The sequence below is a fragment of the Parus major genome, chromosome 4 (genome assembly GCF_001522545.3).
Source record: "Parus major isolate Abel chromosome 4, Parus_major1.1, whole genome shotgun sequence".
Classification (NCBI taxonomy): Eukaryota; Metazoa; Chordata; class Aves; order Passeriformes; family Paridae; genus Parus; species Parus major.
This window is the reverse complement of record NC_031771.1, coordinates 55,751,281-55,823,369: the sequence shown is the minus strand read 5'-3', so window position 1 is coordinate 55,823,369 and position 72,089 is coordinate 55,751,281. Positions and strand designations below refer to the sequence as shown.

At 38.7% G+C, this 72,089-nt stretch overlaps 2 protein-coding genes across 4 annotated transcripts; one reads left to right on the top strand and one right to left on the bottom strand.

Annotated features, from left to right (window-relative positions):
* The first annotated feature begins 20,204 nt into the window (after window positions 1-20,204).
* Window positions 20,205-33,213, top strand: ZNF518B (zinc finger protein 518B). 2 transcript variants are annotated; one of them, XM_015625309.3, is made up of 2 exons: window positions 20,205-20,372; window positions 27,762-33,213. In XM_015625309.3, exon 2 carries the CDS (start codon window positions 27,960-27,962, stop codon window positions 31,191-31,193), a length of 3,234 nt encoding a protein of 1,077 aa, XP_015480795.1. In that variant the 5' UTR covers window positions 20,205-20,372; window positions 27,762-27,959; the 3' UTR covers window positions 31,194-33,213. The 2 variants fall into 2 exon arrangements, with proteins under 2 accessions (XP_015480795.1, XP_015480794.1); XM_015625308.3 differs by lacking the exon at window positions 20,205-20,372 and adding an exon at window positions 20,547-20,748.
* Window positions 33,214-34,461: 1,248 nt separating this feature from the next.
* On the bottom strand, window positions 34,462-66,620 carry CLNK (cytokine dependent hematopoietic cell linker). Of its 2 annotated transcripts, XM_033513628.1 has the most exons (17): window positions 65,469-66,620; window positions 64,447-64,496; window positions 60,802-60,836; window positions 58,243-58,405; window positions 56,456-56,532; window positions 56,151-56,196; window positions 53,886-53,914; window positions 53,549-53,568; window positions 51,976-52,104; window positions 49,095-49,122; window positions 46,264-46,282; window positions 45,162-45,225; window positions 43,998-44,038; window positions 41,440-41,576; window positions 41,120-41,197; window positions 40,833-40,988; window positions 34,462-34,961 (listed from the first exon to the last, which is right to left on the bottom strand). In XM_033513628.1, the coding sequence occupies exons 2-17, from the start codon at window positions 64,469-64,471 to the stop codon at window positions 34,833-34,835; spliced, it is 1,176 nt and encodes a 391-aa protein (XP_033369519.1). In that variant the 5' UTR covers window positions 64,472-64,496; window positions 65,469-66,620; the 3' UTR covers window positions 34,462-34,832. The 2 variants fall into 2 exon arrangements, with proteins under 2 accessions (XP_033369519.1, XP_033369518.1); XM_033513627.1 differs by lacking the exons at window positions 64,447-64,496; window positions 65,469-66,620 and having other exon boundaries at window positions 60,802-60,991.
* Between the last annotated feature and the right edge of the window lie 5,469 nt (window positions 66,621-72,089).

Here is a 72,089-nt window from a genome sequence, read left to right as displayed (position 1 = left end):
AATCTCTGGGCAAAGGAACAATCTCACTTCAGTGTTACATCTGTGACCTCCAGAAATCAGCTGATCACTGCTACAGCTGCCACTTGAGTTGTGATGCTGAACTGGCACTTCTTGGTCACCTCCCCAAATACTGTGTTCTGTTTCTGCTTCGTTTGACATTACTTTTAGATTTGTTTTTCACTGTTTCAATCATCTGTAATTAACTGCAAATTTTGCCTCATGCTTGAGCCATGTTTGGTGGAGTTGGGGAGTAAACAAATGACTTGTTATACTGACTTCTCATTCCAGTTTCCTCTTTGAGGAAGTAACTGAAATCACTGTTTTACTTCCCACACCTCAATCAGTGACTTAAATTGAGGTAACTTTCCACGGCTGTGTCCTGACTGCAAATGTACATTAATTTGACATTTTCTCCTCATCAAGAAAGTTTTCAATATTCAATCTTTATTTAATAGCAATCCTAGATTCTTTTTCAAGGGCACTGAAGCTTCAGTTTAATTATTTGGACAGAACTATGGCTAAGGCTTGGTTTTATTCCAAACAAAATAGATTCCTCAGGCTCTGCTCTTGCACTGGTCTGGCGTGTTGAATGCAACTAGTTGTTATTTACAGCTGGCTGACAGCTGTAATGCATTTGTAGCCTACACTGTTGCAGTGTATCACTGGCAGGAAACTTTTAGCAAGGAGCATAGCTGGACCATAACAAAATGGTTCAGTGACTCTGTTAACACTCAGAGCACTGCATCTCACGCCATGAGTTTGTTCAGCCCTGCTGGACATGGGACTAGGGCTGGGCAGCATCACCAGAGCCACAGCACAGCAGGAAAACAGTCAGAGAACAAAAAGTATGGGTTCAGATTGCCACCATCCTACAAACAGCCCAGAGTGGAAACAGGACACAGGTAGAGGAGCAGGCACGGAGCATCCTCCTGGCCCACTACCACTGCACCATTTCTCCTGCGGTTTTTCCACAGGGTGTGAACTGGGACTCATCTGTATAAATGTATTTACACTATTCAAAATACAATGCAAAACCCAGGAGGATTTGACTGTGAATTGACTGGATATGACCCTCATCCTTTCAAATATTTTTCCTATGATTAGCATGCAGTTTATAATGTATTACTGTATTCTTTTCATGGATGACTGGAACTTTGGTTCTTTTTTTTTCTTCAATATAAAGCATATGAAGGATTTTGTCCTATTTAACTGTCTCTTTTCAATAAGTCTTTTCTCTCATCTGATGCAAAAAAGGTTTAACATGATGAAAACACCTGAACAGTAATGTTTCCTAGATTTTGTTTCTGTTTTGCGGTAGTACATTCAATGTTAAGAAATGTGAGACAACTGTAATTTCAATTTAACGGAACCTTTTCTCTTTTGTCCATTATATTTCTTTTGAGGCACATGCTCTGTTATTTTTCTTAGTTCATTTTGTAGTTCCAGCTAAAATAAGATGCAATGGGAAGTTTTATCTTGTTTTGTATTTTTGTACACTTATAGTCTAACTTGAGCTGTAAGAACTGTTCCTTAATTAAAACAGAGCAAGTTTTTTGCCTTCATTCCAGTTCCCTATTTTGCTTTTTGTTGCATTTTAACATTGTGAGCTTAGAGAGTAGCATAATTCCATTAGATGTCTGAATTCCATTTCCAATGCTGTTACTAAGTAGTTGTATTATTTAATGCTTATATGCAGTTCTTTTAAACAGGTGACAGGAAAAGTATTAAAATAATGACTGCCTACTGCAATTAACTCAGTAATGAGTGCAATAATGATACTGGATAGAAGGCATGAGAGGAATTCTTAATGTTTTCTAACAATTAATGAAAAAAGTGCTAAGCTGTATGAAGAAGTGACAACTGCTAGATATACCCTGGAGACTGCTGGGTGCCAGGCACAGTCCTCAGTGTTTTACATCCTTCTTGACTCATATGATTCTAGATCTCAAACTAACATAGGCAGCTTTTGTGGAAAAAAACATATTACCAGCTGAATATCCCAAAACAGCCTGCTGGGACAAAATGTCCTCATTGAAAATTTCAGTTTCCTACTTTTAAGGGCAGAAGTTGTGTAATATTATCCAAAGGCAAATATCCTGTTTCACTTGATTCAGGTTAAGATAACTGGTGTGGAAAGTATTTGTTTACAACTTCTCAAACAGCCAGGACAGCTACACAGTTACAAGCAGTCTTGTAAATGACATCAGTGAAAAGAAAGAAAACTATATTTTTATCTTTTCATACAAAAAATTAAAAAGCAACCAAACAACAACAAAAAAACCCCACACCAAAAAACATTAAGTCTGCCTACAATCAGACAATCTGTTGTAGGCTCTACGCTGGCCCACACAATCAGAAATGTCTCTCTTCATCCTTTTATGTTAAAGGTCACATTTATCACCAAAAAATCTCATTTATTGGTCCCTTTCTAGACATTCTCCATCTCTGATATCCTTGAAGATTGCTGTGACACTTCTCCCCTAAACTAAGGACTTTCTCACCCCTTTCTACAGAGCTCATTTTTTCAGGTATATCCTGCACTTTATTGCTCTATTGTGTTGGTTATTAATAAAAAAGTAAACATTCCCCAGCCTGTACCTGCTGAGCTATGAAGTTTGTGTATTTGATAGGCGTCCTTAATACCAACACACAACTGAGATTTACCCATGCAGTGCATCACTGGCACCTGGCTGAGAACAGTGTGGGAGGCACCTACTTTGGGGTGATATTTGCATTGTGATGACTGAACTCCAGATTCTATCTTTCAAAGGTGTGGCAATAACAATACAACTTCAAATGCAGCAAGTTCCAAGATGTACATCAGGCACTTTGCCTGATGAAGAAGGTAACTAGAGAAATTATGATGGCAGCTGCAAAGGAGGTTGTACACTGAATTTCTGTGACTTGAGCTACTAAAGCTCTTGAAGTTGTCATAGTTCAAAAAGTTAATATTTTGCTCTACTATCAGAATAGTCATACAGGAAGAAATACAGAGGAAATAAGATTTATTTTACTTCATCTGTAAGATTTTTCCTGAAACATATCAAGTCTTTTAGGGAGACAAACAAAATCCAGTCCCCTCAGCAATGTGTCCTATCTAGAGCACACTCCATCTATGAAGGGATAAAGAGAAAGTTCCACGAGTGAGCAGTCATTGCTAAGTAATGTCCATTAAATAGGCAGAATCCAATTATCTACTCTGGAAATAACTTTTTCTATGTTATTTTTTAAACATTATGGAAGAACTAGTGACATTCATTGAAACATTGGTTCTTTGTCTCTCATATAACAGGTATTTTCACAGTTTGTGTTGCCATCTCGTAATTTTAATTTCACTTCTAAACTGTTAAACATTTCCAGTGCATGCACATCATCACAACTCTTGCACCCCATTCCACACTGGTTTGATAATAAATTACTGTGGTAATAAATCACACTGTCCTGTGGGAAAGTAGAAGCAGAAAATAGAGAGATACAAACTGTTCTTCAATGTACTTATTTACTTAACCTGAGAATTTGATAAAGGAAAACTCTTTACATAAAACTGCTGGATCATGGGAGCAAAAGGAATGGCAAATCAGAAAGTGTTCCCTCATTACAAAAGGTGAGGGAGGTGGTAGCAGTCATGGAGCAGTGACATTACTCAGATATTATTCCTTTGTAACTAGAAGAGAGGCTGCTGGAGCAATTCCTGCTCTTCCTTTGTCCCCTAGTAGGGACTGTGTCTGTTATCTCCACTTCCCTGTTATCTTGTGTTTTCACTATGTACAGGATGGTTTACATAAATAAGATACATCTTTGCTCTCTTTGCAATTCCCTGCTCCCCAAACCAGCTCTTCCCAGCTCCCAAGGCTGCATTCCTGTAGTCATGAGTCATTGACCTTCTGTGGTTTGTGCTTCCACCCGAGCTGGAGCCTCCACTCTTGGCCTCCCTGGCACTCTTGGAGGCTCTGTGATGTTCCTGCAAAATCCAACAGGATTCTGGCATGCAGTGACAGATCTTCAAAGGGCAACAGTGTCCCAAAGCTCAGTATTAGCATAGCAAGCCCCAGTGCCTTAGCTCCCCACACAGTTAGTGAAGAGAGGTAAGCACTCCAGGGAGAAATTCAAAGTGGCAAAACTGGAATTTCACTCCTGAACCTCTTTCTGAAGAACCTCAGCTCTGAATGTTAATGCTAGAAGCCCAAGATGTTAAGTCTCTGTAGGTTATATCAGCCTTTGAATATACAGCCCACATCCATCACCCCCCACTACTGCCTTCACAGCCTTGCAAAGGAAGTATGAATGGGTAACTTAAATTTCCATATGCCAAACACCCCAAATGCCTTTGGATTTCTAAGTGGAAATCTTGTTATATCGCTTTTTAATATTCCTTCTGCTTGTATGGCAACAAATCCACCTTTGGGTAAGAAATGCCTATTGCTGCTTTTGATGGTAAAATCACTATCAATATATTTTTATTTAATTCTAGTTTACTGATCCCTAGCAACAGCTCTCTGATGCCCCTGTCCTTTTTGACAGGTGGAAGATAATTTGTGTTGTGCATCAACCTAATGCACAATACAAATTAAATTTGTTAAGACAGAAGCACAAAACTACAGTAGCCTAAGAATATAAAAATGACACATTAAGCCAATGGTCCTTCTAACCTACCAGTCTGCAGCAACCAACAGCAGATGTCTAATGCAGATACAAAACCCTGTGATCACTTAGTGGTATTTTCAGAGAGTGGTGGATATTTCTTCTTGCATTTGTCCAACCACTTATTGAATCCATATAAAAATCCATTTTGCATTGAACAACACTGTCTCTAGAGTTTTTATAGCTTATTTACGCATTGTGTGGAAGATCACCTCCTGTTGTTTGTTCTGCATCTGCTGCCTGCTTGCTTTATTTGAGAGCAATACTGCTGTCTCTTCAACTGTAAAACACAATTGTTCTCTGTTTATTCTCTGTGTTGCTAGTGGCTGCAGAGGCCTCCACAGTAATCCCTTCTCAGCAGTTTCTTTCTTGTGCTGGTACTTGCTCCTCACAGAGCTGGTCCAGACTTTGATCATCCCTGCCTTTCTCTGAATCCATTCTAGTCCCTGGGATAGAAGAGTCATAACACCCCAGAATACACAAGATACAGGAACATGGGGTTCCTATAGGAAAAAAAAAAAAAATGTTTCCTGTTGTGTCCTCTATTCCTTTCTTTGTAATTTCCAGCATTTGATTTGTTTTTCTGACCTGAGCACTTGACCACCTAGTTGACATTTTAATAAAATTCTCAATTCCAGTAGCAGTTAGAGAGGCTATTAGTTTATATATAAGATTTTCCTATGTGAATCATCTCTGCTTTAATACTTTTTTCACTCTTTGTTTTGTTCCCAATACTCATGGCCATTTTTCCAGATAATTCAGTGATGATTTTGAAAATATTGTTTTGGTTCAGATCATTTTCAGCTGCTGGCTGCTTTACATGCTGGAAGTACATATCCAATTATTTGATGTAAATCAAAGCTTCCAGGCTACTACTCAATTTAAATTCTCCTTCAAACGCATGTCTAATTTGAATAGAAAAGGTTAATATCCTCTCTTTTTATGCAGATACATATTTTAGTTCAACCAAGTTTTCGTCACACAAGACAGTACTAAGATTTCTACCTTAGACAATATGAAGTTCTTTTTTAAAAATAAAATGTCCTTATACTTTTTTCCCTCAAAGAGATTTCCATCAGTATTTTTTTTGTAAAGGCAGATCTATCATTTTTATTTGGTTTTGATTTTGCTTTCATCATTGAAAATGCTACTATCTACTTTTCCTTCAGTAGCATGTATATTCCATGTAGAATCTACGAACTATGAAAATTCCTTATTTTCTGGATTCTTGCTTTTTACGAAACTTATGTTGTCATCTGACAACCTGCACTTAGTCTTGCTGCAATATTTTTTAGATTCAGGAATCTGAGGCAATGCAGGGTTCACAGACCTGTATAACATGCTATATTGACACTAATTCTCCTGTCATTGTCTATCTTTTGCTTTAATGCCCTAAGTATATGGATGTGCAAAAGATTCTCCTGTCAGTGCCACAGAACTGGAAATTGCAACAAAGGCTTTTCCCCTTTTTGTCCTGTCTCCTTCCATGATGGACACCTTAGGGTCTAACCAAAAATTCACCATTAACTGCTTGGTGACAGTACTAAATATTCATTAAAGAAACCTCTCTGGGGAAAAGGCTATCAACAATTTTGAAGGCACACAACACATGCTATTTCAACAGGGAGAAGAAAAAGGCCGGGATTTCCTCTCCTGAGGTTATGGATAAGTCAACATCCTGAAACAATATTATACCTGATTCAGATTGTATGTGCAATTATATGCTAAAGAAGTAGCAAAAAGGCTTTTGAATTGATTTAATTTTTTATGACCATATATAATTTCTCTTCTTGCAGTATTCCAGTGGAGGTGCACAGCACTATCAAATGAGTATATTTTTCCATTTAAATGTTTTCAGGCTTTCAGGCCACTTAGAATTCTGATTCAGACAATCCCAAGAGAATTGATTTTGTTTTCTATTTGAGTTTGTTTTTCCATTTTGTGTTCTTGCATGTAGAAAAATATTGTAATGTTGTGGGCGTTCTGTAGAGGCTTATTCATCTGCTTCAGTGAGTCTGCTCATTTTGTATCCAAGCACTCAGTTGCTAAAATCAGCAGACCTTATCTTGTATATGTCTAGACCCTATCTGGTATAACAGCTGATATGAGAACAAATAAAAATTTAAACAGTTTGTATAGATTCTTAAGAAAATCATTAGAATAAATTATCATGAATTCTAAACACAGAAACACATTTGGTAACTGGCACTGACATGAATAATTTCTTTTTTTGTGCTGACAGATATGATATTTGCAATAGAAGAATTTGTGTGTGTGTGCTGCTAGGAGGGACCAGAGGCCTTGGGAACTTTTGGTCTTTTCCTCATGAAAGATAGTGTTAATTGAAGATTATGACTGGGATTATTACCAAACATACTTTCTACTTGCAAATGTTATGATAACATTCCTGGAGATGAGCATCAACTAGAACCACATGAGGCTTCTATACTGAGCCTTAGTACAGATATAAATTCCTCAGAGGAATTTACCATCCCAAGTTCTGGGTTACCTTCCTGGACTGACAGCTGATGTAAATGCTCACTGTCTTGGAGACAACAAAGCTGTGCCAGTTTCTCACCTAGTTTTACACAAACCTATGTAATAATCCAACTGACTATGCACTTTTAAGAAAGATGTGTTGCATGTTGGGCTAGTAAGAAAAAGTGGTTGAATCAACTGAAAGTTAGTCAATTGCTGCTGACCACAAACCTAGAAGGATGCCTGTGAAAGGAAAGAGCAACAAAAAGACTTTGGGCTGCTGGGCAGAGGGAAACAGCTGGAGTCAAGGATTTCCCTGGGTGGTCTGACAGGGCCACATAGTCTCACCCATGGGATAAAGCTCCCTTCAAGTTTACAGGTACCCACTACACTCTACTACGTTATGTACATTCATCCATTATGCCAACATCAAAGGTAATTGAAAACAAAGACAGGGAACATGAATAGCCTTATGTTTATTCTGAAATGTTCAGTTTGTAGCAGGTTGTATCAAGAGAAATTAAGATCAGAGAATTAAATGGCACTTGCACAGCAGGTTGTTTCAGGTCTGTCTCTTCAAAATCTGCCTTTTGCTAGTGTGCTCTTTCATCAGTGGCCTGTCCCCCACAGTGAGATTAAATGAGGCTTTTGACTTGCTTCATCACTTCTGTAAACATGGAGATTCAATGAGTTTCAGCTTGTTCATTGACGTCTGGGGTTTGACCAAAGCCTAGTGAAAATCAATGGAAAGACTTCCATCAGCTGTAGTGGATTTTGAATCCTGCCTTTGAAACTTGGAACTAAGATGACAGTGATAAAGGAATACACTTCTGAGCATAAAAAGAATGGATCATACATACATGTTTTGTTTTGGCCAGTTGATGACTGACTTTTAAATACAAAACTGAACACAGACCTCATGATGTTTCTAATTGTGTTATGAAGCGTCTAGATAAACATTTGTTACAAAAAATAGGAATACGAATGAAATAAATTTAATATTGGTAAAATTGCATTACAGTGGAAAAGTATAGCAATTTGCACTTCTTAATTTTTGTTCTGCAGAAATATAGTTAAAGGCACTAGCAATCCATGCAGCATTCTGTGTTATTATATAGGTCAGTGATGTGAGTTGGGCAAGGGCTTTAAAATTCTTTTGAAGAGGTAGATGGGGTCTTGGGGACATTCAGGTGTTTTTTTTTTTTAAGCAGGACTCTCAGAAACTCTCAATAACAACATGAAAACAGACTGTTAATTTGCCTCTAGAACAAAATGCCTGTTTAAAGCTAAAAGTCTAAACTCAAGATCTTATACAGAAAAAATAGTTCATTTTAACGATTTAATAAATTTAATAAAATTTAACTCCAGGCCATGTTTTAGTAATAATAATGCAAATTAAAATGCACTACAGTAAAGTAACAGCATAGGGAGTGTCTCCTGTGGAATTTTACTGTGCTGTTTCCTTTTATGTTGAATAGTTTCCGAGATGCTCTATTCTCTTGAAAAAAACAATCTGCAGTTCCTGGGAAATGTATTCTAGTCTTGGAATTCTAACTTGACTAAATTCCCTGTTGAAAACCTCATTATTTTATGAAATTATTTACTGCAACTAAAAATATCACTAAGGATGCCTGCTGAGACACAAAATTGACTTCAAAAACCAAATATGCTCATTAGGTGTATTCAAAGATTACCTGCATCCATTATCTGTTCAAAATAAATTAACTTTTTTTTTTTAAATAAACTTTTATTTAAAAGTTGCACTGTTGTTTTCTACAACAGTGCACATTTTTTCCAATGGTGATTACAAGACTGATCACATGTAAAAAAAATTAAAAATTCAGAATACATATATGTAAGTTTTTCCCCAGCATAAGCTGTCTGTATCTATTTCCTTCCAATGGAGCTTGTAAAAGCTGCAACAGAAACGAGGTGAATCAGTCCTCAAACAGAAGCCTCCAGGTGTCAAATATTCTGCCAGCACAGTTCTTCTCCCAACACAGTTCTTCTCCAGAGCTGTTCTCTGGACTGTCCAGACTGATGCCATCAAACTAGTCACAGGCTCCTAAATTGTGAAGCCTAAGAGACTTCCCCAATTCCTTGTGTAAGCTCCCACAGATCACCAGGTATCTCTGGCCTTTTGAAATTGTGTATAGAACTAAAGAGGTTTAAAGCTCCCAAGAGAAGATACTAACTTTAGGTGTGTGGGGTTGAAAGTGGTTATAGTAAAGAGACTTATTTTTTAGCCTCACCTCAAGTAATTTATTATCATCCTTCTCTTCTGGCTACATGTAAAATGAAAATATCTATATATGTAGTGTATTGGGAGCAAGTGTGACTATTTATTAGATCGTATTTAGCACAGATGATAATGCAAGGTTTATAGCGTTCAGTGTGTTTTACCTGATGCTTACAGAGTAGTTTTTCAGATATGTGAGCACTCAAGGTTTTTGAGGCTCTGTTTTGGAGCTTTTTGGTAATGTGATGCAATGTTCCCTCTCACTATGCTTATGACTATGCCAGAAGATAAGGAATTTGGTAATATTTCTTTTGTGATTGTACAAATATGAAACATTACCTCTTCGCTCCTTAATATTAGACTGGAGAGAGTGAGTGATTGATGTAAAAGAGCAATGAGACTCTCCAAATGGTAATGAAATGGTAGTCCACCACTGTGCTGGATTTGCATTAATTGATATTAATTAATTAATTTTGCATTAATTGACATTTGGTGAGAAGGGAAGAAGCCACACATGGAAATGATTTTTCTGGTAGGGTTTTCTGGTAGGGGTTAGGTCTGGCTGTGCCTAGCAAAAGCTAATAGCTGTCTGGCTCTGAGAATTGACAACCTTTTGAACCACTTAGAAGCTAGGTCTGCCTCTATGAGATTCACATTTTGAAGTTGGGCAAGGCCAGGAAATCTCTCTCTTGGCTTCTGCCTTTTGAAGAGGTAATTGTGTGCTGGTTGGACCAGCCCCATGTGGCCTGTGCCGAGATTTTCAGCCCCTGAGGGGTGGTGAGCGGGCCGAGCCCCTCACCGGGGAGCCCACCGGGCCCTGTCCTGGCAGGTGCCTGCGGCCTCTTCCCAGCGGGGCCAGGCCCCTTCCCAGCAGAGCCCTCTGGTCCTTTTTCCAGTGGTGCCGCCAGGCCACGCCGGCCAGGGGCTCTATCACACTGGGAACAGCCGTGTCGCCGGGACCAACGCCGGGAGTGGCCCTGCAGTCAGTGCTGGGGATGGCCCTGAGGCCAGGAGCGGCCTGGAGTGGCCGCTGCCACCTCGTACAGGGAACGGCCACATGGCCAGAACTGCGCGGCCGGAATCAGTGCAACACGGAAAGTGGCATGCAGCCCTTGCTGCCTTGCATGGCTCTCAATGAACTTTGTTTATCCGCTTTTAGCCAGCCATGCTGTGCAGAGAAGGAAAAAATGGCAGCAACAGCTTTTCTGGTTTCCAGTGCTCCGTGTGAAGAAAAGGCTGAGTGGAGCCAGCGGCCGGCATGGCTCGCATGGTGTCAGCAGAGACTGCACGAGAAGCAGTGAGAGGCACGGTGAGTGATCTTCCCGATGCACAGCCTGGGTGAGATCCACCTTTCAGTGCTCCAGAACTCTATAAAACTGTTTCAATTGATAAAGCTTGAGAACAAATGAACTTACAAACACCAATTCTCTCCCGAATCAGGAAAATGAGAGGGTGAAGACACGTAAGGAAAACAACATAGGACATACTTCTAGTAAAGAAGTAGTCAAATTCTAGTTACGACATGATTGAGGAGATGGCTTGGTCTTGGGCTGAAATTCTCTTTGTAAGGCTTTGGTGAAGATAGATTTTTGATATATTAGACTTTGTTTTTTCCCTGTAATTCATGAAGTGCATGGGGGGATGCAGCATCCACCCACAGTCCATGAGAAGAGGGCGTTCGTGCTGGAGAGTGCAGATGCTGAAAAGCTGTAATCCAATGAGTAGCTTGAACAGAGAGAGATGAGAAACTTTGCCCCAGGGATAGAAGAAGAAAAGCCGCTGTTCCCAGAGATAAGAGAACTTTTGGGTTTTTTATGCTAGAACAGCTCATTCTTAAAATACTACCCCATAAGTTGACATGGCCTATGAAAGCAGCTTTGGGAAAGCTGCAAGGCATGGGAGGAATTTTCCCACTGGGAACAGATTTTCCTTTCCTGGGCGGCTGATTTGCTGTGACACTGAAGCCACAGGAGAACTGTTTCTTGTGGAGAAGTCTCCATGGCATGGTGAGAGAAACTCCTCTCCCTACAAGAACTGATGAAAGACTATTGTAGAGGTGGTAACTGATAGAAAAATCCCAGGTTTTGTTGTCAGCAGGGAAAGAAAAGAAGTTGTGGAGAGGGGAGGAGAAGTGTTCTGAAGGTTTTATTCTGATTCTTATTATTCTTTTAGTTCTGTTACTACAGTTTTCTTTATACCTTTTAAGTTTTGAGCCTTCTTTGCTTTCCTCCTAATTCATATCTCACAGCAGGAAATGAATAAATAATTTTAGTAGATGCACTGGTGATTTCAGCCAATGCTAAACCCACTACAACCACAAAGAGAGTTCAATAGACACTTGTGACTCATTGAAGGGGTATGTAAAATACATTTCGTGCCAAAGCTGCCAGAGCAGAGGGAAACTTAAAAACCAGATGTCTTAAGTATGAAAAATTTGTGATTCTGCAGTGTTTTCTAAAATTCAGGTTATTTTATTTCAAATAATAAATTGGGAAATAACTTCTATAGTAACAGGCTTGCTGGAAGACTGCCCTAAAAACTTCACTGTTCTCTTAAATTGCAAGGACACAGCATTGGCACCCTTAACTATTAGATGTTAGAAACACTTTACAGCATCTACAGACTCAGGAAAAAATGTATGTAAGCCATTTTTTAGCCATCCTGTAAGCTATAAAAAAAATTTAATCTTCTCATCTCTTTCTAAGATGAATTAAAGAATATCAATTAAGAAATTAAAATATGCCCCTTAAATATGATTTTGATCCAAAATTAGGCAGTTTTGATACCACATCATGTCTCAGGATTGCACTGAAATCTCATATTTCATAAAGCACATCTCAGGACATGCATGGTGCTCTGTGCTGACAGCAGCTCCAGTGCTTTGTGTTGTTGAGCAGCCAAAAGAAAATGCTGTTCTCAGGCTTGACTGAAACACATATTTACTAATTCTAGAACCTTGATAATGATCATTTCCTTCTACTAATTCTTCACCTTTACTTCTTCAGGAATTAAAATCCATAGATACAAAAGCGATAATGATGTCTTGGATTTCTGAGTTATTGGAGAAAAACAAAACCAAAAATGGCCCCAAATCCTATTTTGCCTTCCCTCATTATTCTAAATAAAAAGGTACTCATTAAGCAGTCTGGATTTGCATCATTCCTGAATATTTTTTTTAATATGAAACTAAGATACTTTTAGAAAAAGTCACACAATTAAAGTCTTTTAAATAATGGAATGTCATTTAAAACCTCTATAGCTTTAACAGGGTTTAACTATGTATAGATTTAAGAGGGATAATCTTCTGCTTGTCTCTAATTTCCTCATAGATGGCAAAATGAAAAAAAATCACAGAATGGGTAGTTATCTTTGTTTATCAGTTTATTTATCTAGGAAAAAAAAACCCTCTTGTAATGGTTGCAACACCTAGAGTAATCTAATGCAATGAAATCTGAAATCTGAAAGGCCTAGAAAGAGTATTATGCCTTATTACTGGTATCTGGATAAGCACTATTTTTCTAAATTTTGTGTAAAATGCAAGACTCTATTTCAGATTTTTCTTGCTGTATTAGTTTACAGGACACATCTTTACTATGAATATATTTTACTGCCTGATGAAGAATGTTATTCTATCCCTAGGTTGTTTCAAATATTTTTTTAAGGAATAGATGTGAGACACAAAAATAAGTGATGAGAGAGAACTGTAGACTTGTAACTGGGTGCATTTTTAATCTAACTGATTGAATATTAATTTTTGCTTTTGCTCACTTCATCTTTCCTGCCCATTCTCTTTCTAGGCAGCTGTAAGATACCCTGGAATGCTCACCACATTCTTCCTGGGGGCTGCCACTGGAGATGTGCTGGCTGATGGCTGCAGTCCCCAGGCCCTTACCCTGGGGCTTTTCTTAGCCCAGCCTCCAGCAGGGAACATGGTGCCAGGAGGGCCTCTAGCTCATCTTTGGTCTCGTTCTTGCAGGTAATCATTGCTTGCTGCTCTTCAAAAAAGTGCCCAAATTAATGACTGCTCACAGCCAGTCTGTTGAAAAACCATTGCAGGAGTTCCAGGCTCCAGCAGTTCAGAACCTCATTCCAGTTTCTGCCCTGACCACATTCCCAGCTGGCTCTTCTCTTCACCTTGACTTTCATCTGCTGACTTGAGTTCCCAAAGAATCGAGACATATGTTATTGCACAGCCCACAACCTTCTTAATGCTTAATCTATTCCCAAATTAAACAATTTGATAAATGAGCTGAGGTCTACACGGGAGTGTTTCCTGTAAGACTATAAAACCAGGCTGCTTGCTGGAGGACCCGCTAACAGCAGCAGCAGCACGGCGCTGCGGCTAGCAGCCGTGCAGACGCGCTTTGCCCGGCGAGAGGCAGCAGAGGCGCTGCCACGTAGCTCAGGAACACGGGGGCGAGGCTTTGTCTGTGCCTGCGCTTTGGGGCGGAGAACAGACCCTGCCGCTGGGGTCGCCGACGAACGGGGACGTAGGTGGAAATACTAGAAATGCGGCGGCCAGAGATGACGGAAAAACGCGAGACACGTGTGCGTTCTCCTCCGCGGGGCTCCAAGCGAGATTCCCTGGAGGAAGGCGGGAGCGGCGGGCCCGCAGCGGAGCGGGTGCGGCGCGGGGCGGCGGCCGCTGGAGGGCAGCAGAGATCCGCGAGGCGGGTCCGCTGCACGGACGGACGTGGCGTGTAAATCCTCGTCCGCACCCTCCGCGATGGCCACAACGCCCTCCAGCCCGGAAAAGCGGCAGGAGGAAGAGATCTGCTCACCGGCAGCAAGCTGTATCTAAAGAAACCTCGAGAATACGTCATGTGTTATACGCACTTTGCTCAGCCACTTGAAGAGGGGACGTATCAAACAGCTTCGAGAACAGCCACAGAAACGCAAAGCAACAACTCGGCTGTTTGTCGAAGTCCTTCAAAGTCCAAGCCTGCAATATGTGGGGCTGGGAAACTCAGAACTGAAACTTCTGCTCTTGCTGTTTTAAATCCTTACTACTGTCATTGTATGCACGTTTTGGAAAACAGAGATTGTATTTCTCTTTTTAAAGTGCTCTGAATGCTTACAAAGTAGTATATTTTTACCCTAAAAGCCAAAGTGTTCCACCCAACATAGTTTAGCTGTACGAAGTCCATTCCCTGAGTTTACTAGACTGTACTGTTGCATTATTGCTGCCTATAGAGTGAAAAAAACCCCAGATCCACTTGGCTATAATTTTATCAGCATCCTGAAAGGAGACAGGAGAAGCTGTTATGTGAAGGTACTGCAATGGCTTGGAGAGAAATCTTGTTTGTCTCAAAAAAGTGCCCTTCTTCATTTTCAACTTGAGTTATCACTGCTGGTTTTCCAGTACATTATTTTTTTTTTTACTTTTATAGTAGGAGTGTTGGAAATTATACAACTTTCCTAGTAACTTTTCCAAGTAATTGTTTTAATTGATTTTTATAATTAATTGTTTTAATGAATCATAAGAAGTCTCATTTTCCACTCTGTCACATGCCACTGTAGCCAGCATATAGCAAGTGCTGGGAGGAAGGGGTTAAAACTGGAAGATTTGGTGAGGAGGGAATAGTTCTGCTAAGGATGTGAAAACTCCATTTATGATGCTTAGTGTTGTTTATCCTCTACCTGTTTTGAGGAAGCAGTGGTCCTGTGTAAGGATAACACACACACATATATGACCCTCCTGCTGGGAGAGGGAGAGATTATGGGACAAACTCACCTTGGGATAAACTGTGCATGTCTGAAGTCCTTTGATATACAGGGGCAGGCAGTGAACCCCTGCCCATCCTCATGGTCTGCTAGGCTGTCACCCTGAAAACTCAGCTTCTGATCTTGCTGACATAGTTTTCTAAAGACTTTCCCAGGACAGTAACTGTAAACATAGATATGTGTACATTCCTTCTGTTACACGTCTTGTGATGGGCATCTCTTATGGCCAGTGCAGTGGGAAAGTGTTATCCTGACCATCCAATTCCTGGCCGTGGTCAGAAACCTAAAAATCCTGGGAGGAAAAATAAACTCGGCTCTTTCTTTCACCACACCTCGACCTGTGTCTGTGTGATCTATTCATCTTCAGTGGTAACACTAGGCTGCACTGAGTCTGACAGAGCCTGTGTCCTCATGTGCCTCTATTTCCTAGGATGAACTAAGCCTGACAGAACCTGTGTCTCTGCCACCTGCTGTTGTCAGTGAGGTAATGAATGAAATAAATGCACTCTGCACTTCAACTGGGACTTGGTGGTCACCCTGGTTACCTCTATGCATTGATTCACACAACGGGCTTTGCCACAAGCTGCTCTAGTGGGAACACGGCTTGGGAAAATGACTGAAACTTTAACTTTCACTAAAACAACTGTAATCAACCTTGAGATGCTTCAGTGAACCAGACCTGAGTGAGAGATATATTGCTGAAACTGGGCACTAGGAATGCAGAATCAATGAACCACAAGGACATTTTGCAGAGCCCTGAGATAAAGATGAAACTAACAAAGACAATTCAGCAATTGTACTGAAACCCTCTCTACCTGGAAAAAAGGTAATAAAAAGACTGAAAATATGGGCTAATTAGCATGAGAAGAAACAAATCAATCAACAACCAATAGAGGATAGAATAATAATTAATGAATAGAATTATATAAATTATAGCAAATGAACATTAATTTCTTTGTTTGCTAAAATGTGCAAACAGTGAAAAGTTTTGAAAGTGGTTATGCATGTTCAGGGAAAGATGTGGCACGCAAGCAGTGCTGTACTAAAGTAATGCCTGCAATCTAGTACTAAAAATAGTGTTAGAGTCTGATTTTCAGTGACAGAAGGGCTTGTGAATTTTGTAACACACAAAGCATAACTGTTCAAAGAGAATCACCTAGAGCACCTGATTTGCCTTGTAGCTCATTTACTTGCCCTCGTTATTTTCTTTTTTTGTGAACCGTCTCTAAACACAGCTGTTTGACAGTTTTGTAGTTGAGCTTCAAAGCTGAAGGAGCTGGGCTTGTTCAGCCTCAAGAAGAGACAACTGATGAGACCTCACCAACATCTGTAAGTATCTGAAGGGAGGCTTCATGAAGAGGATGGAGCCAGGCTCTCCCCAGTGGTGCCATGCAACAGGACAAGAGGCAATAGAGATAAATTAATGCACAAGAAATTGCACCTGAATATTGAGGAATAACTTCTTTACTGTGCAGGTGACTGAGCACTGGAACAGATTTCACAGAGAGGTTGTGGAGTCTCCCTCATTGGAGATTTTCAAGAACCATCTGGACACAATCTTGTGCCATGTGCTCTGTGCTCAACCTGCTTGAGCACAGAGGTTGGACCAAATGGCCCACTGTGGTCCCTCCCAGTCACACCATTCTATGATTACATTATTCTGTCTACCTGTGGTTCTCACAGATCCACAAGCAACAATCAGCACTTCATGTCAGATAATTTTGTTAGAGGATGGAAAGGAATGCAGGATGGCAACAGGACAAGCAGTGGCCACTGAGAAGCCATGGTGAATTCCTGGTGACAGGACCAATTTCATGGACAGCAATACTGCAAAGGATGCAGGAAGTTGAAGAGGCTTCTTGTTTGCATGCTGATTCTGTTCGCCAATTAGCAGTGCTGCTACCAGCGTTTCCTACTTGGGTAACAAGCCTTGGCATTACCAGCTGCCGACCCTCCCTTTGGGAGCCGCAGCCGGAAGGCTCACGAATGCCTTACCAGCACTGTGGGGGGCTGAAGCACAGGACAAACTGAGAAGGAACGAAAGGCCAGGCAAGAGCTGGGAATTCAGAGGTCACCAAAGATGGCTTGCAAATGGCAAACCAAAGGGGACAGATAAGGTGGAAACTGCAGGGAATTACTCCCTGTTTGGTGTTCTAAGTCAGTTCAGGGCTGGAGCCTAAGTGAGAAAGAGGCGCTACGATCTGATCAGATCGGGTCCGACTGGAGTCTGCAAAGAAGAGAGAGCGTTCATGTGACACGAAGGGAAATGGAGTCGCTTTGAATGCCAAGTTGGAAAATGAAGGGGACGGACTGAATTTATGTAGCGGCAAAACACTGAGGAAGATGCAGATTGTCTCTCAAGCATTCCATAACAAAAGCTTTTTTTGGATGACATTGTTTCATTTGGCCTTATTTAAATACTGAATAATCTATTTGCATTTGTTAGAAGAAATTGCTATTCTAACCTCAGAGCTGGCTAGCTACAAATATCTAAGATAGAGAGACAAAGTGCTTAATCAGTGCTGAGTATCAGATAACTGATTCCATTTTACTGCTATGAAAGTATATGTGGACTTTCTCAGATACAGATAGCTAAGGTGAGAAAACCTGTTGGGTAGCAAACTATTTCTTGGATTATTGTGTAAAATATTATATAATCTTGTATTTTAGGAATGTTCCTAATTTTTCTGGTTTTGAAAAAAACCCCCGATCTGCTAAGTGTAGTTCACTTTTATGAAAATTTCCTCTTTTGGTGCTGACCAAGAGAGGACAGGAAACAAAGTATACAATTACAAGAGTAAATATTTATTCATGTGCATGAGGTATCCCAGCCAAACTGGGTCACCCTGAATGTGGTTTTACACAGGGTTCTTTTACCCTTCAACCACTCCAGTACAACATGATTTGGCTAATAACTAAAACCCACACTACTGTTTTCTAATCACTGTAAAAATATGCCAACTGTATTTCTGCAGTATTCTTGCTGCTTTTCTATTGATTCAGATTACCCTGGGGTCAGTTTTGCCAGATAACACTGGAAGAGTTTCAATGACATATTAGAGGGACTAGAATTCTGGCTTTATCTGGGCTGTCCATGGCTGTCCTTTATCTTTCATGGACAGTTCTATGCTTCCAAGAAGCAAAGTCCTTATTTTCAGGGCTGGACTGTCCTTTAGTTTGTTTTACTTGGGTATGAACAAACTCAGTCTCTAGTAAAATTCCACAATATCGTTCCATTTCACTGTATTATGTGAACTAATACATAGTAACAAAGTGAATACATGTTAATGTGTCAAAGACTTACTGATTTAACAGTTAGGGAAGTAAACTACATGACCACCTTTGCAAAATAGCTGACACCAGCCATTAATTAGTAAATTGTCCCTGGTGGCTTTCATGGTATCCACACACACAACTTCCAACTGTAACTGCTCACAATTACAATGATCACTCATGATTTTTAGCCCTTTAGATCAGTAATCTTTTTTTTTTCCTTTTCAGATATAAACTTCCTTAACTGTTCCTTTCATGAACGTTGAGAGCAAAGTACCTTTGATCATCCTTTTCACCTTTCACTGAACCTTTTCCACTACTATTCTGTCTCTTCCGAGCTGAGGGAACTTAGAAACTCAAAGAGCTTTTAAAGTGTGTAAAATCATGAATTTACACAGCAACATTAAACTGCTTTGTTCTCTGTTCTCTTTTGAATTTCAGCATAAGGCTTATTTTTATCAACTCGATTAAGCACTGAAGTGAGATTTTCACAGAAACTTTTTCTAAGGCCAAGATTTTGCTTCTGTACAGTACTAGTCAGCTTAGAGTTGATGGTTTTTAATTTGAAGTCAGGATGTTTTTCGTCACTGTGCAGCACCTTTTTCTATCCAAAATCTAATCTGCTCTTTTACTGTCATATTCAGTATATATTAATATAATGTTCTTCCACAGACAGATCTTTAGTGGGTTTTTGTCCTCAGGTCCCTCAATAGCTTGGTATGGTTGGAAGGTTGTCACCTGAGTGCCCAGCTCCCTTTTCAAGTCACTTGTATGTTGAGCAGGTCCAAGAAGAGTTTGATAGAGCAGTGCACACGTCATCTCTATGCAACAAGGACCACACACTCACTCCACCTTTAACCAGCTATTCATGCCAAGATATTTGGTCCAACACCATTACAGTTTAGTTTCTTTGACAGTCTTTGTCAAAAGCCTTTTAGAAATCCCATCAAGCTCCAGCAGCCAGAAAACTTTCTTCACAAGTTTAAAGGTATTCAGTAAACTACAGTGTTCTGAACTGCCATTGAGAGTGCCTTCTTACACTGCTAATCAAAAGATGTAACAGACTCTTGAAGGCAAGATCTCGTTTTGGAACTAAAAAAATTATCATTGACAGGGATCTTTCCCCCCAGACTTCCCGGTGTAAAGTTTTCTCTTTTCTTTTTTTTGTGACCTGAAGAGCCTATCCCAAAATCCAAGATCCTTGAGGATGTATGTCCATGCCTAGACAAGATCAAGCACTGTCAAATCATTCCAGTAGAGAACAGATCAAAAAATGTGTCACAGCGACACAGAGTTCAGCTTTGAAGACATGTACGAAAACGCTTAATTTCAAAGACCTCATCTGGCAAGACTTCGGGCCCTGTGTTAGATATGGTTTGCTTTTGAAGTGCAGTGATGTGATATTGCAGTAACAAGTGACGAGGGTACTTTGTAGGGCAATATGCAGTCAGTCAGTTAAGTCCTCTTTTTCCCCCTTCAAATTTTGCTGAGAACACTTTATTTCAAAAGACATCTGGATTTCACAGGAAGGATATGAACATACACAACTGCGTCATTGTAGTGCTTTACTGAGCGATGCCCGTGAAACGCGTGCCCATCACACCATTCCCCAGTAGAACACAACGGCTTGGGAAGGGAAGTGGAGAGGTTATTGGGAGCCGCAGCGCATCCTTTGGCCTGCAGTGGCAGCGCGGAGGCCCGGCCAGCGGGCAGCAGCGGGCGGCGCGGCGCGGCCCGCGGGCAGGTGCGCCGCTCGGTAGAGCTCTACGCGCGGCGGGCGGGGCGCGCTGAGGTCAGTTCCGCCGCCAAGCGGGCGGGGGCCGGGCCGGGCCGGCGGCGGGGGGCTCGCTCGCCCTCCCTGCCGGGGTGAGCGCCGCAGGGCGGGGCGGCAGCGGCCGCGCAGGACGCGGGGCGGCGCTGCGTTCCTCCTGTGTCCGGAGACAACGGGAGCGGCCGGCGGGGTCAGCGCCGAGGGAAGGAGCTCTTCCTTCGTCCCGCTCGTCGCGCCCCGAGCCAGGTAAGGCCCCGGGCCCGCGGCTCCCGCCGCCCTCCCTGTCTGCCCGCGCGGGGCCGCGGGGCGGGGGCGGTGCTGCCCCCTGCGGGCCGGCGGCGGCACTGCGCGGCGGGCGGAGGTTGCGCGGCCCGCGCAGCGCCTGCCCCGGCGCGCATCGCCCGCGGCTCCGCGCCCCGGCACCGCGCTCGGGCGGCGGGCGGCCCGGGGAGGCCTCCCTTCCGCGGCACCCGTGCGTGCGTGGGCTGCATGCCCGAGGAAAGGAGGCTTTTGGTGCTTGCTGTCTCGTGGACGCCATCAGGCCGCTTTGGACTCGTCTGGACTGAAGCTGTCGTCAAGGTTTGTCGTCTTGGTCATCCTCCTGAAGAAAAGGAGCTCTCGGGTTAGTAAATGTATTCACGAGCAAAATAGAACATCCTGTGTTTTGTGTGCTGACGAGGTTCTTTTGAGTATTTTGGCATAAGATTGGCTTAATTGAATCCCATATTCAATTTTGTTGCAAGATAATCTATCATTGAAAAGTGTTACATTGGACACTTAAAGTAATTTCGACGTCTAAACCGATTTTCTTCTAAATAAATAATCCAGTGTTATCGTAGATATAGTCAAAATGTCCTGCAATGTACATTTAATTTAAAAAGTCTGTTTTATGTTTAAGAGGACTAATGGTGTTTTACAGGATTTTTCTAGCAGTCTGTTGTGCATTGTTACTGCAGTAGGTGGTTACAGTCAAGGCTGTTTTCTTGTACATACATACAGTATGTGGCTAATTTCAGCAGGAATGAAATCTGTGGAAATCAATTAACATCTACATGAATGCTTTGAGATCTGGGCATGAAGGGAATATGTGCTTTTAATGGCACTCTTTCCCCCTCTTCTCCCATTTTCTTCAGTGCCATACTTCCTTGCTGTATTTCCTACAGGCCTTAGAACTCAAGAGTAGGGTAGTGCTTTATACTAGTCAGTATGCTCTGGATATACATAAACACTTGAAAATTGTTGTGAATTGTGGGAAATGATGAATGAGCAGCATAGATTTAAAGAAATTGATCAAACATGTAATGATAAACAACTCTACAAACGTTTCTGAGCACTCTCTAGAATCCTGCTTTTGATTCGGTAGTTATTTGTGTAGCTTATTGCAGGAAGACCACCAAGCAGTTGAATGATACGACAGAAATGTGTATTTTTCAGATAGAAATAAAGCCAGGCCTTGTTCCTTGAGCTGCAGGGAAGCAGACCTCCATTTCAGTAGAATGCTGCATGGTACATACATGTACCTGTATCCATACAATGGCAAAAAATGTTAGTAGATTGGGCAGTTTCTCACAAATGCATTCAAGAAATAGTGATTTCCTTTCAATTGGTGTTTTGCATGACTTTATGAGTAAAAAAGCATTTTAAATGTAATTGATTTTTTCTGTAGAGTGAAAGAACTGTATTTTTTTAAATAAAAATGAGCTCTGAAACCTTGGTGCATGGTCCTTGCTCTTCTTAATTGTCTGCATTGTCATTCCTCATTCGTTTTGCTTTGAAAAACCTCATGTGAATTTCAGCTAAAAACCAAGAACTGTTATGACTGTAAGATTAGCTGTTGTGAGAAAAAATGGCTTTTTAAGAAGAAATACTTGAAGACAAAATTTCTTTGCTGTATTTGAATTGTTTGTTTTTAATACAAAATTAATTATTTTAATTAATACAATATGTAATACTTGAGTGAAGCACTTTGGCTCTCTCCTGGTCATTAGGTCTAAAATAAATGACTGGTAATTGGCAGCCATGTAGTTGGGTCAGTAGGACAGTTAACTCTGCTTAACAGAGATAGTCGATGTTAAATATATGTCTATATATATATCTATATATAAAATTGTGAAATACAGGCAAGGTAATTTTAAGCATGCACAGAGATCTAAGTTTTTCACAGTGGCTCAGATTTTATACTCTACATCCTCCTGATGCGTTGATGCAGTGTCTTCCAATTCTGTTTAAACTTCTTTTTCTTAGAGATGACTTATATGAGCTATTCAATACCAAAGCACACCTCGATTATTGGCTGCAGTCTGTGATCTTTGTGTGTGAGAGGTGTGTGCTTTGCTGAAGTAGGGGCTCATTTATTTCATCACATAGGCTAAATGCATCCTGCTCACCACACCTTTTTCATTGATAGTAGCATGCAGTTTGAACTAAAGGAAAATAAAGACTAGGAATATACATATTCTTCTTTGAAATTATGAACAAATTTTCACTGTATTTGAAGTAAATAGAAATTTCCAGTTTGACAGTGGCCACATCAGTGGTTTGTTACTTATTGCAGTGCAAAAACCCTTGTACTGGTTGAATTTGGCATAGTCAGGCTGCAAAGGATGTTTTGTCTTACTTTCCTCTGTTTTAGTGGATCTTTGTTTTTTAACCTTTGTGTACATGGGATATCCACACTTCGGAATACTTTTTAATTCCTGTGGATCGGTTAGTCTCTTGTATTTTAAGCAAAAAAGTACAAGACATGAAGTGTTGTGTGAAAGGCAGAAATGTTTGTTTTGTTGAATGTCTGACCTTATAATGTCACTGAATTGCAGGTGTTTGGTAGGATTGAATGGGAAAATTTGGTTTATCTTTCTTGTGATGTCTTTCTTCCATGTACTCTTTTTTTTTTTTCCAAACTAGCTTCTTTAATTTTTTTAAATGTTTCCTGATTTGGGTACTTTGTTGCATTTCTGAATATTTTTATTTTTTTTTCTGAATTCATTCCTGTGAAGACAATCACTGGAATTGATTTTGACAGTCATAATGTCTCTTATTTAATTTTTCATTCATCCCATTTCTGTATTTGCCATTGAGACTCTTTGTAGACTTCGAGGTCTTCCTTTAATGATATCTTTGGGTTGGTTTGTGTGCACTGCATATGATTATAAATCAGCTATCTATCTTTTAATTAAATCTTTTGAAGCGTGTTTCTGCCAACCCCTGAAATACTAAAACAAATCTTTAGGGGAATTCCTCCCCCTCCCCACCTCCCCCAGTGGTATGGAGTGAATGTCTGTAATGTTCATCCCCCTGTGTACATTGATGATCTTGGCTTTCTGAAGTAACCAGAAAAAAATAATAATAATAATAAAAAAAATAATAATAAATAAATAAATAAATATATATATATATATATATATATATATATATATAATACATTACATGACATTACAATATAATTTGGGGCTTGTTTTATCCAAAATAAGTATAAATTGGAGCTGTTTGTATCACAACCTTTGTTATTAACTAGTCAGTGTTCAGGGTACATGGTAAAAAACTAGCTAGGAAGACATCAGAGATGATACTTCAACATCAACTGGTTATTCATTTCTTTTTTTACCTTTTACTGGGATGGAGTTAAATTTCTTGAAAGCAGCCTCTACAGTGCCATGTTTGGCATCTGTGGCTAAAACAGTCTTGATAACACACCAGTGTTTTGGTTGTTGCTGAACAATATTTGCACAATACCAAGGTTTCCTCCCCCCCTGCCTCTCTCTAATGAGTAGGAATGGGGTGGGCAAGAGACCCCCCCCAGAGCTGGGGCAGCTGCCCAGCATTGGTCTGGGGGATAGTCCCCATCATACAATGTTATGTTCAGCCATGAAAACTGGAAGTAGAGGAAGAAGGGCAGAGGGGAGTTCCCTTCCAGGGTGCCTGCTGCTCAGAGACTGGCTGGGCATTGGTTTGCTTGTGGAAGGCGGTGAATGATTTCCCTTTTGTCACCTCCCTGCTTTTTAACTTCTGCCTTTGTCCTGACCCATAAACTTTCCTGTGCTTCTTCTCTACTTCACTCTTCTTGCTACTGAGGGAGGGGAGGGTGGGAAAGCAGCAAGCAGCTCTGTGGCTGCTTGGCTGCTGCCTGGAATCAGCCTTGGCACATACGGAACGCAGGCACATACCAACGCTTGAAACATGCATTCTGGCAATGTGGTATTTGTCACAGGTCTGCATAAAAGCGTGGTTTTGGGCCTAAACCATGACAGACTTTCCTACATACAGCTGTTTAAATTAGGAAAATTTGGAAGGATTACTAGCCTGTTCTTTGAATTACCTCTGTTAAGTTTTTCTGGCAAAGTCTTGGATTGAGAAGCCCAGAACTGTTAAATTGAAGTGTTCTGAAAATGTTGGACTGTGTTTCTTGTACTCTCTTACCCTTTAAATGTTGTCAATTCTTTTTTATGTTCTCCCATAAAGTGAAATCCACAGAGTTTAAAAAACAAGAAAATTCTCTGGGTTTATACTTTTTTTTTGTGGTCAAGGATGTTGATGGCATAAATGCTTTATACTTAGCTTTCAGTTAGTTCACATGGAGGTCAGTTTCAGTATTAATGGATAGATGTTAACAGCAGAAAAAGGCAAATACTGATATAGCTTCCCCTTTTCCTTTCAAATGCCATATACTTCTTAAAGCTGTAGAGAAATGCATAAAGCATCTTTGGTCTGGATCTTGAGCTTATCAAGATCTCTTATCATCTTTCTCCTGAAACAAAACAGTGGATGTCGTGAACACAGGCCTACCACCACACTTGTGTGTCAACAGGTTAATCTTAAGTCTAGAAAGTGGTAGTAGCCAGGGAAGGATATTCCATCTGAACTGTTGCAAATGTTTTGCTTTTCTTTCCTCATTAGAATCGGGGTAATAGAGCATATGTCATCCATGTTAGAATTGCTTGAAGAAAATTCTCCAGGTTGTGATACAGCAGTCATGTATACTTCCTTCCTTCCTGCAAGGCTGCTATTGATTTGTGTTTCACATTGTGTGTATTTTTACTGCTGTCTGCATTGCAATGAAATGAGATTACTACAGCTCTAGAACTACCCACTAAGGAGTTTTAGTGTACACCCATCCATCTCCTTAAGAGTGCAAAGCTTGTTCTGTTGTCCCTAACCATTTTTTGAACCTACTTTTAGTGTTGTTTGTGGTTACATCAGAATACTTTGAAGAGCCCCATCTTTAGAGCATCATTGATATAGTAGTTATGGATATTGATGGAGTACAAGGAAGATCATGGAATCACTGAGCAGTTGGTGTTGGAAGAGACCTAGTTCAGTCTCCTGCCATGAGAAAGAATGCTTTCCACTAGACCAGATTGCTCAGGGCTCCATCCAACCTAGTCTAGAACACTGGCACAGATGGGGCACCTGCAGCTTCTCTGTGCAGCCTGTGCCAGTGCCTCACCACCCTCACAGTAATGAATTTCTTCCTAATATCTACTTTATCTACCTTTCTTCAGCTTGAAGCCATTCCCTCTTGTCCTATCACTGCATCCCCTTGTGAAAAGTCCCTCTCCAGACTTCTTGAAAGCCCCCTTTCATTACTGGAAGGTGCTGTAAGGTCAGTGTGAAGCCACCTCTTCAGGCTGAACAAACCCAACTCTCTCAGCCTGTCCTCATAGGAGAAGTGCTTCAGCCCTGTTCTCAGCTTCAAATGGGTCCAGAGGAGAGCCGTGACATCTTCCTTGTGTTGGGGGCCCCAAAGCTGGATGCAGCAGCAGTCCAGGTGGGGTCTCATGAGAACAGTGTAGAGTGGGAGAATTGCCTCCCTTGACCTGCTGGCTACGATGCTTCTGATGCAGTGCAGGGTATGGTTGCTTTCTGCAGGAAAATCTTCTTGGATCAGATCTTGGATCAGTTTAGTTCTGTCAAGCCATTGGGGAGATCACAGAATTATTTAGGCTGGAAAAGACCTACAAGATCATCAAGTCCAATCTGTAACCCAGCCCTGCCAAGCCAACCACTAAACCATATCCTTTAGTGCCCAGCGTACATGTCTTTAATACCACCAGGACTGGTAACTCCACCACTTCCGTAGGTAGCCTGTTCCAATTCTTGACAACCCTTTCAATGTAAAATTTTTCTTAATATTCAATCTAAATGCACTCTGATGCAACTTGAGGCAATTTTGTCTTTTCCTGTCACTTGTTACCTCGGGGAAGTGGCTGACACCCACCTGGCTGTAGCCTCCTTTCAGGTAGTCACAGCTCCTCTGAGCCTCCTTTTCTCCAGGCTCGTCACCCCCAGCTACGTCAGCCACTCCTTGTAAGATTTACTCTCTAGACCTTTCACCAGCTCTTCTCTGGATTTTCTTGGGCACCTCAGTGTCTTTTCAATACCATAGTTTAATTTCTTGATTAGCATATAATTATTGTGATGGGAAGTTGCTTAAATGATCTCAGCACCTTGCCTTTGGAGTCCAGATCAGGTCCTGATCTCTGTTAGGTAGACTTGGTGAGGATCTGGACTTCAGAAGCAGAAGCCTTTTGTAGCGTGTATTGAAAACCAGAAATAACCTCATGCAATTGAGTATGTGATTGCTAATGTGTGCAACAGTATGTCTACAACTAATGATGTTAAAATAAGAAAGGTGTTGATTGGACTTCATGTATGTCTCAAAAGCCTAATTTGATTGTTTATTTTCCAAATAATGGTGATCTCATAGTCTTGCCAAAAGCTTAATGGCTGAGATCTTCTTCCTGTTAAATATAGTTGAGAGACAGAGTGCTGGAACCTGTGGGCCAAATACATTGCATGTGTTAATTTGGTGTTTTACAGTGATATTGCTGATCTCCCTCTGCCTTATGTTGCATTGTTTATTTTGCTTGATTGATGTTCTGTTTCATTAGGATGATGTGAATTATTTATATGCTTGTCCACATATATAGAAGTGATTACACTTATATTATTAGAAGAGAAAGTAATTAATTTTGCAGCCACAGATTGTTTTAACTTCATTACTTTGAGAACATGTGAAGCATAAATCACATCTTGTTATGTATTAGTGCTCAAGACTGTTTATATCTGAAACACTGGCACTGATTAGAAAAGAACTTCCTTCTGTATGTCAGGAATTTTCTGTGCTAACTTAAAATAATTTTATTTTAAAAAACCCTTATAGTTCTGTGTTTCTAGTAACCATTGTATCCACACTCTGTTTCCCTGCTATTCACATATGAATAGCACTTGCAGTGTTTCATGAGAACTTGTCCTGAGTTGTGGGCTTTATATTAACTGAAATCATATTCTGCTGCTCAGTTCTGTTACCAAGTGTCTTGTTCAGCTTATAAATATGTTCCTTAAGTGTAAAATTTTTCGTGACATGGGAGAAGTACCATGAACTCTTCAGGTTTCGATGCATAGCAGGTAATTCACGAATTTGGGAACATTTTGCAAATGTTAAAGGATTATTTGATTTGGTATGTTTTAGAGTTATTGGTTGTATGTGCAGAATACATTGATATACAATGGTATATTAACAGTGGACTTGAACTCTGTAATTCAGCTGTAGTTCACTAATAGTTCATTTATTAGTTCATTGTATTTCAGTGATCATTGAATCTTAATTGACTTAATCTTCTGCTTTTTATTCTTTAGTGCTGCAAGCTGACTAAGAACATGGAATATAATATGGATGCAGTTGCTTGAACATCATTTCTTCCAAAGCATATATTCTGCAGATGGATGGCTTGAATGATTGACTGATAAGCAACATACACAAGACAAATACCAAGAAAACTTTCTGTCTGTTGCTGCTGTGTTTAATGAAAGTGGTGCAGAGTTGCTTCTTCTGAAATGCAGTTGAAAAAAATGAGGGAAATTTTACCAAAATTGTACCCTGGCCAAATTAATGATAAAAGTAATTCTTTAACTACATCCCCAAAGCAATCCAATGATAAAACAAATCTGTCAAAAGGGGTGGATGACCAAAACTGCTGTTACCAAGGAACTGAGGCTGAGAACAGTAAGTTGTCACTGATAAGCTGTATAAAATGCAGAAATGTTCAGAAAATTTCAGTGCAAGATATAGAAAAGCATAAGAAGCTTGACTGGACTGATGACAAAGATTTCATCTGCAAGAAGTGCAGTAATATTAAACCACCAGCTTTCGGTTTTGTTCCTGAGGGTGCTAATGCTGCAGACTATGGAAAACTTCAAAGAAAAACCCCAAATAAAACCCAGAGAACATTTAAAGTAAAAAATTTTCTGCCAGGTAGATACTACTGTGATAAATGCAGATTTTCAACAAGGGATCCTTTACAGTATAAAAAGCACGTAGGGCAACATGAAGAAATTAAGTTTATTTGTTCCTACTGTGGTTATGTATCCTACACCAAAGGAGAATTCCAGAAACATTTGGTGAAACATACTGGAACCTTTCCGTATCAGTGTAAGTACTGTGAATATGGTGCTGTTAGACAGGATTATATAGTAAAACATACGAAAAGAGTACATGAAACACCCAGAAAACGACTGTCTAATACTCTTGTGAACCACCAGCAAATGAAGCAGAGTCAAATCACTTTATGTAAAACAGAGATATACAATATAATTCCTTTCCAAAATGAAATTTCAAATTTGTCTTCAAATATGGTTTATGAGATTCCGAGTAAAGCAACTCAAACAGTCTGTTCATTTCAAAATGTAGAATGTAGCATAAACACATCATCAGTCCAGGATAAGACTATATTGGAGCCATCTGAAGTGAGTGTATGTGAGAATCAAAGTGTGGAGGTTGAGGTTTATTCTCCAAAAACAGAGCCTTTACAACCTGGAATGCCTTTAACAGTAATTGCACCATCTGAACTTGTAGTTCCTTCCAACTGTTTAGCTCAAATAGTAGAGCTTAAAATAGTGAATGGAGCACAACAGCTGGTTCTTAAACTAATTCCTATAAAAGAAGCAACTTACAAACCTGTGAACTGTGCTGAAGAGGAACTTGAGAATCAAGGTATAGAACAATCTGCAGAAGTAAAAAAAACATCTGTGTGTCAAAATGAGTTACTGACTATGGAAGTGAATGTAAACAGATTATCCAGTGTTAGTAACCAGCCTAATTTGGATAGTACTCATGATAAGAATTCTGAATGTTTTTGTTCTTCTGATTCTCAATTCTCAGACTGTAGCTCTGTATCTGTGCAGAGGGAAGATACATCAAAATTATCCTTTCAGTTGGTGAAAGGTATTGATGTCCATTCAGGTGTTACAGAGCTTTGTTCTCCATCTCTGGTGATGAACAGTACTGAAAAAAAAAGTGATCTTAAATCCTCAAGGGGAAAAGTAGATGGAAAAAATAGTTTGCATCGTGATCTGTATTGTTATGAAGAAGGTGAAGATACATACCATCCACAATATGCTCCCATTTCTGAAGGTAAAAGTTCTGAGAATGTTTCAGTAGAAGCTGCTCAGGAGAGCAAAAATTTTTCTGCTGTCTGTAAAGAAAAGGATACATTGTCTGTGAAGAGGGTTGGCAAAGAACAGAGGAGTCTACCAGTCAGCTCTACCGAAGCACATTTAGCTGGAAAGGGTTTTGATAAAAAATCTATTACATCTTCTGAAGGAGGAAAAAACTTCCATGTTACTAAAACTCCACCTTTTGAGGATATAACTTCTGGCTTGAGCAAAGTAAAGAGACCTGAAACCGTAAGTCAAAAGAGTAGTCATCTGCTGGAATCACTAGAACTACAGAAGATGGAAAATAAAGGCAGTCCTTTTGAAGGACCTGTTATTTCATCTGTATTTTCTCTTAGCTCTGGGGCTGAAAATGTACCAGAGGATGTCAGATGGGATTACACAGCACGCAGGAAGAAATCAGCAACATTGCTGTGTAGAAAGATTGCTCAGCTCATGTCTGCTGCTGAACCTAACGTGAAATCCGTGCCCTTGAGATGTCAGGCTTCTAGTAAAAAGTTGCTTTTGCCTCAAGAAAGTTCAGCAAGTTGTGAGGGAGCTGTTTGTGCCACTGAAGTGGAACAACCTATGACTTTGTCTGAAGTGCATGGTGGAAGAAGTGTGATTAGTAGTGAAGAACGCAGTGAAGATCAGCTCTTGAAGTTTGCAAGAACTTCTAAAAACAGGGTAACAAAAAATTCCCATGTTGCTACCCCAGTGTTTATCCCCAAAGGGACAATGCTGAGAGTGCTGAATGCTACTAGCAGTCAAAGCTCATATGGAATAGAAAACAGGAGTGAAGCATCAGCTCCTGTGCATCGCAATGAAATGTTTCTGCCTCGCCCGGTCCCCATCAGTGTTTCTGAGACACCTAGCAGTAGTTTCCCATGTTTGCCTAATCGGAGAGAACCAAGTGCCGAGTCCCAAACTATATCACTCAGGCAAAGACCAAAACGAGAGGCAAGTGCTAAAAATAACAGCAACCAAACTGGTGTACCATTTCAAAAAAGCAGTGATGTAAACAAGCAAAGCAAGCACTATTCAAGAAGTCAGCTAGGTCCCAAAAATAAGGCAAAACAAGCAAGCTTCAGAGAGCTTCCTAAGAGGAAAACAAGAGCTCAGTCAGAAACCACTTCAGGTTCTGATATGTCATATCTGTTGACAGCAAGACGTCTTCGACTTGTTCCTCTGAAAACAAATCAGTTGATAAAATGCCCTCGTCGTAATCAGCCAGTTGTGGTACTAAACCATCCTGATGTCGATTCACCAGAGATAATTAATGTCATGAAGACTATCAACAAGTATAAAGGTCAAGTCCTGAAAGTAGTTCTGTCAGAAAGGACAAGTAGTTGTCTTGGTGTCAAGCGTTACCGAAAGCGTCTTACTCTTCAGAATGCTGAGACAGGAAACCAAACAAAAAAGCAGAGTATGCTAAAAATGAAGCTAAAAAAGACGCACAAAAACAATTACCAAGTGGTGGAAACTTCACCAGCTGAAGCACTTCAATGTCTGTTTAAGTGTTGGTTTTGTGGAAGAGTCTATATGGACCAAGAAGAATGGATAAGTCACGGACAGAGGCACTTAATAGAGGCAACCAAGGGTTGGGATGTTCTTTCTCTTCAAGCAAGAAAATATTAAGTGAGAGCCTAGGGGAGGTTTCCCCTCTTGCTTTTAATGAGTGACACTAACTTGCTTGGAATGGAGGATGGAAATAACTGCTTTATTTTGTCAAAAGTCCTCTACTGTTAGCAAAGTGAAGAAGAGAGTAGAGGTATAGAGAGGTAGAGAAGCTGATAGTGAGGATTACGCACTACTTTGCACTCTTGTGTTTGAAATTTGTATTGGAGGTCAGCTTCATGTGTTCCATAGGAGAAATTTGAAGAAGATTTGCTATGCAAACATCTTTCTAGTTACCTTAGGATACTGTGCTGTATGTGGTTTGTGCTAGGTATGTATGGATTAAAATCTTAGATGATGAGATCTTTGTAAATTTAACAGGATTTAATTGGCTTTATTACAGCATGGCATTTCAGAGATTGAGCACATCTGTATGGAAATGCACCTTTAGTCCTCTGTGGACAGCAAGTGTATGTTATAGGTTTTAGTGGCAAATTAAGCACTACACATAAAAAGTAAAATTAAATACAAGTGCTCTGTTTCAGTGAAATAAAAACAGTTCTGCTGACTTCAGAGGAGGTACAAGGGTGTAAATGAAAAATCTGTGGAATCAGTTACTCCTGCTATGTCAAATAGCACTAATAAAATTAATTTTGTTTAGTACTGAGTCTTTACCTAGACTGTATTGTGTAGATGCGAGGGAGCAGAACACTGTCAGGATTCTGTACCATCAAGCCAGAGATACCATCAGGCTTGGGCTGATAGTGAAAAGCGCTTCTCTATATGGCCTCAAGGCTGTTGTGAAGTAATATTAGCCAAACATAAACCCTCTACCACCTTGTGTGTGATAGAAGCATTTACAGACTCGGTATTTGGTTAGAACTCTAGTTGGTGAGCTTATTTACTGGGGAAGTTGTTGAAGACTTTTCAAAATGAAAAGCCACGTTGCACAACTTTTACATTGACAGTGTTGAAACAGATTTTCAGTGCAATCTTTCATGATGCTTAAGAATTTTGGTGTTGTTACAATTTATTTTTTGTAGGTCTCAAATTCATACAAGCATGTGCCTCATTACAGGTTATGTCTGATGCATAAGGACTTCAGTGCAGTGTAAACATTGCTCAGTTGCTTAAATACTTCTCTAAATCAGGGCCAAATTACAGTTTTTTAGTAAAAAAGAGGGATGGATGACACTGAAGTTACTGTTTCTGTATGTGAGTTGTGGATGTTTCTCTTGTCATTTTTAAATCATTTTATAGTCATGCAGAATGAAGTATATTGAAGCACATACAATTAAAATAATGTGTTACAGTTTTAGAAATATGAAAATCAATGCTGACTCTAATGCTGGATGTGTGTTCTATGTTTGAACTGGGACTTCTCTGGTAAACTGGTAGTCCCTAACTCTTTCCACTGATGGTGCATTTTTGTAAACAGTTTAACTGGGAATATTTTTTTATATACTCCAGCAGATTATACATTGTTTTGATAAAATATTTATCATATCTACATTGGATTGTAAATATTTTAAAACTACATCTGACTGAGGTTTATTTTCAAAACCACTTATTGCTTTCCCATAATTTTGCAATACAGTGTTAAAATCCTTCAGGTAGCTGGTGCTTTAAGTCAGATCTTTTTCATCATGTACACATGGAAAGTTTTTGTATCATTTGTATCAGACTTACCTATTCCGCAGAACGAACTTTGTTTTTCCTGTTTTGTCAATAATAAGGAAATGACAGTTCTCATTTTGTATTCAAATGGAATTATATTTTTTTAGATGGGTACACAAGAGGGTTTTTTTTCCATTTCATATACTTTGATGCCAAACCTAACAGTGGTATTAGGATTTTCAATGGTGAAAGTAGTTTCCGTCTTAAAATTATAGTGTATCATACACAATAAATACTGAAATGTTTAACATGAGAAACCCCCATGGTTAGCATTCCTCCTTTGTGTTAATTCCTTCAGTCCAGGTTACTGATTGAATTAATTTTGTTTCTGTAGAAGCTACCAAATAAATAGTTTTGAAATGGCTTTGTAAGTGTTGTCTCTGGCAAAATCAGGACATGGCTCATGAAAGCTGTGCTGGGGGGATGGGGGAAGTGTTACCGCTCAGCTTTGTAAACTTTGGGTGGTTTAAGTATACTAGTAATGCTTTGTCTTCTGTAAGCAACTTTACTATTTGCTTTAGTAAACAGCTGCAAAGCTCTGTATGTCACTGCCATAATCTGTTATCTAAATTGTTAAGCCTTGGGTTTTTTATGATTTTTAATTTAGTTTTTTTGTTGTTTCTGTTTTATTTTTTTGTTTGAACATGAAAATCTTTTGTAAGTTAAATTGTGTTGTGCTTAAGAAATTCTTAAAGTAGATTATGTCATGCTTTTTTTTATGAACTCTGCTAAACTATTTTAGCAGCTTCTGTTTTGTTACTTTTATTAGCTGAAATTATGTCAGAATAATTTCCTTCAAGTTTAACAGTCTCATCAATTTGAAAGAAATAATTTACAGTGGATGTTTTCTTCCCTTTTGATACAGCATTGGGAAATAAAAAGGTTGCAAGAAAACAATAATCAACTGCTAAATTTTTTTAGAGCTAGTTTGTGCCACTACATAGTACGTCATAAATCGGGTTGGAATGTTGTGGTTTTGGGCTTGAGTGGTTTTGTTCTTCTCGTTCCTATTCTATAAGGATAAAGTAACTGAGGTTCCTTTTTGGTATATCACAATAGCCTAGTCAAATTTCTGAGTATGGTTAGGAGGATTATCAATGCTCTGCAGAAAAATCCCTTCATATACATATGGAATTATAGTTTGCCTTCATATACATACAGTAGTTAGATAAGCTTCCAAAACTCAAATTGTATGAATAAACATTTCTGTATTTTTTTTTCTGGAAAAATAATCACATTCTCATGTTCTTGCTCATACACACTGGAGCATGTTTTCTTGCTGATTTTTAAGTACATCTGCTTTTCCTGCTCATGAGCTTTACATTTGCACGTGGTATGAATTCAAAGTGAATGTTTGCATAATGGTCCTACTGTATAAGTGTTTGAAAGCTCAGGTTTGGAATACGAGTATCTGCTGCTTGAGCTAAAGAATAAGAATTTACATAAGTACAGCTAGCTTTAAAGTCTCCAGTGCCTATAAGCATCATATGACACTAACTTCAGTGGCAGCTGAGCACAGCTTGTTGTTGAGCAAACATATGCACACCACATGAAATTGTTAGACAGTGAGAACTCTGACACACTGTTTCATGTGTATTTTTAAAAGCAAGAATATTTATTTAATGACTGTGGTATATTTTATTAGGTTTTGCTACTCAGCGAAGTTTCAGTGACATTTAGGTAAGCAAGGACAAGTTTCATTTTCATCTTAAGTTAGAGGGTAGAGTGCAAGATAAGCAAATTGGTCAGTTGTCAATGTATCAGAAGTTGGTCTCAACACCTTCCTGTCATTTAATATGTTGACATGTTCTTGTATCCTCAAAGTGAAAATGCAACAATCAAAAGATGGAGTAGATCTGTGGAACGCCTCATTATATTATGTGTAGCTCTGTGCTCAAAAGGCAAATCTGATTCTTGAGACATCTAAATAAGTGTTCTATTTATATCTGTACAGATGAATCAGTGACAATAAGGCAGAAGACGTCAGCGTGACTTGAATGGATGTTTGAGGTAGCATTGTTCTCTGTGGTTTCCTGACTGATCCTTTCCGTCAATGAGTGTTATGGGAACGGATTTGTAGAAGTCTATGATCTCTTCCACGGAATTAAATTTCTGGGGGAAAAAAGATAGTAATCAGTGACTGAAAAATGAAATTGCTAGATGATTTAATCTATAATATTAAAAGACTTGCAAATGACAGTATTGAAAATAGGTAACATTTTTCATGGAATTATGGTTAGATGAAAGCAGTTCTAAAAGGAAAAGCACCATATTTTGGTCCTCGTATTTCTTTTTTATGTCTCTGTCATGTGCAGGGCAAATCAGCTAGCTCCTTAGGGCAAAAAGGGAGCATGTCTAAGCCCTGGTAATGCAGTAACACCTATAAGAGGTTGTGATGCCAGATGTGATGCCAGATCTTGAGATGATGAAGCAACCATAAATTGTTGCTAGCTTTTTTTCTGCCACAAGTTAGACTTAATCAGCAGTATGTGATATTTTACTCTGCAAGTTTCAGTGTACCTTATTAAAAATACACTTTGTTTTCCCATTCAGTTCATTGAGACAGTTGCTATAGAATCTCTTTGAAGTATGGAACAAGAAGCATCTTTTTCTCTCATGCCCAAAAAATGACATTCTCCAAACAACTCCTAAACTGATAAAGGTATGGTTCAAGGTTGCTGACCTGATTAAACAGCAACAGAAAGCTACCCAAGATGTTTATTCTCATCTGCCCTAGTGGAAGAATCCCATTCCAATTATTAGTAGTCCTTCAGTTTAAATATTTCTCTTCCCTGTGTGTACCTTCTAAGCTCTTATCACACCACAAAGCTCTCATCATATCAGTGTTTTCCTCTTGAGCTAGTCTTTGTACTCACTGGTATTAAACCACCAAAACTGCACACCGTAATGAAAGCTTACTTTGACATTAATACTTATCACCTATTTATATAACATTTACTGTAAGCATGGCTCTTCATTTTACACCTGGTAGTGTCTCAAGGCAGTGTCTCTCACCCCCACCTGATTCACACCTAGTTTGTAACAACAGAATCTGATTAACGATATGATTTGGTGAAACTGTTCCTGTATTAAGATGAAAGTTATTTGATCTCAAAGCCCATATGGTAATTTTCTAAACTTTTGATAATTTTTACTCATATGCATTTGTTTTACTTTGTTGTTTTGTCTTATGTTCAAAGTCACTCTTGCTACTGAAAACTGAGCCAAAACTGGTCTGTATTTCATGCCTTATGAAAGTAATCTTTACTTTTTTATTTAAATTAACTCTTCCAGTACCAATTCTTTTCCTGTTGGTTGGGAGGTCAAAAGGTGTACTATAATTGTTCATCTGCTTTGGAAGTTTAATTAGGCTTCACTAGGTTAACGCCATGTTCTTCCTTTTTTATGTAGCTCTTTGGTAATGGGTGAAAAATGTCTCAGAATTTTATGTCCTTGGCTCTTTTAATGGATCTCCATATTTTGTAAAGAGGTATAAAGACACCTAAAGACGTAAAGATGAAGAAAATTCAGTATTTGACTTGTTTCCCTTCACTGTGTGAAGATACTCAGCCCATCTTTGCTGTTGTAGGAATTTCCTATCTGCAGGTCTCCAGACTGTTCAGGGGAGATGGGAATAGGGTCTCAAGGGTTGCTCATGAAAGGTGTAGTTCTGAATTGTGTTGGGAAGCTGGTATAACTCTAGGCTGTGTTGCATATCCTGAATGAGCCCATTCATCCCTGAGCTGTCATTTAGGCTGTGGACAAGATACTTGTCTTGTAAACATCTCTCAGTTGAAGGTACTGGCTGTTTGTTGTGCCTCTTTTCCTGGCAGTAATACCCCTGTCAGTGGGAGGCATTGAGGCATTGTGGAAGTGCTCCCGAACCTGCTTGGACTGGCCAGGCCAGTTTGGTGGCTGCTAAAGGTAGGTGGAGCTGATCTTTTTGGATCACATGGAAGTGAATCGAGTGAAATGGTGTTACTGCTATGACTGATAGTTTGAAGATGAAAAGTAGCTGCAAATGCACTGGTGAGGATGGATTATCTGTGGCTGGAAGAGGGAGATCCAGAGATACACATCAGGCTTTGCTCAAAACTTCTTTGTAAAGCAGGTACCAAGCTGAAGAGGAGCCTACTTCTGCTTTTCATTTTTACACATTTTTCACTGCATTGGGAGTTGAGACTGATGCTACAGATGTGCTAAAACCATGTATTTTGCATGTGGCAGATCTAGTTTTGAGAAAGAGATAATAATACATAAATTTCATATCATGATCAGCTTTAAATATGGGCAAGGTTTGTATTTAATAATTTTCAAAAGAGTTATGAAAAAAGCCAGTGTTACAGGGATCTCTGGATCTTTAACAGTGAAATTGTCAAGTAGAGGAAGGCAACAGCCAAGTAAAAGGTGCTCAGAGTACCAGTCTTGAAAGTAGATAGCTAAATTCTATGTATGCGTCATTTGAGGATCTGATCTTTATAGCTTTATGTAATTTTGCCTTTAGAAAGGTCAGTTTGGTATATCAAGTATGTATGTAGGTGTGAACATCTGTGGCTAAATAGCTAGCAAAAGATGTACCTCCACTAAGAGAGTAAGTGATCTTATTTTTTACCTTTCTTTTTATTATATTAGAGTTTGATACTAATTTAGCTGCGTGGAACTTCAGTTACTTTTACCATAAAAATCTGATCATCATCCTCTTTTTTCCCCCGCTTATGACCTTATAGGGCTACATGGGAACTAATGATAAAAGCACTCATGAGAGTTAAATGGCATTTTAAAAAATAACTTAATTTAAAACATTATTTGATGATACAGTATGTTAACAACTTGTAGGCTGTATAGTAAAAATCAAAGGTTGCAATAAGATAGGAAAAACTTTGAATAATTATGTGTAAGGAAAAATGTGTTTTTAATGGATGAAAATAGACTAATTCAAAAGTGAAAACACACTGCAGAAAATCTGTTTAGACCAAACCTCTGAATAAAATCACTGTCTGGGGAAAAATGTAATAGGTCTGCACGTATTCCTTGGTGTTTAGGTTTCTTTCTGTTTGGCTGGTGAAGAGGGAATATTCAGCTAATGTAGATAGAGCAGCTAGGTGTGGCTGCACTGCAAGATGTGGTGAAACAAAGGGTATCCCTACAGAGGGACAAAGCAGAGTGCTCTGGAAGGCTTTTTAATGGGTACTAAAAAATTAAAGGAAGCAATTTGCTAATATTTCACAGCCTTACAAAGTATTTTCACTTTCTTTCAAAAAAAACCCCTTAGATGAGCTGCAAAAATTGAGGTGACAGTTTTCAAGAAAGAGCCTTTTTGGGGAACCTTTTGAGACTACCTGAGCTCTTCTGAGCAATGTTGATGCCACTGATTGTTCATTACTGCATATGTTCTTTGTGCCCAGTTCTATTTTCATGTCTGCTGCTGAGAGTAATGCATAGGAGTGGAAGATTGCCATGATTGTGATTCCCTGGCACGACACTTAATTGACCAGCAAAGAAATTCTGGTTTTTTTTCTGTTGTGCTTGATTTGGAAGATTTGAGTTAAAGAGAAGGAATTCTCAAAGAAGAAGGCATAAGGTTGGCAGTCATGATTACAGATTTGGCCTGGTAGAGCCAAGTCTTGGATTCACTCTGTGTTGTTAACTAGATGCTTGGAATCCTTATTTTGGAGTTGTACTTTGCAATTTGACTTGTCAGTCCAGACCCACTGTTTAAGATATGTACTGTCTGTGCAGAAGTTGGAACAAACAACAAAGTCATATATTTTGGTATTTCCTGAGATGGGAGGGATTGTGTTCTTCCTTTCAGTTCAGTGAAAATTGTTCATGTACTGTTCAAGTGATTTTCCAGTTACCTTAGTTGTTAAAGCTGTTAATGTAATGAAAATTTAGTTCTATGTCTTTATTTTCTTGTGAGAATACACACATACTCCATTATGCTGTAGCATGTCTTATTTCTCTCATTGTTTCTGTTCTGAGCTTGTTTGTATTAGAGCCATTACAGGAAGACTAAACAATGTCAGAACTATGGAAAACTAAACTTGCTTTCTCCTAAGTCATACTAAAATTCCAGGAAATCATCTGGGAGTTGCAGTACAGAAATGCAGCCAGTGCTTTACAGAAAACTGATGGTCACTACAGCAGCACCAATACCTGCAGTATAGTTCTTGGTGTGTGCAACCATTTAGCTTCCAAACTGTTTCATTCTGCTTGCATAATGAAGGATTTTTTTCCCCCCCACCCTTTGTGTGAGAAAAACCAATGTCCTTGAAGAACAACTTGCCAGTAAGCCTTGTTCCTCTTGTGAAAGCTCATGAATCCTATTCCATGTTTTCTAATAAAAATTCTAATATAAATTTTGGACCCATCAAATGCCATAAATCAACTTGCATCATTTTGATTTCAGGCTTTTTAAAGTCTGTCTATACAAAAGGTAAGTTCTGCAAAGAATTGAAGTACATAAAAAGGATATAATTGAAGATTCTGCTACAGAATTGTAATATATGTTGGTATAAATCGTGTTTTATTGTACACATAAAATCAAGTATAAAAACATGTTTTATGTAAAAAAACACAAGCAGCTTGAGATTGCAAAAGCAGCTGCTGGAAAACCAGGAATTTGTGAGAGGATGACCCAGCAATTAAGGTAACACTGAGAAGAGGTGGGTCCACCCAAGCAAGATAAGCACTCTGAGACCCAGTGATTAATGCCTGATACTGACCTGATCTGATTCTCCAAAACCATGCACCTCAATGTGGGTTTCCAGAAAAATTACTCAGACTCCCTCTCCTGAGAAAAACTCACCACGATTGTACATCTCAAAGCCTGCTTCCTGAAAAAACCCGCTCAAACTCCATGTCCTTCTCAGAAAACTCATCAGCAGTAACTGCATAGCCTCAAGCTGAGAAAACTCTATAAAACTCAGCTCTCCTAAAGACAGTTTGTGAACTTGGGAGACTCAGTGCAACAGAGGCTGATTCAGAGTTCACCCAGCGTTGTTCCTGGGCTTGACACTGACAATGATTGTGGTTGTTTCCATAACTCAATTTTGAAAATTTTTCAATAAAATTCTTATTGATAAATTTGGCTGCATTTCATTTATAACAGAATCTTTGCAGCTTCTCCTAAGTTGGATTTTTGTCAGTGATTTGCATAGCTAATAACCCATAGGAGTTTGTTGCTTTGCATTTTTGCTCTGCAACTGAGCATTCTTTATGTTGTGTTTTTATTTTTTAATTCTTTTTTGTTTAGTTTTGTTTTTAGTTTTTCTTAGTTTTGTTTTGAAAGTATCACATTTTTATAGAGTTGACTTTCAGTTTTAATGTTTTATTTTTTCTTGTGTGAAAGACTTGCAGATACAGCGTTTATTATTTAACCGTATATGTAGAATAAGAATTAGACTCTTATCATGACTATAATTGAATGTAATTATATAAAGAATCATTGCTTGTCTAAAGGGATTTTCTAATTGAAATTTACCATATCTGAGAAACTGATTGCTGGGTACCCACATGATTTAATTGCTTCTGAATATCCATGACAAATGTCCTATTGCTTCAAAGCACCAGGTCCTGCTGTCAGATATGTGGAGCTGTATATATTTGAAAATTCCTGCTTAAACTATCACAAGTTTAAAAATATGCTAAGATAATATTTATACCAGAAAAAGTAGAACTTCTCTTTCCTTTTTACTTTGGAGGTGCTACTTAGAGTAGATAGAAGTATTGTAAGTACTTAGGAAATTTTTGCATTGATTTAAATCTGAATTTGGGCATGGTATGCAAAATTTGGTCTTAAGTTATTATGTTGAAGCTGCTTGAAACTTGAGACATACTTAAAATTAGGGTATTGTGAAAGAAACTTTAATAAAACAACAAGTTTGTTATGTGGCAGAGTTTGTAGCCAGTATTTAGTATTAAGAACCCGTGAAGTCCAACATAAAAGCTACAGGCTGTAAGAGCAGATGGGGTTTTACTTACACACTCTCCTCTGAGCCCTGTTCCCAATGCGTACTGTTGGCTTTCTTCCAGAAAACGTACTTTAATGTTGTATACTCTTCTTCCATAATAAACAACCAAAACGTACGGTTCAGCCTTTGATTTCTTTGAACAATCTCTAACCAAGAATGTCTCATCCTGTTGATACAGATTTAAATTATGGGTTGTATGGTTAGTTCACAACAAAACTTGTAAGCCATTGTGGACAGCTTACAGAAATTTTCCCCCCAGGAGTTCATATCCCAGGTTTTGAGATAAATGGTACTTACAATGTTTTTCTGTAACAGTATCTTCTCTGCTTTGTGGCGATCATATTCTCCAACATACCATTCACATTTGTTTAAATCCTTAATTTTAAGATAACATAATCAGTGTGTAAAAATTAACAACAACTGGCAGAAGCAAAACCAGATTGTATCTAATCTGCCTTAAAAGCACATTCAGCATAGCATATAGTGGTAATGCATGTATATTGAGAAGTCCGGTTAGGAAGTGTTAATCAAATCAAACATTTAAATTCTTATCCATGGTTTCAAGAGCTCATATTGGAATAAAGCTTGTCTTTTTATGTAGCAAAGTTGGTCTTTACCTTTTCAGTGGGTTGGGTAAGAGATTGCATTTCCTGTTTTATGAGCAGATGTTTTGGTTTATTTTTGCATGCTGCATACGATGTAGGAGGTAGTGGCTTCCTCACTTTCAAACTTTCCTCTACACTTAATGTGGAACCTGTAAAAGTAAATTCAGAAGGAAAAGAGTTGCATTCTTAAAAGTTCTAATTTAATTTTACACTATATTTTACTTAGTAATTTTGAGAATAGTACTTTTAGAGCATTGTGATATTAACCTTTAAAATTCAGAGCTTCCAATTACAAGCGGTCTTGTGCTAATGCAGCATCAGTGATTTCAGATGAATGCCCCCAGAGATTTACCACATTAGTTTCCTGATGCTTTTTAATTGACTTCAATCTGACAGGCTGTTGTGCACATAGCAAAATAATAAACTGTTAATAAAACAGCAAATGCTAAATAAAATACTAAATATGGAACAAGGATAATGGTTCATTCTCTTCTACTTTCACCTTTTGAGTCCCTTTTATTTGTGTTGGATCCCAGTTGCTGTTATGTTGGATCCCATTAAAGCTCCTCATTATTCCATTGCCAACTAGCAGTGTTTCTACCAAGCTTTTGAAACCTCAGATGATTCAGAAGTTCTTCCATGCTGGAGAATTTCAGTCTGCTCTGTGACTTGTTTCAGTTAACAGACTCAGGAGCAAGGGGTGAGGCTGCTCTTGCATTAAGGAGGAGGTGTTGGTCTTTGGCTGTGTGTGCCTGCTCCATACAGTGCTGCTGGCAGGGGCCTGGAATAGCTGAAATCCTTCTCCCAAAGTAAATGTGATTCTGTCATTATTCTCCCTGCTGGCTGGGGTTTAGGGCTGCCCTTTACCAGCTAGACCCAGCTCTGCAGGTCTCTGTGGAGCTAAGGGAGTGCAGGGCTTGGGTCAGGAACACAAGAAGTCATGTAATATGGGAGGCTTGGGCTGACTGAGGATGCAGCAGAAACAGCCTGAGAAGAGCAAGGGCTTCCTTTTCAGTGTAAAGATCAAATGTAATTTTCAGATATATGACATGGGGAAAAATTGTTAATTGAAGATAAAAACCACCATATCCTGCTGTGTAACAGAAAACAGTTTTGTGTGTTTCATGCAATGCTCGTGGGAGAAATGATCCAGTGTCCATTTTAAAAGTAAATGAGAAAAATGTGGTTATCAATGGCTTCCATCTTTTCCTTCAGGTTATTGTCACCAGAGACAGTGCTGTTTGTAAGGGTGGTATTTTTATTGCTTTATCTGTTCCTGCTTTGTCAGTTTATTATTTTTATGCCGGTATGTAGCATATTAAATTTTACTAGGAAGACTCTTTTACAGAGGGGCAGCGGTTTTCATTGTTCCATTCATATATGTACCATGTTCTGATTTATAACTGCATTACTTTTGTTTTTAAAACAAGATCCACTGATAGCAGTAGACAAAGAGCCATGATCTTCAGCAGGCAGTCAGTCTATTCAGTAATGAAATCACTGTTCAAAGGGCTGGCACCAGACATCAACCTTTTGTTTCTGCAATCACTTTAACTTGTCAAAATGTGTAATTTTTTTCCCGTTCGGCTTATTGGATCATGATTTTAGCATTTTTGTTCACAATGCATTTTTAGTGGCTATCCCCAGAGTTATTTTTTTTTAAAGAGACCTCACTGCTAGTACCATAGTTGCTTAATGATCTGTGCTGTGTATGTTTTGCAGATTTTTTCTTCCTGGTGTGTCTTTAAGGTGTGGGACAAGAAAGGTAAAATTCTCTTGCAGTGCTTATGTACCAAGTCTGGCTGAGGTGGAGCTAACAACAGCATGTCAAGAAATTAGATTTAATAAAATGAAATTTGTTCTTAAAGTATTTTTAAGCCAAATACAGACTTTAAAGGCAATTAAAGGGTAGCAGGAGGAAGGCTCAATATTTATTCTCTCCCTTGCTTCAGGAGGGCAAGGAATTGACAGAAGAAAAAGGATTCTCTGCTCTCCCAGAGAGAGAGCCTGAAGGAGCAGAACCCCTGGTAGGGATGATAAGAAAAGTCTGAAGTGGTAGCAGCAAACAGAGACCTAGATGAGCTTTATGGATTATGTAAAGAAGGATTTTTAGTAGGAATCCAGAGGGAGAATGTGTGGAATTGCACCCAGCACAAGAAGGAAGTGGCTCACTGGAGGGAACCCACCAAAATCTGAGAGCTGGGGCCTGTGAAGCAAAGCTGGGGGAGGTGGGCTTGGTTAGTCTGGCAGTGACCAAAGTTAATTTGAATCCTACTTGATCTGAACAAAACATGCAGTCCATATGTTGTTCCTGGTGGTATTTGTGTTTGCCATAAGTTCGTGTTGCACACTCATGGGTTCTTGGCACAGCTTAGGGGTTTGTTTCCTTGATAAAAAGGGCATTTGCAGAGGCAGTGACAGCAGAGTAAAAGTGTGCTATGTAGTCAAGGACAGTAGGAAGTGCATTGAAAATCCTCAGTGCAGACATACAAGCATAGCAACCTGAATCTCTCTCTTACTCATATTTTTCCATGTTTAGTTTGGCTTTCAGAGCAATCTCTGGTTCTTACCTGATTTGCAGATGTTTTTAGAGCTCCGTGTACATTGAGGGCTAGGAAAAAGCAATGAATAAAAGTAATGTCAGAAAAATATTTCTTCTGGTGGCAGTGTAAGAGTCAAATTAGAGAGAAATGCATAGCTGTTCTTCCCCAGAATACCCCTTCCTCTTACTGATGGCAGCTTTGGGCCAGGCTTTGGAGGGTATTTTTGTATTTAGCATCTTTTGACAGATTTCCCTTTTTTTCATGAGCCACTTTTTAAAGTTGCACAGAGTTTTGGTTTTTTTACCCTCCATAAGAGTTGCACGTTTTAACTGCATGTGCAGTGAAGCACAGTTTGCTTTTGTTCACTGCTGATTTCAGCTGATGTTCCCAGTGCCTCCATAGGAAGACCCAGGGAGCAGTTCTTCCTTGCCTGTTCTGATTTTCTAGACTGCTCCTGAGTGGCCAGTTATTATTTTGTTTTTTTATACTGGGAGGAATATTGACCAAATAACTTCACATAACAGAAGCATAAGAAGAAACAGAATACTAGGGGTCACTTATATGGTCATATTCACTCCATACAATAATTTTATCCCAGAGAAATGCCATTGTTAGAAACAGTGCTACATGAGAGATTCTGTATTTGTCTAGGAAAGATGTTAAATTATTCATATACTTACTGTGCTGTCTCCTATACTTTTGGGGTTTTGTTGCATGTTTCAGGAGAAAAGATATTACAGACATTTAGAAAGGAAAGATTTGTATAGGTTAGAAAAACAAAGTAGGTCTAACTACAGAAGATTTCTATGGAAGAATGATCAGCCTTTGGAAAGCCAGGTGTATTTCCTTTGTAAATAAAAATAGAAAATGAGGGGGGGAGGAAATGCTGGAGCTGGAGATAGCAGAGCTTCTTCATGCAATATATTTAACACCCTATCACAGAAATAGCAGCAGAAATGTAATACAGCAGCATGCTATTAAGGATAAAAATTGGCTGTGCAATTACAATAGCTTGAAAGCAATTCCCAAAGATGGTTCTTGTCATACATCAGGGAAAAACATAATATATCACTGCATGGCATCAGAAAGTGGTATCATCTTGCTGTTATTGCATAGTGAGGTATAATTTTTTAGGGCAGAATGTTTAGTCCTTGAAGCATCCAGTACAAACTCATGGAATTTTTTTCCTACCTGGCTTCAGGAGGACGCTGTTGTGCTTGAAAAGATACTTCAGGTTTCTTCCCCAAACTTGTAACTATTAGTAAAAAGGATAAGAACTTAATATTTCTTCTTTTGTGTAACTGACAGCATCAAGGAACTACTGTGAAATAAATTAAGTAAATTCATACACGAGGGTGAAGCAATTCAATAGAAAACCTTAAAGGGCTGTAATCAGTCTGGCTTGAATGAGTCAGCTAATGGTTTCAGTGGGAAACATTTGGGCTAGTACTGAATGTTACATGGGGGACATTACAGGGTTTGCTGATGCCAAATATGGCTTAACATAATAGTAAATCATGTGGAATGTTGAAGTAGAAGTATGTGGAGAGTTCATAAATCCTTTTTATAGGACAGGATAGGCATTGATTTTATTAATGCAGTCAATTCTATTTCTTGCTGAAAATCAGGAAATGGTGCCTTAATCCACAAAAGGAAACGCCAGAGGAAATTATGAACTTATTAACACAAAGTGTAAACAGCATGAAAGCCATGTACCCTGTATCTATCTTCAAAGCATTTTGGAGTAATGTTGTTTGTCATGGACCTTTGTGCATGTGGACACAGTGAGTGGTTTAAGCCATTTTTTCAAAGCTGTATGTACATCTAAAGAACTGACATGTTTTTAAAACTTTGGAGGTTTCAATTTTTTTTTTTAATTTTTTTTTAGCTTTAAAAGCCTAAAGATTTTCAAAAACATTATTTCAAAATTCTCACCGTCAAATAATGGTAGAACAGCAAGATTGAGAGAAGTGATATCCTCTGTGCAGATCTCTTTTGGACATCCTTCTCTTGGTTTTTTAGGCACCAGCACTCTTATGTTCCCCAAAACCTGAGGACATTTGCTTAGGGCAAATGTGATACCGTGCCTCCCCAAATAGCTGCAGCTAAGGCCAAGTTAAGTTTCCTTTTTTCTGCTGCTCATCAGCAACTGTTGAGGTCTCTTGAACTCTCTGTTCTCAGCAGATGTATACTTAGGGGATGTCTCTTTTTTCAGTTAGAATTTTAATGGTAGAATATTTAGTTTTGGAATATAAAGGAAAGATGACAAATTATTATATTATTAAATACTGACCTTGCTCTCTTCCAGGTGCCTATAATAAAATGATAGCATAGTAAATATTTTTCTTTGGATTCATAACTTGAATTTACTCAAACAGACCCAATTATCCACCAGTTTTAAAATAATTTATTCAATCATTACCTGATCACTTTGTCAAAAACCTGGACTGAATATTGATACCAAGCAGCAATGAGAATTGAACTTCATAGAGGTGTAACTGAACACGTGGTTTACTGCAAAGATCACCATTTCATATAACTATTGTGTATCTGCTTAACTTACAATATAATTTTCCTTTCTTGATCTTGTATTAAATCAAGATTGATTATGGTTAACTGGAGAGACACTATTCAAAGATTAAAATCAGTCACTTACTTTCAGGCTTCTTAACTGACAATGCAATTTTTTTTACTGTCTCGGCAGATATTTCATTCAAAATCACTGTGTGGAGAGTCTTAATCCAAGATATTATGTTAAAAATAAGAATGATAGGTTTCTAAATATCAGAGTTTGACTCCTAAACTTTCACTATATTTCTGAATTATTTTGATTCACAGATCAAAATGATGGGAATATCAATTATTTTGTTTGTTAATTTGATGCGTCTTAAGACTATAACTCAAAAACATTAAAGAGAAAAATAGTTTATTCTTTGTAGATGTTGCGTTTTGAGCCTGCCTTATTAGTTACTTCTCCAATAATGTTTACCTAGGAATTTCAAGTCTTATTCAGGCTGGACAAGACCTAGGCAGGTCCTAGCCCAAGCTCCTGCTTAAAGCATGGAGAGCTGTGAGATGAGACCTGGGGTCTCAGGGCTTTAACTGGCTGGGCCTTGCAAACCTCTCAGAATGCACATTTCACAGCCTCTCTGGGAAAACTCTTTCAGGACACTCATAATTAATTTTACTTCCCTATTTCTGATTAGAATCTTCATAATTTCTAGATTGTTGTCTCTTGTACTTCCACTGTGCACTCTGTAAAGCACCATGCTCTGCCTTTTTGACAGACATCTCTCAGACACTGACTGGCAGCTGTTGGGTTCCCCCAGGCTGTCCCCTCTCTAGGCAAAGGGATCTCATCCCACCAGACTCATTTCACAGGGCAGGTACTGCGTGTCATGGCTGTCCTGGTGACCCTCTCTGCTCTGTCAGCTTCAGCCTTCAGCAGTACTCCGGTGTTGTCCAGTGAGTGATGAGGAAAAGGGAATAGTCCTTATGAGTGATGAGGAAAAGGGAATAGTCCCTTCCCTTGATCTCTTGGCAATGCTGCTGTTGACACAGCTTGATACGCTGTTGGCCTTTATGGCTATCAAGGGTACACCAGTGGCTCATGTTCAGCCTTTGGTCCCCAGGCCCTTCTAAGCTGATCAGAGGGTTTAGTTCATTCTTGGGTAGCATTTTGCCTTTGTTCTTTCCAATTTCAAGAGGCTCCTCTCCTGCAGTGTGTCTGGGTTATGGTGAAGGGCAGTCCTCCTCTCAAACCTATTGATCTACTCTTTGGTGTCTGAAGCCCTGACAAGGGCACACTCTGTCTTCTCTTCCTCCAGGAGGCCTTCATATCCATATGAATGGGAAATGATCAAAATTAAATTTTATCTTTTCCATGTCATGAGACACACAGTATTTCTCCCTAAGATGTAGCCAAACTAAGAGCCTGTTAAGAGCTGAAGTATTTGTGCAGCTGTACAGTGTCCAGCCAGAAATATTAATTACATCTGTAAGATATTTATTTTTCTTGGGAGTGTTTTCATTTTTGGTTTGTAATGAATCAGTATCCAAGGCAAAAGGTTGGTTTTTTTTTTAAATATTGTCTTTCTTGCCAATATATCATTTTTTTTAAGCATTAAGTGTTGATTACAATATTGCTATCAAACCATGTTTTTGTCACCATCTTTCAAATTAAAGAAGCATCTAACCAAGAGGAGTGAGGTTTGGAGCAGTCTCCCAGTCAGAACTGGAGAAGGAAAACTCAATGGATTTAGAAGTTAGACAAGTCTGTAGATTGTCCTACAGCTTGCTGTGGAAGTAAAGTTGGGATTAACTAGTATAGATTCCTTTCTTCTGTTCCCTTTAATGAGAAAAAAAATTAAAACCAATTCAGTAGGAACACATTAGTGAATGAAGTAAAACATTCAGTAAGAAGTTCAAAATGTTATAAATTATAGCCTCTTTCCAAATTTTACAAATATCCCTTAACACTCTGCATGATTGTAGGGACTATCTTAAGTTTTATAGGAAACCACTTATCATAACTAAACTTCCTTTAACCATTTCCTCTGCTTTGCTTCATTGGTCTGAGTAGAGAGTGATTGGGGAAGGAGAGGCAAAAGGGAGCTGGGAGATAGCAGGCACTGTTAAAACTGGATTTAAAATGTATCATATTTAAAATGTTTCATGTTGAAATGGCTCATCTTGTATTTGAACTATTTATATTACATTCATGCTATTACACTGCTCCATTGACCTTATCATTTCAGTTTGCTGCTTGTAAAAAGTTTGTGGCATCTGTCTGAAAGAGAGTGTCTCCTGCTGCTCGCTCTTCACAGGCATGCACATCAGGCACTTAGGAGAGATGTTTTATGTGGAAGGTTGGATAGGTAGCTTTGCACTATGTTTTTATGTTTTTATTTATTCAAACAAATTCAGAAACTTAGCCCATTCAGGAAGTAGCAGTATTGAAACTGCAACACACATTAAAGATGGATACTTCTGTGACACAACGCTAATATGACTCATAGTTTTTTTTAACTTGATAGGCTAAAATACTATTACAAGAGAGGCTGTGTAGCTGTGGAATGTGTTTGGCTTTTATGGTCCTAATACATACACAAAATGAATACTTACTTTATTTGATTCCTTAACAGATGAGTGTCTGGAAAAGAAAGAATAATATACAAAACATTTAAGTATGATAAAAAAAATCACTTTGGGTACATGATGATGATTACATCATCACTGAAAACTAACAGCCCTTTACAAGGGAAGGATTTTGTTACTGCTGTAGAAGTTCAGAGGCTGGTTATTTTTTTATATGAATTATTTTCAGGAGAACTGTCTTGGACTTCCTTAAAAAAAAGAATAGTGTCCACTGAATTCAGTATGGTATAATACAACTTTGTTAAGGATTTACACTGGGGAAAAAGAGGAGCATCAACTTCAGCACTTTTCATCTCATGCCAAAAGGTCTTATTACACACTTTAGAGTCAGCCATAAATGGAAGTAAGTTCCTTGAAGACTGAAGAACTTAAAAAATGAAACACTCATGGAGCTGAGAGGAAAAGAGGTGCAAACCAGGGAAAGAGGAGTAGAAAATGTTCCTCATAGACCTGATTAAGTAGGTGTTAAAGTATTTTTCTGCTTTCTCCTGATATGCCTGATTGACAGCAGTATCATCCTTTCCCTGGAAGGAAATAATCTCCCTGCAAAAAAATATGGACAAACACTGATGTCTTCCATTAGATGTTTTGGTTATGATGAAAGCTTACACTTTTTAGCAGTGTGTATCTCCTAATAAAAGAGACAGAGGACCAGATTTTACAAGCTATTTAGCTGCGTAAGGTGTGAATAAGCTTCTGGTAATTTTTGGAAGGCACTGAAATTTAGTTCCTTTTTAGCCTGTCTCCTGGATTGAATAAATATGGCAGTGAGATGTTTTGCTCAATCAGTCAGAAGACAAAAGGAAGATCTGGTACAGGAAACCCTGGGAGCTATTTTTCAATGGTGACAAGGGCTCTCTTCTTCGTGCCTGTGTTGAAAGCATTGATCAGCAGGGAGACCTGAAGCAAGAAATTTGGGAATTATCTGTATTATTCAAGAAGGCTAGGAGAAAGGAGAGGAACTGTTTTGGTTTGGATAGTTGTTTTTGTGTTAGTTTCTTCAATTTGTTAGCTTGGTCTGCAGGGCCATTACTTTATGTGTGAAAGCCCATATTCAGGACATTGGGTGTGTGGTAAAGTTCTGTGACATTAAAGATGTGTTTGCAGGGCTGGCCTCCACCTCCAAGGCCCTTGATGGCCTCCTTACCACGGGCATATAAAAATTTCAATCATACCAGAGCTTCTAAGATACATTCCAAGACCCTGCACTTGCCTATTTTTTTATGAAGATATTTTTTAGAGTGTATAAATAATGATGTGTTAAATTTTGTAAGTCTTCCAAATTTTGTTGGAAAACAGGACTTGCATTCCTAAATCACATCTGTGGTTGGACAGCTTTGCTTACAGTCTAGCAAAGGACTGTAAGCTGTAGTGCTGTACTCCTTCCCTCTGCAGCTCATATGTATGTTTTCTCCTTACAAAGCTGTAACTGGACTGAGGATGGGTAAGAAATATTTTGAGTGAAGTGCTTGTGGGAAATTTGTCAAGTGCCTTTCCCAAATATTGTGTGGTCTTATTCTGTTCCACTTCGGCCTTACTCAAGTGATAAAACCCCTAGTACAATAGACATGGCATGTATTTATATTGCAGAATTTGGCTTTACAATAGGACTTTTTAAATCCAAGTGCTCTGAATACTGATATCTGCTGGCAACACAGATTATAACATTTCTCACAAAACTTTCAATCTGTGCTGCCCTGCCAAGGGAGGAGATCAGTCAGGTCTTGCATCTGAATATGAAGCTACTTCATATTAATAAAATGTCTTAGCAGCCATCAGCTTTTGGAACCTAATCCATGAAAAAATTTAAGCACCATTCAGGAAAAAAACCCACCCCAACAACCAATTAGAGCTCACTCATTAAGTATATAGTTAACCTTAGCAAAAGATTGTCTGCTTGATTTGTAAGCTTATTTTCCCCCCAAGGGATTTGAAGTGACCTCTGTAAAATGAAGCAAAATTCCACCCTGATGAGCTGAAACTGAAATCATTTAAGGAAGGATGGACAAGATGGACACAGCTTCTGGCTGCTATGGGTTTTTGTCAAGAGTCATTTGAGCATCATACCCTGTGTCCCCTGGATTTGTGTCATTCCTCTTCCCAGCATGTGCCCAACACTGTGGCCCGTTAGGAATGTGCATTTTGGTCAGACAGCAAGAGCACATGTACATATGTGGCAGTGAGCAGAGTGTGTTTGTGCTCACCTGGCCAGGCACGTGTTGTGTGGAAAAAGCCACCACTCCTAACGTGCTGTAAGCCTGTGCAGGGTCATAGAGCTGGGCACAAGTGGTTTGTGCTTCAGGTGGCTCATCCTCACTGCCATGTCAGGATGCTGGATGGCCACAGGCCTTGTGTGGCTGAGGAGTGCAAAATGGAAAGGGCAGGAAGTGATTTGTAGCCTGAATCCATTGGTCTCATGGGCTGAAGCCAGACTTCTGCCTACAGATGAGTCATTTCTTTTGCTGGATGTAATGTCTTTGGGATGTGGAGTATATTTCCCCATCACTTGATTCATTAACTGTGCTAAGTAAATAGCATTTTTGTACTTAAAAGTGATTGCAGGACCTGTAAATATTATTAAAAAAAATAGGATAAATCTTAAAGTGTTTGTGAAAATTCTATCTACTTTTCTACTCCTTTATGTCTTTACCATTATTTTGTCAGGTTTTTTTTTTAAAAAAATGCCAGTGTCACGTTATACTAAATACCACTTCTCTCAATTATTCACAGCTGTCTAAAGAATAACTTTCTTAAGTAAAAGCAGAGGTGTGATGGAGGTAAAATTTTGTGGTTTGAGCAGGGAGAATGTTTTGATTCTCAGGGAACGAAGATGAGGAATGCACTGTACCTTGTGACTTCTGCTGATGTTGGAAAGGTGGGATCTTGGCTGAGTGTGTTCCTCTTGTGAAAGACCTGGCTGCTTATTCTTGGCTCTGGAGGAATGGGCTGATACTGCTTTGGCAGCATCTTCAGAGGCCTAGAGAAGTCAAAAGGAGAACTTGAAGAGCTAATAGAGAATAAAGGATGTGCAGGGATTGTGAAGAACTTTAAAGTACAAGTTGTAGAAGTAAGTGACTGGAATTTTCTGAGAGTATTTCAATGTATTTGTGCTGAGCCAGATCCAGCTCTTCAGGGCCCTTCAACAGCAATAGTAATATTGGATAATATTCTACATTTGCAAGATGTGACTACGCTCTGTTTTGTGCCACTAAATGGTGCTTGTGTGTGCCAAGTACAGCTCTGCAGTGTGAGTATTTCCAGGTGGGTATGGCTGTGTATATGGTCCAGCCAGGGAACACTGCAGTTTCAGACACAGAGAGGAAAATGTTCTTCATCCCAGAAAAGTCACAGGTAACATGGCCTGCTGTTTTCTGAGGGATGTGGGCGTGCCCTGTGCTCTGTGACTGGGCAGTCACAGCCCAGCTGTGACTGGAGAGGTTTGGCTGGACAAAACTGGAGGTGGGTGCATCCAAGGTGCCTGGCAGAACTGCCTGCAGTGGTGGGCTCCTGGGCAGGGAGCCTTGTGTGTTTGCACAGCACATACCCAAATTAAGTCAAGTGAGAGAATGAAGAACCATTCTGGCCACCATAATACAAACAAACAAATAGTGAAATTTTATAGAATAATGGATTGAGAAGGTTCTTATTCCTGCACCATTACAGTTTTGAATTTGTAAAATTTTACTGCCCTTTTATGCCATTTCATATTTTTTAGAATCAAATCTAAATAAGTAATGCTAATCATATTTTAAATTTTTTTATATTTTTTAGATCAGTCAGTGTAGGCATGGAGGAATAAACTTGACATTCCTAGATGACCTTAAAAAATCCTAAAAAAAGGATTTTTTAAAATTATAGCAGTTATTATTTGAGGTTGACCAAATCAAGAAGCAATTAATTTTTTATTTGTGGACATATTATAGAAAAATACATTTTTGGAGTAGATCTTGGTCTATCTTCTGTTGGGAGTAAGTGGAAATATGCCAGTTGATTTCTATGCATGATTTATATGTGTAGCAAAAAGTATTGGCAAATTGATGTAAGTGAGAATGAAGTCAATATTATCACAGTGAACAGAGCCTAAGGCACCAATAAAACTGGTGGAATATTTTTTTTTCCCCAGTAATTTATATCTGGGTTGATCCAGATTCAATATTTCTGTGTTTTTGACTTGTCCATGGGCACGGCCAAGTCGGTTTCGAAGATGCAGGCCTGAACTCCTGCTATGAATACTTAGAGCTCATGCTTTGTTTTCCCTAATTCCATATCAGAACCTGTAAGTCCAAGGAGAGCCAGCAGTAGAAGGATGCTGGCTCACTTCCAGTCACCTCATTACCATGAGCAGCACAGATGGATGTGAGCATTCATTAGCACTGGGTTCCCTGGGGACCTCAGGTAAGTGATCTCTGATGTGATCTTACCGTGGGGGAGGTGTAGGCTCCTGGAAAAGAGAGGAAACAAAAATCTCTGTAAGCGTTTTTTTCCCCCCTTGGTTTACTCGAGAGAAATGTGAAGAATTTAGATTAAGTGTCAAAGGGTTTATGTGCTCTACAGCACAAAACATCATGCTATAACATGCCATTTTAAAATCACTGAGGAATAGAAGACATCCTCATGTGAGTACAAGTGAGTGAGATAATGTAGGACTGCACATAGGAGTTCTCTTTTCCTTTAGCTAGTGCTAGCAAAATGGCAGCCTGCTTTTAAAAATCTATTAAATGGCAGTAAAAATTGTAATTGATGAGAGATGCTGCTTACCTGATATCCATGTGTTTTCATTCTTCCTCCTAAAAATAATTACAAATAATTCTTAGTAGAGTGCTACCCATATAATTCATAAATGAAGTTACAGCTTTATTCTGATGTTATTATTATGGGCAGTCCAACTCCATTCCTTGTCTTCCCCTGGCTCTACCTCCAGAACTCTGCTCTTGCTTTCAGAATGAAACATTTGAGGGTGATGTTTATTCAGGTACTGTAAATTTAAATATTTTTCAGAGACTTTGTAAATATATATATATGCTTATTGAGTTAGGAAGACATTTTTTGTCTGTTTTTATATTTATATAGAAATTTATAAAAAATACTGAAAACCAATGAAATCAGTTCTATTTTTTTCCAAAAATACCAAAATATGATTGAATATTTAACATCTTACTAATTCTATTTTTATTATGATTTTATTACTATTTACCATCTTACTAATAAAAAAAAATCTTGCTTTATTTTTGCTATATTGAAATTATTTTCATAAGTTCTACGTGCTGAAATCCTAACTAATGCAAATGACATGCAGCAGATCTCAAGTTCTCCTTCATCTAAACCATAGCAAATTGCTCTGAATAAAATAATGATACTGTAAACGTTTAACATTTCTAGAAAATACTGCTGAAAAAAGTCTTCTGTGCTATTCATGCCATCTTGTGGCAAGGCTACTTAATAACACTGGGCATGAGAAAAAATGTTAGGATATATTTAGAAACGGTGTGGCTATTATCTAAAAATAATAATGTCCTCTATAAGCACTATTCACTCAGGAAGTACTAAAAATATATATCAGTTGTGTTCTCAAACACTGGAGTTTGATTTACCTGCCTGCACTGGCTATGGTTCATCTTAACATCAGCACACATCACATGGAGACATGTAAAACCAACCTACTAAGTCCTGGTGGAATTCAAAGCTTTAGATCAACTGGCAAACTGTCCTTGCCTACTGATTTCTGTGGATTTTGAAGCTGGCTTACTCTAATTTTTCTCAGTTCAGTTTTTTTCCAGGCTACATGGGGATTTGATCACAGGAATCAATCTAAACTTTCATTTTCAAACTGTATAGTGCTTACTTCCTCATCATCTGTAGGAATTATTTCTCTACATTTTGCATTACAGTGTGAAATAAGAGGGGATAAAAAGCAAATGCTGTTTTGCATGGAATTCTTTGAGTTATTTTTCTGGCTGATCAAATTATACTACTTCGTAAAAATCAGCTGTTACAGCAAACACAAAAGGATCACATTATCTTGGCTTGGCAGTTGCAGTCTATTTAACCACATTACCTTATGGTTCAAAGATTTGAAAATGGTAAGATAAAAAATACCATTTCTTTTCAAAGATAATCAGATATTTAATCCTTCAGTAGCTGACTTCATGATGTACTGCTACATCCAAAGTTAATTAAATATAAAAAAGTGTATAGAAACCTGATTTAAAACAATCTTAAAATGGAGTAAAACTCAATCAGAGGATTTAATATTTGGACACTTCCTTAGATTATTGAACAATAAGATAGTCTCTGATTTCAGCGCAAGAAACAGAACAAAAATTAAAGGTACATTTTGGACTCAAAATTAAAGGATTTTTAATTTAAAGTAAATTTAGGGTTAAATGTAAAGCAGCAGAGGAAAAAATATGCTAGGTGATGTACCACACAATTAACATATCCTGAGTAGGTGAACATTGTCAGAGAGCCCTTTTAATAGTCACCCCCCTAGGATGTAAGTCCTTATTGGGAATTGCTGAAGTTGGTATTACTAGTTAAAAATAGTTATTAGATTATGTTTTACAATATATTCATGGAAAAAAAACAGAGAAGGATAGGGAGTGAAAAAGAAGTACACTGTGAGAAGTAAAGCACAACAGGTTTTTGTAGACTTTTGGTGGAAATGTTCAGGGGACATTGGCTTCTCCCTGCCCCTTTTGTCCTTACAATATGGTGAAAAGGAAAATCTGATTTTTAAACTGAAGAGGTTTTTTCCTCCCCCTGTAGGAACAGGAACTCCTGAGATAAAATATGTCTCCTTCTGTAAATAATTACTTCAGTGTTTGATAGTTGAAAGAGTTGCAAAAATTTGAAAAAATTGCAAAATTTGCAGGATGATTGCTTTGGAAAGCAGCTGCTGTTTTGAAAACTGTGTCTGTTATATCACATATGATCTCTGCCTAAGTACAGAAGGTAAATGTGGAAGTAACAATTGCTATTTCTGTTTGCAGAAATGGGTAGGTTTGTTTGGCTTTTTTATTATACCTCTTACATTTGGCACTGTTCTCCCCTCCGGATCAAGTGTGCAAATCTGTTAATAAACCAGAATAAAGATGTGATGTTAGTCATCATTCCTGTAGCTATGGCCAGTAGAAGGGGCACTGCTCCTGGCTGGGATGCCTCTGAGACCCAAGGGAAAGCAAGAGGCAAGGGCATCGTGCAAAGTGAAACAGGAACAGCTCACAGGAACTTGGGCCAGTGATGTGGCTAAGATTTTAAATAGCCTGCACTTTGGGGGTATTACAGAAAAGGGAAATCAGTTGTGAATACAGTTTAGTATCTTTACTTACAGCTGAGTGTTGAAGGGGCTGAGATGGGTGCTCGCTCGCTGGGGAAGTGGTACCTGAAGGCCTTAAGCAACGTTTGTCTGCAAAAGAGGAAGAGAAATCAAACCTGAGTAATTCAGTAATATGATGTTTGAAAAAGGAGGGGGTCTTAATGTTCAAAATGTGTTTTTCAGGTCAGGTCTCGCCATTTTCATTGAAATTTTTTTTTCTTTTTTTCCCCTCGGACTTTAAAACCCTTTTAGCAGCTGTATTGAGGACATAAGTATGACCCTGGTAGTACCCTTATGGTTAACCTCCCCACTGTGGTTATAAATAAGAACCTTCACAAGCTGGTAAACAGTTAAGGCAGATATTTGACCTTAATTGTGGTTAGATTACTGAATTTGTGTTTCATGTGAACCTTTACTCTTGGCAATGCTGTCGTATTGTCCTGGTTTTGTGACTGTTGTAGGGGTTTTATTCTCTAGGTAGTATTTTAATTTTTACTTTAGCTTTTAATAAAAACTGTGTTCCTGGACAACAAAAAGAAGTGTTCATGTTGTATACTAACATGTCTTTCAGTCATTAATTTTACATCTCAAGGGCATTTTGACTGTATTTATCTGGAAAAGATGTTAAAGATGATAGCATTGAATTTTACCCTTCTGAAATACATTTTCAGTCCTTTCCTCGCTCTTGTATCTTTTCACATTATAGTTATTGGGCATAATACACAGACAAAAAACAGGTTTTTGTTTATTGTGTTTTACCTGAAATCACAAAACAAAAACTAAGACTTTTGGCTATTTCAGGACAATCTTACATGAGCAACAAGAGATGCTGACTGCTAAATGAAAGTTTTTCCTACTAAGATAAAAACTGTATTTGGAATTCACTTCAGGTTTCCAAATAAAATGGACAAATTAGTTTTGGAACATAATGTAAATATCTGGTTGTTCAGACTGATTGTGATCCTTTCACACACTGATAAATTTACTCACTTCAAAATCCATCTATTTGTTTAGACATCAAACAAATTTCCACAAAAAATGAGTAGCAAAATGTCATTGCTGACTTTGATGTGAACTGGAGCGAGCTAGCAGGTTTATAGTTTCCAGCCTTTCTCAACTAGGATTCCCCCCCGTTTTTTTAACTATTTAAAACCTCTAGACTGTTTATGTTGGGTTGGAGCAGTGCACAGCTAGGATGACATTTCACTTCCATAAATGGGATATTAATTGGCTCTGTATGTTTAGACATTAAATGTTACTTAGAATAGCTTTAGTAAACCAAAAGGTGATTAATGCAGCTACCTTACAAGGTTAAGAATGCTTGAGAAATACACTCAAAGTAATTGCTTATTACTGCTATTTAAAGCATCAGAGAACACCTTTAGAAAGAATATTACATTATCATCTGGAGGAAACTTTAGTGTGTTCTTTAATATGTTTCCCATCTTAAAGGTTTCTAGGCTTAAATAGCAGTGAGATTTTCTGAAATGGCCGTGGGTTTGATCAGCCAGATTTTGCACATTCCATGTGGAATGGGATAATAGAATTTATCCCATGAAGGTAATACTAAAATTAAAAAGTAGTGTGTACTTATTAATTTAGTATAATTTAATGAAAATCAGGGTAACTGTTGAATACAAAGAAGGAGACAAAGCTCTTCTATGTTTTTGCCTACCAGTGTTATTTGCCAGTTGAACCATTTAATTAAAAAAACCAAACATCTGGACTGAAAATTCCAAGTCTGTAATGTTCCTATATAATTCTAGGTTTTGCTCAGTTTCCACAGACAGAAAATGTTACCTGCATATTCAGATTCTTGTAGAGGTTTGGCAGGGAGGATTCTCAAAGAATCCATGGCCTCCAGCATTGAAGAACTTACAGTCTCGTACATATTTTCCTCCTCATCGGATAGCTTGGAGGAAAACTGTAAGTCACTCTTGCCCTTCATTGTCAAGTATTTGCTCTGGATAGAAGAAGAGATACACAGATCATACAAATAAATTTAAGTTCAAGATTGATTTCAGTGTAGAAATATGATTGCCGTAACCAGACATTTTGGTGCATGGGAAATTTACTGATGGAAACTGAAGGGTTGGACAGTAGTTGAGGAAGTGGTTTGAGTTCCTAAATTTTTAATTTAGATTCATGAAATAGCCATTTGGGAGACAGTTTAATGTCTCTCTGAATTTTGCCTCTCTGCTTTTGAAACATAATGAGAGTGTTTAATTTATGATCATTGCAGACATTTGAAACTGTATCTTTTATTTTAATATTATCCATGTGGTATTTGTATTGTACTGACTGTTTACATATGTTACTTGCAAGAATGTATTAACTAGCTCATCACAAATGTCATGCTTCAAAATAAAAACATACGGTGTTTTGGGGAATTTGTGCTAACAAATGTGCAGTCCCAGTGAATGTGCTAGTGAGTATGTACTGAACAGTGGAGTCCATGGAAATATGGTGCTGAGAGTGACTCAGGATGTCTCTGGATGTGTCCATACACTTGTATGGGTTTGTTCAAGGTTGTGTTCTGGAGTGCTGCTCCACCCTTCGTCCTCACTGTTCACTCACTGAAACATAACTGCTGGCTCCATGTATATGTAACGTGTACTCCATGCCTCTGGAAGTCATCTTTTGTTACCAACAGTGTAGGTGCATCCATGCACTTGGATCTTTGATGTTTCTTTTATTCTCAGATTTATTCCCTGATGTTTGTTTTATTCTCATTAGTAATGGGGAGTCCATAGCTTCCTGATGTATCTTTTTCTACCACTTTCAGTTCATGCTTTTTCTCTTGAGTGCTAAAATTTAAAACAATTTGTTTTACTCTCCAAGGACACTAAAAAAATTGATTACTGTCCACTTTATTTCAAACTTTATTATGCTAATGCCTATAATTATATATATATATATTTATTCTTCTCACTAAGCAAATATACTTTAAATCTTTCCTGTATTGTCAACCAGAGACAAAAAGACTTTGAATCTCATATCCCCAGTGTTACTTTCCTGTGAGCTCACTCCAGGTTTTACACATCTTTGTTACAGCATGAGCAGACCTCCAGGAGGTGTTCTTTACAGTACATTGCAGGGTGAGGTTTGTCCTTGTGACAGTACATAAAAATGTCACCACACCCTAGACAGACCCCTGCAGGGTACCTGGGTTTTCAGGCTCTTCTCTGAACAATTTTTTCCAGTTCCACAGCAGACTACTGTCAGCTAGGCTGAGAGTGGCTATCTTTCCAATCAGTTGTGCAAGCACTTTCATCTGAATGAAAGGCACTTTCAACTAGACCAGGCATGTACTTGTGAGAATGTCTTCTGGGAAATATCAGAGGTGCAATAAAAATCAATATATATTACATTTACTGTTTTGTTTTTCATTATTGTAGTCATATTTCTGCTGAAAAGGAAATTACTTTTAGTTTGAGGAGTTGATGAGATGTTCATCATGTTCAGATTAACAATTCTTTGCATAATCAGATCTATTATTTCCAAAATATGCTTTCAGATTGTTTAATAGTTTCTCCAGGTACCAGATAAATCCTCAGGATTTACTTTCTTTCTTGGAAGAAATTGCAGTAACCACTGTTCTTTTCCAAAATTTTAGGAACTCGGGACCCTGGAGAATTCTCAAAGATAATAAATTAATATCTCAGAAATTTCTTAAATAATTATTTTAAGTGTCTTAGTATAAGTAAATAATTTCCTGACCATTCTTTCCCACTCTCCTCTGTGCTATTTTTGCCTTCTATTTGGTATTAATTTCATGCAGTATCTGATTGTTATTAATCATTCTGTGAAATCTGAAGCAGTCAAAGTATCGATTGCATCAATCTTCTTTAGTCATCCTTTATTTGTCCAACTTTACTATTAAAACATAGATCTGTGCTATATTTTCATCCTTCTGTGATTAAAAAGGTATTTACACTCTTTTCTTATATGCCTGAACTGAAACTCAAACCCAGATTTCGGATACAAATGGAAAGACATTGAAATGTCCACTGTTTGTTTTTCAGCTTTGATTTGTATTGCTTACATATTTAATATTGAGATTTATGACTTACATCCTTGTTCAGCTTAACTTCTGTTATTTTTACCTGATCTTATGATAAAGGTGTATTTTAGATTCAGCCCATAGATGGAGAACTGGCAAGTGAGTCACTTCTCCAGTCTAGATCCTACTAAAAAGAAGTAAAAGTTCTCATCTGTATTTCACAATTCTCATTCCTTATTTTGCATTAAAATCCAGTGATGAATGCATTTTTTGTTAGTATTATAGCCCAAGTGATATTAACATACATCAGGAAGTGACAAAAAGGTAAAATTTTAGAAAGAACATGTGGTACTTACAGAATTATAGGTGTTAGCAGGAATAGTTCTCTTTTCTGCATAAAATGGAGAAAAGCTGTCAGCAGGTCCCATTCTGTAGTAAATTATACAGTAGCTAATACTTATATAATCTGCTAACTGCAGATTTTAGAGTATTTGTTTACGGTATTTTAGAGATACTGAAAAGAGGACATGAAGCAGGTCCAGCCATGAGTTTGTGGACCTACACAACGCATGAGGAAGTAGCTGTGTGGAAATGGGATTCACAATCATGAGCATGTCTAAGCCTGCCCACCAAAAACACCTAAAGAAGGATGTGCTTGAAATCCTCTCTCTCTCCTGAGTTTTGCTTCTTGGTGCAGAACTTTGAGATCTATGGGATTCCTGTCTGGAAATCCCTCTGTGGATAGAAAAGTGTTTTTGTTCTCTTTGTAGCAGAAGAAAACCCCAGATCTGAGAAGACTCCAGCTATCAGGCTATATATAAACTGTTCTTGGTGGTGTTTGTCTGTCCAGGAAGCTGTCTCATGGTGTAGCCAGGAGAGCCTGAGCTGCAGGGCCCAAGAGCTGGTGAGCAGAGACTCCCAGCTTCTGCACTTAACCTGATCCACACATTTAATCCAGTGACTCTTTAATGCAGAACAGCCATGGTGTGACCTTGCCTGGTATGTGCTCCTGTTCTGGACTGTTTCAGTCCTTTCTTAGGCTACCTGTAACATCACAAATCTTGCATCTCTGGCTACATTATGGCCCGATTTCAAAAGTAGAGCATGAAAGTCCTTCTATCAAGACCAGCCAATAACAAATAATTACAGCATGTTGTAATGCTTAGAAAAAAAGGGATAATTGTGCACTTAAATACTTTTATGCTAAGGAGAGAGTTAAAACCAGAACTACTTCTTGTCCAGGGGTTGTACCCCATGGCTGAAAGGTGTTAAGGACAGCCAGCATCCCACAGCCCTCCCTTACAGCTGTGTTTTGGAAGAAGCAATTTTCTGCCTAAACACCTTTTTTACATGTCACTCTCCTTCTGTGAGCCTGGTATTGCATATTTTTATATACCCCAGCAGATGGCATTGAACGTTCATTTATTCAATATATGTAGTACCTTAATCTCTTCTCAGAGGAGCATTAATGGGTTACAGGGAATGAGACTTATTCATGCAAGCTACTTGTCTGATTTTCTGTTTAGTTATACTGGTGCTAATAAGAAGTAAGCCTAATTAAAGGTGGTACCAGGATAATGATAAAAAAGACAGTGTCATAATTTGCAGCCTTTGTACTTCTGTTCATAAAAGAAGCATGGTTGTTTTATCCTCAACAGTAAAAAATTAATAACAGTGGTAAACGTCAATGCTATTGCCCATGCATTTCATGGCTTAATGCTAAAAGGGGACTGTTTGACACAAGCCTTTGGGGTGATGTATTGCTATCCAATATTAGTTTACAATTTGATGTCCAGGTCAGTTTATCATCTCTTCTGTAATGCATGAATCACTGGAGCTGGGATGAACTCCATCCTCCTTCTTTCTTCTTAGGCCTCCTTTGCACAGGAGCAGTGAAGGGAGCAGCCCTGGTGCTGCTTTTCCATGGGTCTGCCCTCTGTGTAAGGTATCTGCCCAAATATTTACTCTGTGCTAGCTGAGGAGTGAAAACCAGTGAGAAAACACTCTTCCTGTTATTAAAGAATATAGTTTTCATAATGAAGAAGAATATTTCACTCTGTCAGCCTTGCTGTACATATCAGGCCTTCAAAATGAGAAGTACTGCACACTGTCCAGCTGAGATACTGTCATAGAAGCTAAATCTATCTATCTATCTATCTATCTATCTATCTATCTATCTATCTATCTATCTATCTTGCTGGAACAGTCAATTTTTTATAGAACTGTAGGTTAATTTGAGTTGGTAAGGACCTTTAAAGGTCATCTAGGCCAACCCACCAGCAATGAGCAGAGACATCTTCAAATTTTCTGGCTTTTGCTGCACTGGCTGTTGAACAAGGATGAAAGAGGGCAGAGTCTTTGTGCCAGGTAGCTGCAATCAGCTGGGCCTTCTGGCATAATTTTTTTCACTACAAGCTAAAGATCTAAAGCTGGCACAGGCTAGAGTCTCCTCAAGCTACAGGGACTCATCATGTTTTATTCAGTCTGAAAATTTTTCATTGCTTTGCTGCATTGCCTGTAAAAATGAGAAATAGAGACTATCACTTATAATAATAGTAAGTTGTTATATTTCTGTGGCATACATGTGGGTGTGTTTCTGCCAGTTGACAGAGAATGCTTGTCAAAGGACAAAATGGAAAAAATTATCTTGTCTTTAATTTGCAACAGAATGAGAGTGTGCGTATTTGTGGCAACCTTGACTTTTCATGATGACCTAAAAAAGTTTTGTTTAAAAGGGTGACAGGTTAGGTAGGAATTTTTACCAGCATCAAAAATATAGCTCTTTAAGTGGGAAAGCAGAAGGCAAATCTGTTCCCATTGGCTTCTCTGAATCTGTGAATGCACAGTGGGTTTTTTTAGTCACAGTGGTCTTTCAGCCAGTGGCTATAAGCAATAAAGAATTGTGGGTTGTGATTTAATAAACCCTGTGATCCTGACAGGGATCAGTAGGAAAAAATCCTGAAGCTGGAAATGCTGCAAGGAAGAACTGCATAGACATTTTCAGAGTCACTTTTATACTGCCTTGCCAAAAATTATGATGCAAAACCTTGTCCTGTTCAGGTATACAGGCACCTTCCTTAAGCCTATAGAGGGGCTACATAAATTAGCTTCCTGAATAATAAAGGTTTAAATAGAGTACCAAGTAAAAGATTAGGCAGGTTTCACTTCAGAGATGTGAAAAAGGCATGTGAATAAATTCCAGTTATGGTGGGCATTTGGGCTAAGGTCAGCTATTCATAGACAATAAAAGATTTACAGGTAGATGATAGATTGCTGGGTTTTATTTTCCCCAGAACTGCTTTTTCCAGACCTAAGTCTAAATCGTGTATATTATATGGATATTGAATGCATTTAAGCAAACTTCACATAGCACTATATACATAGGTACATAAAATAAATTTATCTGGCTAGTTGTGCCACTTTTTAGTTAAATAATTTTATATGCTTTGCTTTAAATGTGTCAGCTCATCTACAGTTGGGAACTGCAGTGTCATTTATGAGCAATTTAAATTAGTGCAGTGTTTTACTTTTGAAATTAATGTAGTTTAAACACATGCTTGCTACTGACCATAATCTGTCATGAAAACAGATTTAGAGATCCTATGTCATTGTCTTGTTGTTTTGGAACAGCAAACAGCAAAAAGAGGAGACCTTCAAAGGTAGCAGCAGAGGGAAAAAGGAAGTTCCCTTGGTTACTTTCTAGAAGCCATCAGCCCAAAGTAATGTTTTCAGTCTGCATCAAGAGAATAATTTATTCCTGGCTTTTTGCAGTGTATACCATCAGGAAGCCAAACATTTTTTGGGCACAATGGAAGTTTTTGTTGTCTGCATTAGTGGGTATCCCTTTAATGGGTATCCATTACTTTTCATTTATTCTGCCAATTCATTTTAATGTTTACGATATTAAAATGTTCAGATCTGTCACAGACTTTTACTGAGTAAGCAGTAGGCTACACAGACATCCTATAGTACTTCCTTTTTCAGCAGTGAAAGAATTTTACCTTTTGGATGTACATTTGGATTCATTACTTCATGTATGTTTGGGCAAGATCTAAATGCATAAAAAAAGAAAAAAATTCACTTGATTAAATATTAGAAATTTCCATTGTTCTATGAAACAAAGGGTCCAGTTTAAATTAATGAGTGAAAGTTGCAAGGATAATAAGTACATTTGAGAAATGACTTGGCAGATTTGGAAATTCAACGATCTTGGGTCTAACCATATATTTTTGTTAACTTACAGCTCCAAGTTTGTTGCAGAGAGCTCTACTCATTTTGCAAACATTTGTTTTAGACATAAATATTGTAACAGCCTTATTGCTGCTTTAGGATATTTGGTGTATTGGTGGAGGGATGAGTTTCCTTAGGGAGAGAGGAGCTGAAACTCTCTTTCTGCATGCAGCTGTGCCACTTCACATGGCTCCCTTCCCATTCTGCCAAACAAGTATAACACTTCCCCTAGTCATGATGTGATATTCTTCCATCCTGTTATTGCTCTGCCATGGAGAATATATGAGATATATTGGGTGAGGAAGAACCACATAAGCCTTACTCTGGTGTTGGTTCTCTCACCACGAGCCTCTTTACCCACTGGACTATAGCTCTGTATTAGCCTGTCCAGCAACATTTGTGGATCATTGCAGTAGCAGTATTTAGTATTCAGAAGCAGCATTAAAAGTTATTTTGCAATGAAGATTTGGCCAGAGATCACATTAAGACTACATTAATGCATGCTCACTTTATCATTATCTAAGCATCCCCCCTTGGAATTGCCTGAAGTTTGGGAAATGTCACCACAGACCTCTGAGTTTCAACTAGCCCACTCTTAACAATTACAAAATAATTTAGGTTAGCAGCACCTTTTAAGCACAGGGTGAAGCTGAGTGGTTTCCTGTTCAGTGAGCAAGTGTAAACCACACAAGAGTGTACTAGAGTAGAGTGAGACAATAGCATGGACATATCAATAATAAAACTTTTATTTATGTTACTTATCTGTGATTTTAAAAGTAGTTTATTTACTTACTTGTTTTTTGGCAATACTCTTTTCCTGATGTTTGAGTCTGCTGGGTGATATTCTACTGTTTTTCTGTTGGCTCAGAAAAAGAGTTTGCTGTTAGAGAGCAATAATAAGTGGGTAAGAAGTGCAAGTGCAAACCGAGCTCCAAAACTAATTTTCAAAACTTTTCAATGCACATATGTAAATGATTACCCTCTTCTCTACCTCAAACATTTTCATTCTCTGAATATTTTCCTGATTTTTTTTTTTTCCCCAGCTATTTGGAAAAAAGAACAACGCTTTCCTGCTGAGGGAATGAAAAGCTGGAAACTGAATTCCTGTGTCCACTGTTTTGGTTACATTAAAATAGGGTACTTATTGAATTCAACTGAATAGGAATTAAAACCCAGGGGCACCTATCCAAGATCTCTATTGCTGGTAAAATAGTTGCTAAACAGCAGTGGTGTAGCTACCAAAACAACAGAGCTCAGTTCTCTTGGCCTCTCTGCTTCTGATTGCTCTTGAGCCTTAGAAACAGAACTCCTTATTTTACTCAGGTGAAATAATACTGATTTATAAATCCTTGAAACAAAAACTGAGATGATTTCTACTTTAACCTTTTGACTACTAGACATTTCAGTATTTTCAGCAAAAGGAGTTAGGAATATCTCACAAATAATTCCTGCAGATGGTAATTTTTTTTGGACCTACCCAAACTCATTTAAATGATAGATCTTATAATCAGTGTTGCCAAATCAGGTTTCAGGTTTTCTTTACAAACATGCTCCAACCTATTTGAAACAAACAAACAAAAAAAACCAAACAAAACCCATCCCCCCAAACACTTTAAACAGTATTTAAATGTACACATTGCTAATGACTTTTTCTAAGTGTCATATTAGACAGTTTATTATGGAAATACTAATGGGCATAAATGCAAATATGCAAATTTAAGAAGAATGACAAGATATGTTCTCTTTCAGCAGTGGATTTAGCAGAAGTATGCTTGAGCAGTTACTATAGCTGTAGAGATTTTGGTTAAGTGGTTAAATCTGTACTGCAGTGATATGTCTCTGGAGCATGTGGAATATGAACAGGTAACTGATTTCTGTCATCTCACTGCTCTTTATCGTTCATGTGTAATTTTTCTGACTTTTAAAAGAACAATTTCATTCCTTGCAAAACTCTTCCTCCAGCTCCCCCAAGGCAGTCTGTACTACAAATGCAAAAGGTTGTTGCATGAGTATTATACATACAATGAACATCATTTTTGTGTGTTTGAATTTGCTTCGTCCCTCCCTTCCCCTTCCTGCAGCAAATTTCCCAACATGCACCTACAGAGTGACCCTCTGCAGGTTCTCCTTTGCCTGCAGCAGGGAACTACTTCAGTCTGTTTGGTAGTTTTTGTGTCTGTGTGAGAAGCAGCACTGAGGTTTTACTGCTGTCTCTAGGAGTCCATCAGAACTATGTGCATGTTAATGGTAACTAGTAGCATGGTGGCTTAGGATTTATCAGAAACTTATCATGGCTGAGACCATGAGGACATTTAGGACCTTTTCAATGTTCTGTGTTAATAAAATCCTGACCTTGCTTAAAGAGATGTATTTTTCACCATTTGTGCTTTAAAATACTGCTATGCTATTTTTTAAAATCACCCTATCTAATTAAAGGGCCAAAGCTTCTTCACAGGATTTTCTTCATTCTCTGGTCAACACTACAGCAACATTGTTTCCTCCTGCAAAAGTATGGGATTTTTTTTTTTTAATGCCATTTAGGACACTTTCACCTTTTTTTACTTAAAGAAAATGTAGAATTTCATTTAGCTGGGTATGTTCTATAAATTTTTCCATTTATGATACTCATACCAGACTGACCAGATACAAAATCCTAAGTTGTGTGTTTGTGATAGTACGAGATGGTGGCAGAGACAGAGATTTTGAGAGGAATACCCATTCCTCTCAAAATCCAAGTTACATTATATATGGTCAGAAGATATGCTGGGGAGAAAAAGTGAGGATAGACTTAATTTTAGGTGATAACTGACTCATATTTAAATGCACACCAAATGTCATGGAGCACCTACAGAAACAGAAATTACATTTAAATTAAAGCCTACTGAAATAATCTTGATTATTCTGTTGCAATATTATGGTTAATTTATGATAAATTGGTTGTATAAAAGTTTGAAAAATCCTATAATTTCCAAGAGCCATGAAATTATTAGTTGATTTTAAGACACTCCATTTGAAAGTTTATTTATTATTTCACAACATTTAAGGGGTTTGTTACCAGAGTAAATTTTACTTGATAGGAATAAAAGTTGGCTAAGTACAGATGATTAAAAGAGAAAAAAGTCCATTTCCTTTTATTTTGATTGTCTCTCTTTTCTTCTGTTTCAACAGAGAAACAACAAAAAATAGTGATCATATTTACCAGCTCTCCTCTGACTGCGATACTTTGTGTGTAACACTGAAATATTGCCTGATGTTTTGTTCAATCAGTTGCTACATTGCAAAGGCCCTGCTATATTCATGTCAAATCCTTCTTCATGATAGACTGTAAATGGCCTAAACTGGCCCAAAATATCCAGAAGCAATTCCTTATTGCTTAAGCATTATTTTGGTTATTTGGTTTTATTGTTTCTTATTTTGTTATTTGCATATTTATTTGGTTTTGCAGATATGTTTGAGAGCTCCTATCATAGAACAGACCTCCTGTGACAGATGAGTCACAATTGTAAAATTAGTCCCTGTCCAAAGAATACATAAACCAAGGGAAAATAGGTGGATGCAACTGAAAAATGGGGATAAAATAACTAGCTGAAGGTAAAAGGAGTTTTTCTTGAGGGAAAGGAATAAATCATGGAGCATGCAAGTCTGTGCTGACTGTAGGCATCTAAATGGGGCCAGTCCCTGGTTTGAAAAACAGGCACCTCTCAGGTCTGTGGAAATACAAACCACATTTGTATTTCATATTTGCATTTCAATTACTATTATTGAAAGTGGTCAGTACTATATTTTATGGGCTACTTAATACAACAAAAGGATCATACTGTTTAGCACTCTGAGTTTAGCAGAATCCAAGGCTCAAAGCTGTTTTCTAAATAAATTGTTGCCAGGGTGACTATTAAGGGATGCTCTCATTCAGAAACCATCCTGTATCCTGAAACAGCTGCTAAAGGTGGTATGGGCACCACACGTGTCAGTGTCATTGGACTTGGGGGCACTTGGCAATCACAGGGTCCTTCAACTACACGGTGGTTTGAAAGTGCACAAAATGAATATTGTACTGTTCATTTTGTCTTCTGGTCACATCTATATCTATAGATGCTCTTACTTAATAGGGGGGTTTGGGTTAGGAGGGGGTTTTAGCCACATCTGCTGTGGCCCAGATTAAGCAAAACTGCAGACAGGAGGGCAGAAGTAACTTTGAAATAGTTTAAATCAAACAACAGTTAACATAGCCAAAAACTTCTAGGGAATAACATAGAAGAGAGTTTACTTTTGAAAATGATACTTGCAAGTACAAGAGTATGAACATGGCTTGATCGGCCCAGGTCACTCTTGAAGATAAGCTTGGATTTCAAAGTTGGCTGAACACGTGTGCCTTTCTGTTTTGGGTGCCTGGGTATATCCTGCCTGGCCTGAGATGCTGCTCAAGGGGGCTATAGGGCTTTTTCAGATCTTGGATTGAACTTCTTCAAGTGGTGCCCACCTCAAAGCAGGGTCTGGAATCTCAAGCTTTCTGAACAGAGAGCTGCCACAAGCTAGCAAAGAGCAGCTGCCTGAAATGAATCTTGGTGTCTGCTCAGGCTGCAGAGGAGGTGCAGCCAGTGCTTGCAGTACATAGCTGGGAGCATCAGGCAGACACTTTCCTCAGGAAAAGTGAGGAATAGCTATCCACCATCCTTTGTATGAAATAATCTAGTAGTCAGAGAAGGTATGTAGCTTTGTACTGTGACCATTTCTGTGTCTTGCTTAGTTCTCCACTGAAAGAAAAGAGGTGCAGGAGACCAGGGTGGGCTCCTGTACCTCAGCTGGGCACCTGCACCCCTTGGGTCTTCCCTACAGTTTGCTTTGACAAAGAAGGGGAGGTTTTCTGCATGGCGCCTGGGCAGGTGGTGAAGGCTTCTCACCAGAATATCCTGCAGTCCTCATTCTGTGGGTGCTATCCCACAGAAAAAAAGAGGCCTTGGATCTCCCAAAAGGTCAAAAGGTGAGCCCAAATATTCCTATTCCTGAAGGCTGTAGCTACATGCAGAAGGACAGTGTGAGAGTTTTGGAGAGGCACAGTTACTTCCCTACGTATGTCAGATTTTTTTGCTGCACTGGCTCTGGCTGGGATGGAGTTAATTGTTCTGGGAGAAGTCTTTTGGGTGCTGTGCTGTGGATCTGTGACCAGAACAGTGCTGACAACAGACTGTGCTTTGGCTGTTGTTAGCAGTGCTTGCACAGCACCAATGCTTTCTCTTTTTCCTGTTCTGCCCTCCCAGTGAGAAGGCTGGGGGTGGGCAGAGGCTGGAATTGGACAAAGCTGGCACAGCTGACCCCAGCTAACCCCAGAGATATCCCACACTGCACAGCATGTGCTCAGTACAAAAAAAATAAAAATATGCCAGTGAGGGGTTTTTATTCTTTTTGGAAAACAGCCACTGCTCAGAGATTGCCTTCATACCACTTGTTTTGTTTCAGGTTTTTTTTTTCTTTTTCTTTCCTTCGCTCACTAAACTGTATCTGTCTCAACCCACAGATCTCTTTACTTGCTTTCCATCTTTCCCCAGCCATGGGTAGCCTGCTGCAGGCACATCAGCAGGTAGGGATTACAGGAAAGGAGGGAAGAGCCATTTGACCTTTCAGTCGATCACAAGGGGTTCAGGATCACAGTTTTGACACTGGCATACAAATATCACCGAGGTCCAATGAAAAGGCTTGACCACTTTGATATAATCCCAACTACTGCCCTAAAATGGAGCTTTTTTAATTTATTTTAACTTTTAAAGGTCAGTTTTATGAATCAGTAGTAAGATCTTCCATGGCAGCATTGTACTCACTATTGTGACTTGCAATAAATACTCCATAAAACAGATGCTCTTCTGATTACCACATTTAAACTACTATGGTCCTCCAAGTGTGCCCTGTTGAAGGACACTTGTTCTGTTCTTTTTACTTAAAGTAAATGCTAGGAACATAATAATAACAACAGAATAATAAATATTAAAAGCTCTATTATGTCAGCAAAATTATGTAACTGACCACTTGAAAAACTACTTAGAATTTATGATTGGCACAATCAATTTGGATTCTCTTCTTCCTAAAAGAGTGCTCTAGGTTTCCCTGGCAACCTGTAAAATGCTATGTGTAAATACAGAAACCAATCAGCACACTATCAGTTCAGATAACCCCACAGAAACACAAAGATTTTGAACAGCAATTAATTATTGTACTGGTTAAATTCAGATTTTAGAAATGTCAAATGGAAACAAGGCACTGTAGTACCAAACTGCAGTAACAAGCTGCAAAGTGGCAACTCCTTGCAAGAATCATATAATCATAGATTGGCTTGAATTGGAAAGGACCTTGAAGATGATCTAGTTCCAACCAACCTGCTGAGGGCAGGGACAGCTTCCCCTACACCATGATGTTCAGGACCCCATCCAACCTGACCCTGAACTCTTAGAAGATATTCACAACTCTTAGAGGGCATCCACATATATTTACTGTATTTCAGTGTCTCATTACATTCACATTAAAAAATTTCTTCCTAATATCTAATCTAAACCTGCTCTCTTCAGTTTGAAGCTATTTCCCCTCATCCTATTCTTACATGCCCTTATAAAACTCTCTTTCCATCTTCCTTGTAGGCTCCCATCAGCTACTAGACAGCTGCAATTAGGATACCTCAAAGCCTTCTCTTCTCCAGGCTGAACAATCCCAATCCTGTCAGCCTTTCCTTATGGGAGAGGTTCTCCGTCCCTCTGATCATTTTGGGGGCCTCCTCTGGGCTCACTCCAGCAGGTCCATGTCCTTCCTGTGCTGGAGACTCCAGAACAGGGTGCAGTACCTTGGTTCCACTTAAAAAATTACTGAAGACATTGAAACTAGTTTTAACAGGGAATCAAGTCCCTGGTGGATATGCTATAAATGCCACTTTTCTAGCACTGGTTAGTACAGGTATTCATGCTGACAATTAGGACACACAGAATATTCTTTATTTGTATTACAGTATCATCTCAAGTGGAAGTGTTGTAATGAATCCTAGCCAGGCGACTCTGCACTGGATGGGAGCAAAAGAGAACAAAGCCTGTGGATGAAGTAAAGGTTGCCACTCTACTAAGGCATGTTTCAAACCAAAAGCTTGCAATCTTTTAGGAGGGGAAAATGTTTCACTCAATCTCAATTGCAAATACTGACAGAGACTTCTTTTAAGCCATTGCTGTTCTGAAACTACTTGGTCTTTGTTGTGGTGCATGACACTGTGCCTTGCAAAGTAATGCCAGGAAAAGATTCAGTGTTTGGCATGGTTTTCTTCCCACAACTTTTGTACTGAGTCAGATAAAACATATTCACACAGCAACAGAGTAGTATGGGTAATTTCAAGCCAAGTGCTGCAATATAATCTGAACCATATGGCAAAGATTTCCTGGGGAGG

Excerpts from the sequence above, each read along its gene's own strand:
- ZNF518B (XM_015625309.3), top strand. The coding sequence starts at position 27,960 with ATGCAGTTGAAAAAAATGAGGGAAATTTTACCAAAATTGTACCCTGGC.
- CLNK (XM_033513627.1), bottom strand. The coding sequence starts at position 60,873 with ATGGGACCTGCTGACAGCTTTTCTCCATTTTATGCAGAAAAGAGAACT. Across the intron at positions 53,915-56,150 it reads AACAGTGCCAAATGTAAGAG|GAGGAAGAATGAAAACACAT; the intron begins GTATAATAAAAA and ends AATTATTTTTAG. Across the intron at positions 44,039-45,161 it reads CAGCGTCCTCCTGAAGCCAG|CCCTCAATGTACACGGAGCT; the intron begins GTAGGAAAAAAA and ends GCTTTTTCCTAG.